This window comes from Giraffa tippelskirchi, chromosome 1 (genome assembly GCF_054371585.1).
Source record: "Giraffa tippelskirchi isolate mGirTip1 chromosome 1, T2T-mGirTip1v1.2.pri, whole genome shotgun sequence".
NCBI classification, from domain to species: Eukaryota; Metazoa; Chordata; class Mammalia; order Artiodactyla; family Giraffidae; genus Giraffa; species Giraffa tippelskirchi.
This window is the reverse complement of record NC_137275.1, coordinates 84,391,364-84,463,452: the sequence shown is the minus strand read 5'-3', so window position 1 is coordinate 84,463,452 and position 72,089 is coordinate 84,391,364. Positions and strand designations below refer to the sequence as shown.

General features: G+C 36.7%; 1 protein-coding gene, 1 long non-coding RNA gene and 1 other non-coding gene across 4 annotated transcripts; 1 reads left to right on the top strand and 2 right to left on the bottom strand.

Moving 5' to 3' along the window:
* Positions 1–14,874: 14,874 nt before the first annotated feature.
* LOC145547269 (uncharacterized) lies at positions 14,875–18,783 on the bottom strand. Its single transcript, XR_014083689.1, has 2 exons — positions 18,434–18,783; positions 14,875–17,601 (listed from the first exon to the last, which is right to left on the bottom strand). It is a non-coding gene; the product is annotated as an uncharacterized LOC145547269 (long non-coding RNA).
* On the top strand, positions 16,933–55,958 carry EIF4E (eukaryotic translation initiation factor 4E). Of its 2 annotated transcripts, XM_081596406.1 has the most exons (7): positions 17,798–17,828; positions 40,937–41,043; positions 46,804–46,899; positions 49,522–49,585; positions 50,276–50,389; positions 52,782–52,921; positions 54,856–55,958. In XM_081596406.1, the coding sequence occupies exons 1-7, from the start codon at positions 17,811–17,813 to the stop codon at positions 54,968–54,970; spliced, it is 654 nt and encodes a 217-aa protein (XP_081452532.1). In that variant the 5' UTR covers positions 17,798–17,810; the 3' UTR covers positions 54,971–55,958. The 2 variants fall into 2 exon arrangements, with proteins under 2 accessions (XP_081452541.1, XP_081452532.1); XM_081596415.1 differs by lacking the exon at positions 46,804–46,899 and having other exon boundaries at positions 16,933–17,828.
* On the bottom strand, positions 34,608–34,679 carry TRNAC-ACA (transfer RNA cysteine (anticodon ACA)). Its single transcript has one exon. It is a non-coding gene; the product is annotated as a tRNA-Cys (tRNA).
* Positions 55,959–72,089: the final 16,131 nt, after the last annotated feature.

The following is a 72,089-nucleotide window of genomic DNA, read 5'->3' as shown; positions in this document are numbered from 1 at the left end:
CATTGTAAATCAACTATACTTCAAATAAAAAAAAAATTCATGTGCCCCTTGACTAGGCTAAAGAATTCCTAGATAGCTGGTAAAACATTATTTCTGGAAATGTCTGTGAGGGTGTTTCTGGAAGAGATTAGTATTTGAATGGTACACCCATCTATATGGGTGGGCATCATCCAATCTGCTCAGGGGCTGAATAGAACAAAAAAGTGGAGAAAGGGTGAATTTGCTCCCTACTTGGTTTGAGACATCCATCTTCTCCAGCCTTTGCACTAGGACTCAGACTTACCATCAATTTCTCAATTCTTGGACCTTTGGACTTAGACTGGAACACACGTTTGCTGCTCTGGTTCTTAGGTCTTCAGAGTAAGAGTGAATTATACCAGTGGCTTTCCTAATTTTTCAGCTTGCAGACCACAGACTGTGGATCTTCTTGGCCTACATAATTGTGTGAGCTGATTCCTATAATATATATATATATATATATATATATATATATATATATATACATATACATGTATATATATATAAATCCCACTCCAGTATTCTTGCCTGGACCAGTATTCTTGCCTGGAGAATTCCCATGGGCAGAGGAGCCTGGCCAGCTATAGTCCATAGAGTCGCAGAGTCAGACATGACTGAAGTGACTGAGTATGTATATATATTCCTGTTTGTGTCTCCTATTGATTCTGTTTCTCTAGAGAACCCTGACTAATAAAATCACATAATGTCACTTAGTGGGAAGGTCTTGCCTTCCAGGGTCTAGAATTTGGTGTTGGGGATTGGAGACTATAAGATCAGTTTGTTTAAATGCTGAATTTTTACTAAGCAAAAATAGCAGGGACATTAGAAATAACATTTCAGGATTTTAGCATTTCTAAATATAGACGTGAGTAAGGTATCTAGCTAAGTATAATAATATTCAGCCACATTCTCAAATTGTTTTATCCTAAATGGCAAGAGTAATCCTTCAGGTCATGACATGGATTATTTACAAGCAATTTCTAAAAAATATGCAAATCACAATTTAAGTTGCCAGATGTGTCATTTTGCAAGTTAATACTTTTCATCTTTGATTTACATATTTAGCTTAATATATGTACTCAAGAGTTTTATGACAAATTATGCCATTATATCTTTTCTAATTTGTTCATAAATTATAATTTAAATTATAAACTTCTCCAAGTCAATTCAAATGCTAGTACATGTTCTTTTAAGTTTTTTAAAAATATTCTAAATATAGGTGTTCTTTTACACCTATGTTTCAAACTATAATTATTCAAAATTTTAAACTGTCATCTATGTATATTGATTGTTACTGGTTGGGTTCCCTGGGAAGTAGACTCTTGACACAGAGCTTGCGGCAACAAGCCATTCATTAAGTTGAACCTTGGTGGCTCACCATTGCGTTGATAGCAGTTTAACCCTTGTGCTGCTTAGATCCACTTCTTCACATACATTCTGGAACGCCTCCTCCCAGATTCAGTAGACCTATTTTCTAGGGGAAATTTAGAAGTGGAAGTTGAGTGGAAAGAATTACAGCCCTGATGTCAGGGCTGTGGCTGAATTCATCTTGCCTCTTGTCCACTATCCGCTGAAGATTCTTATCACTCTCTGAGAACACCTTTGCTGGTCTTGGCAGTTTGCCCCATGGTTTGGCTCAGGTCCTTATCCTGTAGGTCTGGTTCCCAGGGAACCACATCTTCTTTGGTACATAATAATTTGTATACTTATCCATTTGCCGTCACAATTGGGCAGGAAGTATCAAGAGGTACCCAAGTGGATTTTCTGGGCACCAAGCATATCCTCCCTTCCTGGCTGGTCATCAGGGTCAGTTATTTCTTACGGAATGATGATTCCTCTCTTTGTCTACTAAGTTGGATTTTGCCAGTGATAGTAGATGGATCAGCCTTGGTAAATGAAATTCATCTTTTTGGGTCCATGTGCAGTCACCATGGATATTCTATTCAAGCACTCACTGGTCAAGCACTGAAGTGGCTGATGACAGAGGCTGACTACCATCAAGTGGCCAAGTCATTTTGTTCCTTAGTTGCTTACGTTTCTTCCATGGTGGATGCTGTCTGGTGGAAATTAACATAGGATACAAAGATCCTCATATTTTGTGTACACTCTCATCTGTTTATCCACCGTACCCTAGGCCTACTCAATCCTAATTTTGTAATCTTCCTTAAGATCCCTGCCCAGTTGGCCAAGCCATTCACCATTGACATGAGTTTATATATGTTCTAACCGTGGGCCACTTATCTTTCCACACAAAGTAGAGGAGCCAGGACACAATGTACCCTTTGGGAGGAAATTCGCTCACCACCTTTTTTTTTGAGGCCACACTTATGTGGGGCTGTAGTGACTCTTCTCTTTTCAGCTTGCATCCACATATTGAGTTAACCCAGCCATGGTTCAAGCTTGAATGTTTCTCCTCCATAAGCTCTTCCTGAGAAATTTCCCATATAGCCATAGTGAAAATGGAAGGAAAGGTCCTAGTGCAACCTGCTTGTGCCCATTAGTCCTACTTATGCTGAATCCTAGATGTACCACTTTCATTTCGTAATGAATCATTGCTAGCCTGCCTAAGCTTTGACTTGGTGAAATAGGTCTCACAGAACCCACCTCACCAGGGTAGTTATAACCATATGGTTACTTGGTGGTGTCCAGTAACCATGAGTAAGCCCCTTTTGGGACTTCCCTGGTTGTCCAGTGGTTAAGACTCTGCACTCTCATTGCAGGGGCACAGGTTTGATCCCTGGTCAAGAAACTAAGATCCCTCATACCGGATGGTGCAGCCTAAAAAAACAAAAAACAAAAAAGACCCCTTTCTTCTACCACGGTCTAATAGAATGCCAGAATTTTTTTTTCAAGAGTAAAATTCTCTGCTGCAAATGTTGTGGCCTTGCTCTCGAACTCTAGAGGCCTGTATTGTGATTATCCCACTGGAGTTTGAAAAAAGTCCACATAGCATCTTTCACCACCATTGACAAATCTAATATCACATGTCTTCCAGGCAGTACAGCCCAAGGCCTGATTGCACCATAGTCTGATACTACTTCAAAGTCCTTTCTCCACTGGGCCCTACTCAAAGCTAGCAGCCTTTCTTACCACTTGAATCCACATGTAGAATATGCTGCCTTTAGAGCCTGAAGAGACATATTTGATGTTGGGCTTCCTTTTTCACTGTGGGGGACGTGAGATGCCATAATTGATCCTTTAGTTTGGAAGGCGTATCCTGACATGCCCTTGACTAATGGATTCTTAAGAATTGTATTTTCAGGTTTGACAGAAAAGAACAAAATTTTGTAAAGCAATTATCCTTCAATTAAAAAATAAATAAGTTTTTAAAAAGTTGTATTTTCGGGGCCTTCTCTGGTGGTCCAGTGGCTGAGACTCTGTGCCCCCAATGCAGGAGAGGCTGGGGGTGGAGCCTGGATTTGACCCCTGATCGGGGAACTAGATCCCATGTGCCACAAACTAAGACCTGGCACAGCCTAAATAAATATATGTATTTTTAAAAAACTGTATTTTCATGGCAGGCTCCTGAATCTTAGTACATTTTATCCTCCACCCTTTGATTGCACATACATCCTGCCAAGGTCTCCAATGTTGTAGCCCTTTTGTGCTTAACCAGTTTGATTAGAATGATGTCATTGATATAGTGGGTCAATATGATGTTTGCAGGATTTTCAGACGTTCAAAACCTCATTGGGGGAATTCCCTGGTTGTCCAGTGGTTAGGACTCAGTGGTTTCACTACCGGGGCCCAGGTTCATTCCCTGGTCCGGGAAGATCCCACAAGCTGTACAGTGTGGCCAAAAAACAAACAAAACACCTCATGGGATTATACTAAGGCAGAAATATATATTGTATTGTAACATAGCCTGAGAGCAAAAGTATAAATGTATACTGTCCTGTCCATGTCTTTCTAATCCCCGTTTTGGTAGAGATGGAAATGAAATGTCACAAAATTAGTAGATATATACCACCTATTGAGGCCATATTAATTTGCTATTGCAAAGATCCTATGTCTGGTACAGCAGTAGCAATTGAAGCTTCAACTTGATTGAGTTTCAACAGTCTACTGTCATGTTTTAGGATCTAGCCAGTTTTTGCATGGGCCAGACTTGTTAATTAAATCAAGATACCATGGGGACCACCATCCCTGAATCCTTTTGAATCTTAGGAGTGGTTCTAATTATACTACTGTCCTTTCCAGAAACACACTGCTTTTGGTTTATCATCTTAACTGGAGTTAGTAGAGGAGGTAGAGCAGTTTCAGAGGTTTTCACTTGACCTTCCTCACTACGATACCTCTTCACTGGGCCAAGGTTCCAACAACTAAGTGTGTGTATTCTAGTTATATATTTGCTGCTGCTGCTGCTACTGCTAAGTCGCTTCAGTCGTGTCCAACTCTGTGTGACCCCATAGACGGCAGCCCACCAGGCTCCCCCGTCCCTGGGATTCTCCAGGCAAGAGTACTGGAGTGGGTTGCCATTTCCTTCTCGAAGGCATGAAAGTGAAAAGTGAAAGTGAAGTCGCTCAGTCGTGTCCGAACCTAGCGACCCCATGGACTGCAGCCTACCAGGCTCCTCCATCCATGGGATTTTCCAGGCAAGAGTACTGGAGTGGGTTGCCATTGCCTTCTCCGAGTTATATATTTAGGGAATGGTAAAATAACCACTGGTAGGTTTGTGGGTACAATGGACTCACTGGAGCTAGACCCTGACAAGGATTCCAGTTATTGCCTGAACCTCATATGCTCTCATTCTAAAAGGGAAGCCAGGATGATGCTTCAAGTCTCTGGGTACCAGTATAAAGTCAAACCTAAGTCCAACAATTATAGAAATGTTTGGGTACTCCCTTTTCCAAACTATATGCACTTATCCAAATAAATGACTAGAGATTCATTTGGAAAAGAACTGGGGAAATGAATTCCCCATTAATGCCATGGTTCCTTTATCCTAGGCACCCAGCTCCTTCAGGTGATGAACTTTGAGTCTGAAAACTGGCTCAGATCCAGGAAATGGGCAAAAGATTGTGATGTTTTATTGATAATAACTGCCTTCAGCTTCCTTACCATCTATCATTGATTTTTTTTTAATATATAAGTCAAATAGTACTCTTGTTGGCTCCCCATCTATTTTATACCTAGAGACTCCACATCCTATTAGCTATTTCCACAATTCTGAGGGACAGACCCCATTGACTGCTGCCGACTTTTCAATTATCATGAATATTCTTATCAGTCCTTACTGATCCAAAGATTAATAACTACCATGATTCCCTGGTGGTCCAGTGGCTAAGATTCTGTGCTTCCACTGTAGGGGGCAAGGGTTCAATTCCTGGTCAGGGAAATTCCACATGCTGCATGGTGCAGCCAAAAAAAGAAAAGTCATCACCAAAGATTAACAATCCAAGAATCTAGATGATGGGTTTATAGATGCCTATTGTTCTGTTTCAATATTTTGTAGATTTTTAAATTTGCAAAATAAATGTGGGGAACAAAGATAAAGGCTATGAATTAGTAAATAAAAAAATAGTGACAAAAATCATCAGCAATATATTCTTATAATTAATTTTTTTAATTTCTTTAAGGCCCAAGCTGATAAGTTTGTTGTGACCTGTAAGGTTGATACAAGACTTTGGAGAACAACATGAATTCTGATATGTATAAAAACTGAAAGTTCTGTTTATGTTGTACAAATTCCATTACTGAAAACTTATCCTGAAGGAATTATCTAATCTATGAAAACAAATTTCTCATGAATGTATGCATTACTGCCTTATTCATAATAGGAGAAACCTGGAAATAACTAGAGTATGTAACCATGAAGAATTAGGTATGGTAATGTATCTACTTAATAAAGTATTCTGAAGCCACTAATGTTACCAATGTTGTTGTGACACACTGGGAAGGACACAATATTACTTATGCAGTATTTTTGCCAAAAATGTACAAGTTCAAAAGTGTTGGATGAACATAACAAGTTCACAATATTATAACCCTATCAGCATCGAGTATTAAACTGTCATAGGAAACAATCAGATGAACTAAATTAAAGAATATTCTTCAAAACAGCTGTCCTTTACTCTTTTTTTTTTTTTTTTAATATTTATTTATTTTTGGCTGTTCTGGGTCTTCGTTGAGGGGCTCTGGCTTTCTCTAGTTGCAGTGAGTGGAGCCTACTCTCTAGTTGTGGTGCACAGGCTTCTCACTGCAGTGGCTTCACGTGGCAGAGCATGGTTCTAGGATGCGCGGGCTTCAATAGTTGTGGTGCATGGGCTTAGCTGCCTTGGCACCTGGAATCTTCCCAGACCAGGAATTGAACTTGTGTCCCCTGCATTGGCAGGTGGATTTGTAACCAATGGATCACCAGGGAAGTCCTGTCCTTTACTCTTAAACATTTCTTTATTTATGTTTTAATTACTTATTCATTTGGCTGTGCTGGATCTTGGTTGGGGCACACAGGATCTTTCATGTCTGTTGCAGCATGCAGTATCTTTAGTTGCAGCATGGGAGCTCAGTTGCTTGTGGCATATAGGATCTAGTTCCCTGACCAGGGATTGAAGTGGGGTCCCCTGCATTGGGAGCTTAGCGTTTTAGCCACTGGACCACCAGGGAAGTCCCTGTCCTTTATTCTTGAGTGCCAGTGTCTAGAAAGACAAACTGAGGAACTATTTCAGATTAAACTGAAGAGACATGACAACTAATGCAATGCATGATCCTAAGTTGGAAAAAAAATGTGAAAGTCATTATTCAAACAATTGGAAACATTTGAATATTGATTCAATTATTATATTTTAGATAAAAGTTTTGAATATTACATTTCCTGATTTGTGTTATGGCTCTGTAAGAAAATATTTAGGAGGAACATGTTGAAGTATTTAGAGGTCATTGTGTCTGCAACTTGCTCTCAAATGGCTTGGAAATAGTGAAAGAAAGATTGAGACAGATAAGGCAACATGTTGACAACTGGCTAATAATTAGAAGGGTTTGTGGGAGTTACTATTGAAAATATTCTGTAAGTTTGATAATTTTTCAAAATAAAATGTTTAAAAAGTATTATCCAGTCCACAGTGTCAAAAATATTTCCAATAAGAGATCATGTGAAAAATGCAGAGTTCAAAATTGCATGTGCCCTATAATTAATTATAAAAGCATAAAATGCTGGCATATAGATATATTAGGGCAGTATGGGGGATTTTCCTTAAAAATTTTTTTCTTTAATGCTGTTTGTTGTTGTTGTTGTACAGTCACTAAATTGTTTCCCACTCTGCAACTTCATGGACTGCAGAAGGCCAAGTTTTCCTGTCCTTCACTGTCTCACAGAGTTTGTTGAAACTCATGTCCATTGAGTCGGTGGTACCATCCACCTGTCTCATCCTCTGTCATCCCCTTCTCCTCCTGCCCTCAGTCTTTCCCAGCATCAGAGTCTTTTCCAGTGAGTCAGTTCTTTACATCAGGTGGCCAAAGTATTGGAGCTTTAGCTTCAGCATCAGTCCTTCCAGTGAGTATTCAGGGTTGATTTCCTTTAGGATTGACTGGTTTGGTCTCCTTGCCATCCAAGGGACTCTCAAGAGTCTTTTCCAGCACCATAATTCAAGAGCACCAGTTCTATGATGTTTGTTATATGGTATTTAAAATGAAAGCATTATAAGATTAAATGCATTTAAAAAAGTCACCAAGGGGTAAAAAAGAAAAAAATAATCACCAAGCTGAAGAACAGTATAAAATAAAACCATAAAAATAAAATAATTGTTTAAAGAGTTTTTTTAATGTGGACCATTTTTAAAGTCTTTATTGCATTTGTTATAATATTGCTTCTGTTTTATGTTTTGGCCCAGAGACAAGCGGGATCTTAGCTACCCTGTCCAAGGATGGAACCCACACCCTTCTACATTGGAAGGGGAAGGCTTAATCACTGGACTGCCAGGGAAATAATAAAATAATTTTTTAAATTCCAGTTTTACTCCAAGATTCCTTAAATTTTTTTTTTTTCTTGGCCATGTGTCTTCAGGGCCCTTAGTTCCTCGACCAGGAATCAAACCTGGGCCTTTGGCAGTGGAAGTAGGAGTCCTAACCACTGGAAAGCCAGGGAATTCCTTCCTTAAACATTTTGAAGGACAAAAGTTTAATTTATATATTCAAGCCAATTTAAGTTGTTGTCTCATCCCAGCTTCAAATTAAAAAGCAAATAGACACATTCCCCTCTGTAAGTAGGTGTGATTTTTTTTTTTAATGGAGATAAGCACCAGACGTAGACCTAGAAGACCTTCTAGAACTAACACCAAAAAAAAAGATGTCATGTTCACTATAGGGACTGAAATGCTAAAGTAGAAAGTCAAGAGATATCTCAAGTAACAGGCAAGCTTGGCCTTGGAGTACAAAATGAAGCAGGGCAAAGGCTAACAGAGTTTTGCCAAGAGAACGCACTGGTCATAGCAAACACCCTTGTCCAATAACACAAGAGATGACTCTACACATGGACAACACCAGATGGTCAATACCAAAATCAGGTTGATTATATTCTTTGCAGCCGAAAATGGAGACGCTATATACAGTCAGCAAAATCAAGACCGGGAGCTGACTGTGGCTGAGATCATGAACTCCTTATGCAAAATTCAGACTTAAACTGAAGAAAGGAGGAAAATCCCCTAGGCCATTCAGGTATGACCTAAATCACATCCCTTACGATTATGCGGTGGAGGTGAGAAATAGATTCAAGGGGTTCAATCTGATAGAGTACCTGAAGAACTGTGGACGGAGGTTCATAACATTGTACAGGAGGTGGTGAGCAAAACCATTCCCAAGAAAAAGAAATGCAAAAAGGCAAAGTGGCTGTCTGAGGAGGCCTTACAGATATCTGAGAAAAGAAGAGAAGCTAAAGGCAAAGGAGAAAACGAAAGATATATCCATTTGAATGCAGAGTTCCAAAGAATAGCAAGGAAAGATAAGAAAGACTTCTTAAGTGAACAATGCAAAGAAATAGAAAAAAACAATAGAATGGGAAAGACTAGAGAACTGTTCGAGAAAATTAGAGATCCCAATGGAACATTTCATGCAACTATGGGTACAATAAAGGACAGAAATGTTATGAACCTAACAGAAGCAGAAAATACTAAGAAAAGGTGGCAAGAATACACAGAAGAACTATTTAGAAAGAAGTCTTAATGACCCGGATAACCATGATGGTGTGATCACTCACCTAAAGGAGACATCCTGGAGTATGAAATCAAGTGGGTCTTAGGAAGCATCACTAGGAACAAAGCTAGTGGAAGTGATGGAATTCCAGCTGAGCTATTTCAGATCCTAAAAGATGGTGCTTTTGAAGTGTTGCACTCAAAATGCCAGCAAATTTGAAAAACTCAGCAGTGACTACAGGACTGAAAAAGGTCAGTTTTCATTCCAATCTCAAAGAAGGGCAGTGCCAAAGAATGTTCAAACTACTGCACAATTGCACTCATTTCACATGCTAGCAAGGTAATGCTCAAAACCCTTCAAGCTAGGCTTCAACAGTCGGAGTAGGCAATGGCAACCCACTCCAGTACTCTTGCCTGGAAAATCCCATGGACGGAGGTGCCTGGTAGGCTGCAGTCCATGGGGTCACAAAGAGTCGGACACAACTGAGTGACTTCACTTTCACTTTTCACTTTCATACATTGGAGAAGGAAATGGCAACCCACTCCAGTGTTCTTGCCTGGAGAATCCCAGGGACGGCGGAGCCTGGTGGGCTGCTGTCTATGGGGTCGCACAGAGTCGGACACAACTGAAGCGACTTAGCAGCAGCAGCAGCAGCAGCAGCAGCAGGCTTCAACAGTACGTGAACAAAGAACTTCCAGATGTGCAATTTGGATTTAGAAAGGGCAGAGGAACCAGAGATCAAATTGCCAACATCTGTTAGATCATAGAAAAAGCAAGGAAATTTCAGAAAAACATCTACTTCTGTTTCATTGACTATGCTAAAGCTTTTGACTGTGCAGATCACAACAAACTATGGGAAATTCTTAAAGAAATGGGAATACCAGACTACCTTACCTGCCTCCTGAGAAATCTGTATGCAGGTCAAGGAGCAGCAGTTAGAACTGGACATGGAACAACGGACTGGTTCCAAATTGGGAAAGGAGTACGTCAAGGCTGTGTATTGCCACCCTGCTTATTTAACTTATATGCAAAATGCTAGGGTGGATGAAGCTCAAGCTGGAATCAAGATTGCTATGAGAAATATCAATAACCTCGGATATGCAGATGACACCACCCTAATGGCAGAAAGTGAAGAGGAACTAAAGAGCCTCTTGATGAAGGTGAAAGAGGAGAGTGAAAAAGCTGACTTTAAATTCACCATTCAAAAAACTAAGATCATAGCATCCGGTCCTATCACTTCATGACAAATACATGGGGGAAACGAGGGAAACAGTGATAGACTTTATTTTATTGAGCTCCACAATCACTGCAGATAGAGACCGCAGCTCTGACATTAAAAGACTCTTGCTCCTTGAAGGAAAAGCTATGAAAAACCTAGACAGCATACTAAAAAGCAGAGACATCACTTTGCCCACAAAGATCTACATAAGTCAAAGCTATGGTTTTTCCAGTAGTCATATGTGAATGTGAGAGCTGGACTATAAAGAAGGCTGAGAGCTGAAGAATTGATGCTTTTGAACTGTGGTGTTGGAGAAGACTCTTGAGACTCCTTTGGATGGCAGGGAGATCAAATCAGTCAATATTACAGGAAATCAAGCCAGAATATTCATTGGAAGGACTGAAGCTGAAGCTCCAATACTTTGGCCACCTGATGTAAAGAGCCAACTCATTAGAAAAGACCCTGATGCTGGGAAAAATGGAAGGCAGGAGGAGAAAGGGAGGACATAGGATGAGATGGTTGGATGGCATCACCGACTCAATGGACATGAGTTTGAGCAAACTCCAGGAGAAAGTGAAGGACAGGTAAGCCTAGGAGTCCATGGGCTCATTGCAAAGAGTTGAACATGATTTAGCAACTGAGCAACAACAACAATATCTTCTATCAGATATGTGATTTAATCTCCCAAAATAATGATATAGTTAAGTTGTAGTGTGGTACAGTTGACATATAATGTAACATTTCTTTTTAAAGACAAAAAATAGTTAATGAGTTACATTTAAATGTTTTCACTCAAATATTTTCAGTCAAGTACTATTGATTGATTTGCTCTTCAAGTATTAATTACATTTAGCTAATCTTTTTTTGTTACCTAACAGAACAGTAATTCCCCTTTAGTTTTTCAGTTTAAACAATGACTGCTGACATTTTCCTATATATTTCCAAAATATCTTTCAGAATGTAAAAATTAAGCTGTAATAAAGGAATAAGATCATGTGTACTTGCCATCTTATTTTATTGCAAAATGAAAGAGATATCCCATTTGACTGTTAATATCATATGAACCTATTTTCTTACCTTTCAGGAGGGAAAAACATAGACACATATGGAAAAATTTTTAAGCAAGGTCAGATTTTTTTTAAGGTTCCATCTCCATAAATTGCCTCACAATTAAACTAACAGGTTTCATAAATCTGCCCAGCATTTTTTTTTTTTCCTCATTTCCCAGAAGTCTCTTTTTATAAACTAAGTACATCCAGTGGAAAAGACCCTGATCCTGGGAAAGACTGAAGGCAAAAGGAGAAGAAAGCAGCAGAGTATGATTGGATAGCATTACCAACTCAATGGACATGAACTTGGGCAAACTCCGGGAGATAGTCAGGGACAGGGAGTCCTGGTATGCTGCAGTCCATGGAGTCACAAAGAGTTGGACACGACTTAGTGACTGAACAGCACCAACAGCAACATCCAGTCTGCTAATATGTATATCAGGGTCAAATCCTTTTCCCCTTCTTAAAATCTGATAATCTCAGGCATTGATGTGAGAAAGTATGGGCCTTTGTTTCCCAACTTTCCATTTCAGAGCTGTGAATGCTGTCACATTTGTACTAAATGCATCCACAGACCTGACAAACGCTCTCCCCAAATACCAAGTCTTTAATAGTGATTTCTCATTTTTTAAAAAAATATATAAATGGCTTTCTGGGAGTATAATTATGATTATTTTATTTATTTTTACAAAACAGTAATCACAGTTTTCTATTAGCTACTTGAAACATACAGGGTAATATCTGAGAATTTTTAGTACATCCCGTTTTTAAGAATTTAGAGGCAGAGGAATTAAAAAATTTATAATTCACAAGTCTCCAAAGATGCTGTTGGAGAAGAACACTTGACAAGCCCTAGGGAGGGTAGCCATCCAGACAGTTCCTGTAGATTGGCATTTCAAGAGAGAATCATCACAGTCCGAGGACACATAGAAAATCCAGTCCACAGGGGTGGTTTTATTTTAACCAAGCTACTAGAGCATAAGTAAAACAAGCTAAAAAAGTTAATGCCATTTTAAAAATGGACTCTGAGCAATGTAACTATTGTAGTCTAGACATTCATGTATCCATATCAGCCCTACATATATACAAATCAGTACCAGAAGATATGTTCATCATATGGTTGCTTGGTAAACCTGGAATCAAAACAAGGCAATTGTATAGTTGTGGTGTCCCCAAGAAACCATTCCCATTGGTGACCAATGGACCAGAGTTCATATTTTTGTGCTAGGGTACTCTGTCCCCTCAACCCTGAATATTCATTGGAAGGACTGATGCTGAAGCTGAAGCTCCAATACTTTGGCCACCTGATGTGAAAAACTGACTCATTGGAAAAGACCCTGATGCTGGGAAAAATTGAGGGCAAGAGGAGAAGGGGGCAACAGAGGGTAAGATGGTTGGATGGCATCACTGACTCAATGGACATGAGTTTGAGGAAACTCAGGGAGATAGTGATGGGCCGAGAAGCCTGGCATGCTGTAGTTCACAGGGTCACAAAGAGACAGGATTTAGCGACTGAACAACGACAACTCTGTCCCCAGAACAATGCTAGATCATCAAATTTTGTTATCCAGGATTCCTCTGTTATAGATGGCAGCAGATCAACTTCCACCCATTAATACATTTCTTTCTGTAGACAAGTTCAATGTAAGCACTTACTCAGGTATGTAGCAATGAAAATGCAGTCATGGATTTTCAGAAAATCCTCTCTGAAGTTCCACCCAAATCTCTGAATTTGGGGTGCTTACAATCATGTGGGTTATTTCTATAGACTACTGATTGCATCCTATATATTTAAATTTTTTTCTAATTTCAATTTTAAAAGGTACATTAAATGTATTTATAGTAATCGTTGGTACTAAACATGAATTTTTCACACACTCTTCGCAGGTTATTTCTCATTGTTTCCAATGACTGACTTTATTAGGCAGTCCAATTACAATCTAGTCAATATCATATATTGTTAAGAGCCCTGAAGGCAGAACTGTGTTTCTGGAAAAGTTATTTAACCTCAGTTTCCTTATCTCAGAAAGTTCTTTTGAAGATAAAATGAGGTATCATCAACACATGTAAACTGCTTAACATGATGCCTGGACATAGAAATTTTTTCTATTGCACTATTAGTCCTGAGGCCAGACTTCGGTGAAGTTTTAAAAATTAGACTTGGGTTTTTCCCAAATACTGGTTAGCAATCTACCTACAGATCATCAAGGAGCTAATATTTTGGTAGTGGAGACAACCAGCAATTAAATATTTAATATAATCCTGGGTTTAAAGCAAGGGTTGCAAAGTGGTCTGATAAAGCAGTGCAAGGGGATAAATAGTAATGACTATGATAATTTAGATAGGGTGGTCAAAGAATGCTTCCTTCAGGGGATGGCACTGAAACAGAGATCCGAATGCAACAAGGGAAGAAACTAAGTGACTGTCTCTATCATTAGGTGAATGAGTGTTTATTATGGTGCTTGTTAGCTGCACCCTTTCGGTTCTTAGTCACACTTCTTTATATGGGTAGTGAACTATTTATATACCCATGACTTAGGATGGCGAACAGATTTTACAGCCCAGAAAGGAAGTGCCTGGGCGTCCCATGTCCTTTAAATATCCTTCAAATATTACACATTTCCCATTACTAACATAGTACTTCTTGAATTGTCAAGTTTTATAATTGAACTTAGTATTAAAAGTTCTTCAAAGAGACCTAGGCATTTTGGAAGACCCTGTTGGAGGAAAGCAGCTCTGGTATGGAGGAAAGGATATCTTAGAGTCGAGAGTACTGGGTTTGGATTCCAGCTCACCATTGGCTGGGTGGACTTGTCTGTGTCCCCTAACTTTACTGAGTCTGTCTATCTATAAGATGGAGGTGATAATGTTTAACTATGCTTAAAGACAGTGAGTGGGGGTTGATTCTCTGCATAAAAGAATTTTTAAGCATATTATACTATACAAAAAGTAGAAATAAGAAATTTATGTTCATGTGATATTTTATCATGGTAATTATAGTTAACATAGAGTGCTTACTATGTTCTAAGAACTATTCTAAGCATGTTAATGGATTAATTTATTTCTCACACTGATCATGCAAGGTAAGTACTATTATTGGCCCATCTAACTCATGACAAAAAATGAGGCAGAAAGAGGAAGATATCTGTATATGGTCACACAGTAAATGGTAGAATGAGGATTATGAACCAAGAAAATTTGACATTGGAGCTCATGCTCACAAATACTAAATTAATTGTAATTTAAAAGATTATTCATCATGTTAGAAGCCATCATTTTAGGTCTTTCCTAAAGTAACATCACTATAGAAAGTGACAATAGCAATTTAAAAAATAGACTGTAAAGTATAACCAAGTTTGAGAGTGAAAAAACTGAAAAAAAAAAGTGAAATGGTTTTTAAAAAGAGTGTTAACTAGAGGTTGATTTAGATTGTATCTAAAATTAATACCCAACATTAAAATATTAAGAATCATTTACTTTATTATGCAATTTTTTATCTTCAGTCTCAAAACCTACTCATGTTAAGAAAAATGATTGCTTTGTACTAATCAGAGTCTAAGAAAGGCATCTAATTTAAATAGAATGTCTAAAATTCCAAGGCCTGTTTAAAAAAATTTCTAGACAGTGTAGCAGTAATATTGTTGAGGGATTGATCATAGCAGATATGATTAGTTTGAACCATAGTTAAACAGTGCCAAGCAAAACAATGACTTTGGTTATCTAGAAAATGTAAATAAAATTCCAATGATAAAATACATGATAAAAATGATGTGATGTTTTTATTATGATGTATTCTATTAAATTAGTCTTTTTACCATGAGTTAAATCTATAAAGACTAGTGATATATCAGCTTCAGAAATATACTATGCAGAGAAAAGATCATGATTGTTTACAGATGTTAAATGATAACCAATTATTCCAGGCTTTTAAATAATAGTTTCACTTCACTTCACTTCACCATGATACTATGCTGGGTCATCAGTTATGTATTAATTATATAACTCCAATAAGTATAAAAGTATTTTAATACCATATCCCATTTCAAATATCCTGTTATTACTCATTAAGTAAAGCACAAATATGTACTTTTTCTGTAGATTAGAAGATTAATAACGTATAAAATTTCTGCTCTGTGTATTTCAGGTTGGTAAAACAAAGCAACTATAGAGATACATAGATTAAAAACCTAATCACCAAGTCTTTGACATGGCAGAATCTGATGGTCATATTAGGCAAAGACATATGAATGTGCCATAAAACACATGCAACAAAGCTCATACAAAATAGAAATTAAGCTGTAAAGAATAGGAGTATATACACATATATTGTAGAAGCATTAGGATGACTGACAAAAGTGAGGTGTGTTTTATCAAGAGAAAAGCTAATGAAATGGAAGCTATCATTAAAAACAAGTTTTAAAAACATCACTGGTTTTCAATCCCACATGGGGACTAAAATCTCTTTAAATTTTAAATCTCTTGTTCTGTTATCTAGCAGCACTGGGAAAATAATACATCTATACTATATAGTCAGATCAGGTAACAGGATACTAATTTTAAACAACAGAAAGTAAGACGGAGATCGACTGTAATTACTTTGGATAGGCTAAAAGTAGATAGTATCTAAAGCGAAATCCATATTATCCATTTATGTTTTCAGAATTCTACTTTAAACCTACTAAAGCTAAATTGACTGGTCAGAAGCTTTCATTGTCTCTGACATCCAGGTAAACCAAAGCATATGAACAGGCCATGGTTTTTGCGTTATTACAGCCTCAATTCTGTGTTAGTCAACTCAAGCAACCATTGTGTACTCAATAATAGGTATGACACAGTTAAGAACATCAGCAACACTATAAGCAGGCAGGCACAGGCAACCTGCTTATACTTATTTTTCTGGTGTTAACATTCTTAAAAAGCATGGAAAGTAGAAACTTTATAATGTCTTCCTCATTAAACCTTAGAGTAGCACTCTACTAGATGTCTTTAGCTCTATTTATAACCGTGCAGAATAACACTGTCTTGAGAAATGACAGCACAGTATCGTACATGGAAAGGAAATGCAGGATGCCATTGTGGGGATGAATTTCTAATTGCCAGCGATTATTGTGAATATAACAATATTTTCCTGAACATTTAAGTCTCTGTGGAGGATACCTACAGTTAAAAAGTGGGGCGGGGAAGCTTGTCTTGAAACTTTAAAATTGCATTGGTGTACGTGATAATGTAAGAAAGTACACAAAAGAAAAAATTTTAAATTGTTTTTAAAAAAAACATTAAGGGAAGCCGCGGATCCTTAGGAAGACACGAGGTTGCCCATAGTGAAGCTATATTTATAGAGTCTAATGCATCTTCAAAACTGGTTACAATCATTAGCACAGCAAACCCTTGTGAGGTAAGTGTATTATTATCTATGGTTCATAAATGAAAAAGCTGAGGCATTGACTAAGTCACTTGCCTAACGAGAATGAGTCAACGTCAAGAGTCATAGTTGACCTGGCCTAACGACTCCTGACGGTCAGTCCAGGGCTTAGTCAGCGGGGGCCGGAGTGGCTTCCCTGGCTGGCACCTGGACGTGGGCTGTTTCCGTTCACGTTAAAGCAGAACTGTGGAAGGGAGAGGACACAACTTGCAAATCATTTTTACTTCCACGCAAGATTTAACCCTGAAGTCCTAATTTCAGGAGTTGGAACAGGAAAAGCTGTCGGGTGCACTCCCCCTTCCCCCAACCTGTGGCAAGTGGGTACTGTGGGCGGTTCCGCCACCACCTTTCGCAGTGATGGCAATGAGTGACCACCAGTGTTAGCGGAGCCAAGGGACCGGGGAGGGTTGACTGCGCAAACTATTCTCCATTGCCAACTCTTTTTAAAACTAAGAGAAAATGGTGACAAGTCAAAAGAAGATTAAATAAACACACAGGCAACTCGTCCTAGGACCTCAACTAAGCAAATGAAGCCTTATTGTACGTGCTGAGCCTTCGGTTCCCAACCTTCCGGGGAAGATGGGAGGACAGGGCGACAAAGGGCACAGTAGGCATGCCTGGCAGTAAGTGCGACAGCATCTATCCAGGCGGAAGAGCAGAGGACTGAAAACCACCGGGCAGAACGCAAGTGTCCGCCGCGCAGAGAACCGCGAACCGTACCCATCGACCACGTGACCAGTTCTTTTTTTTTTTTCAAACTTCTTTGCCTAAAAGAAAAAAAAAAGAGGGAGAGAGAGAGAGACTTCACTTCCCAGAAGCCTCTCGTTAAACACGCAGCCGCAGTCTTGCGCAGGCGCCGCCAGGGACAAACGGACACGTCCGTCACGTGAACAGTAGCCGGCCAATCCGGTTTGAATCTCCTTTTTTTCCTCTCACCCCCCCTTCAGGAGCGGTTGTGCGATCAGATCGATCTAAGATGGCGACTGTGGAACCGGTGAGTATTGCCTTTGGCCCCCACCCCCACCGGTCCCCGCGCTCCGTCTCCCTTCGGACTGGGGGACCCCGCGGGACGGCGTTCCCGGCGCGCATGCTACCCCTTGCCGTCCCCTCCCCCTCTTCTTGGGCCTGACCTCCCCGCGGACAACTGGGGGCGCCCCGGAGGTTGGCCGCTACGGCGTGTGGAGCACACGTTCTGGTGGGGGCCCAAGAGCTCGGGGAGAGGAATGGGGGAGGGGCGGCACGGCGCCTCCGGCGGAGCCTTGAGGGGGCCACGAGGGTGCAGGGTGTTAGGGGCCCTGGGCTAGGGTTGTGGGAATTGTGTTTTCGGGATAGGAGGGCGTGGGGCCGGCTCCGAGCAGGCGTCGGGATCCGCAGGGAGGGTGGGCGGCGAGCCGGCCTGGAATGAGATGGAGGAGGGAGCCCCGGGGCAGCCTTTCCCTCTCTCCCTCCCGAGCCTCTGTCTAGCCCAGGGACTCGGGTGTGGCGCGTGTGCCGGGGTTCACTAGGCCGGTGGGCTGGGAAGCCAGTGGGCGCGCGTTGCCAGAGGGTGGGTTGGGCGGGAGTGGTGCTGCGGCACGGGCGGAGAAGCTTCGACCTCACCGAGGGGAGCCGAGAAGGGCGAGCGCATGTTACTCCAGCGCGTCGGAGAGTTGCTGGGGTTGGCGGCAGTGGAGGCGAGAAAGGTTTGGGGTGGGAAGGAGAACCTGTGCCGCGCGGTAAACCTCTGAAAGGAGGATGAAAGGAGGGGTGGTGGTGGTTAGATGGGGGACCACATTGTCCTCGCCCCTCCGTGCTCGAGACCGGGCTGTCATGGAGGAGGGAAGGGGGAGGAGCGAGGCCTACGGAGAGCTGCTGCCGGTCTGGTTGCCGGCCGGACCTGCTGTATTTCACACGCGCCTGTCTTCCATTCATTCATCCGTTCCGCGCTGTGCGCACGCCTCAGAGAATGCGACTGGGTCTAGATCCGTCTGTTCTTCCGAGTCTTTATCGTCTGGAAGTTTGCACAGACGCAGTTTATTGGAAATAGAAACTTAACTTTTCAAGTTAATTTTTCATTTGATTTTCTCTTTATCCGTTCTACTGGCTTCCCTCCCAATTTAGGTACCATCTTAAACTTCTTTGAAGCAGGTTGATCCCAGAGCACCAAGTTGATTGTTACCGCTCAAAGGAGAGAGTATCTTTGTCATAGTTTGGTTTTGCCGGTACTGGCTTACTGAAACTTCTAGACCTGTGTTGCCGTTTTAGGAATGTCGCATCTAAGTGATAATTTAGAGGCGTAATACATTTCAGCAGAAAACCTTTGATACTCTGGAACCAATTCCAGACCTTCGTTGCCAGATGTTTTCGTATATCTTTAATGGTAGTTTGTGATTTTGATAATGGCTTCCCAATTTGCTTTGACTCTTTAAAGACTTCTATAACTACTGTGAAAACTAGGTATGGAAAGGTCTGTAGAATACAAAAATGCTTATTTTTCATTACATTGATGTAAACTATCCTTAGCTTCCTGCCAGAGTTTAAGGAAGAAAGCTTGGTTATTTCTTCTTTTATTGGTACCAGTGTGTGTTTATTTTCCTGGAAATTAGATTGACTACAGAACTCTCTTTTAAGTTGCTGATAATATGAACTGATTTTTAGACCATTGATGTTAAATAGCTAAACGGTAAATATGTAAAATCTTTAACTTAAAACCCTTTAATGGGCTATGGTATTACTTATAACTCATCAACTCCCTTGCTGTCTGTACTAACATCAATTAAAAGCATTACAGCTGGTAATAAGGGGAAGGCTAAACCCTCTAAACAAAACAATAATGTATTCTGTGAAGTTTCAGTAACATTTAGGTCCTTTGGGTTTTGCAAAGCCATGCTGTTTTGTTTCAACAGCTGGGAACAAAACTGCAAAGTTTTGAAGGAGTGCTTTCAGTCAGTAAATATTTATAGCCCCGAATATGTTTAGGAGGTTGTACCAGGTGTTCTTTAGGATACAGATTATACAAAATGGGAATCTATACCTTGTTCAGTGTAAGCTTTTAGAAGCTGAATTTCTAATGATCCTGGTCAGTGATACAGTGTAGTATTCCTTCTAGTTGCTGACCCTTGGGAGATTTGAATACTGCATTTAAATTCGGGGAGTAGGGAACCTAAAAATCTGGTTTGTGAAAGGCGAAAGCCAAATTGAAACTATAGTAGTTTGAGGATGCCTGTAAAATACTTTAAAGGGTTCATTTTAGTGTAAAAATGCGATTTTTTTTTTAGTACTTTTTAATGTACCCTTGTCCATAGATTAGTCATTTAGAATTCTTTTTGGCAATTTTAAATAATGGGATTTTTTTTTTTAAGCAACTGATTTGTATTTGTTGCAATTGAAGTATCCCTGTAAAAGCCTACAAAAAAGTGTATTTATTCATTGCTATTTCAGTTAGCTTGTGAGTTTCCTTATTCCTTTTTTCCTGGGCATAATCATAAGCACCTGAAGAGTCATAGGTTTTTCCTGCTTGTCCCACCTTGGTAGGCATTCGGGGAATTTTTGTCTCTGAAAGTTATGTAAAATATCAGTCATTTTCAATTTGATATTATGTGATTATCGAGCGTGTGTGTGTGAGATCAGTTAAATTAAGATGAATCTTACACGGAATCTAAAAAAATGATAAAAAGGAACTTACTTTCAAAACAGGAACGGACTCACAGACACAGAAAATAAATTTATGGTTACCAAAGGGGAAAGGGAGGAGGAAGGGATAAATTAGGAGTTTGGGATTAACAGAAACACACCATGATATATAAAATAGAGCACAGGGACCTGCTTGATAACACAGGGAGCTATATTCGGTACCTTGTAATAACTATAATGAAAAAGAAGGTAAATATATACGTGTGTGTATATTTAAAACTTTGCCAGTGTACCTCAAATTAGCACAGCTTTGTAAATGAACTGTACTCCAAAAAAAAAACACCCATGACAGAACACACGGACACACAAAAGAATACTGGATAATACTAAATTTGTTAAGAAAGTTGATAGGCAAATTAAAGGAACCATTTATCTCTTTAACAGGTACTATGGGAAAATTTTGAACAATACTCTCCTGTTACTCTGTTGGCATTTGAATTGTGGCCAGGTCAGAATTAGAGCTTGTGAGTAGATCAAAGTTAGACTTAATATGAGTTGGTAAAAATGGCAGGCCATTTTGCCTCCAGTGGATCATTGCTTTGGTAGCTTTTATCTTCATTCTGTTTTCTTCATTATTGGGTTATTTTTTGACTGGTAATTTTTTTAAAGATAAGAGATTTTTATTTCTTTAGTTAACTGAAGGTATATAATTTTACTTGCTTTTATGTTGTGTCTTTTGAATTTTTTTAAACTATACCTTAGTTTCATAGGTGGAATTCACTTGGACAGTCAGCTAATCTAATGTTTCCTTTTTTATCTCTTAGAAATATGTTTTGTTTTGCAGAGTTTATTAAAAGTAAATCTTAAATTCATGACAAATATATTATATAATGCCATGTTTTTTGCTAAACAAAGACTATTGACAAGCAGACCTTGCATGTTAATATGCGTGTTTTTTGCTTTGAGAAAGAACGTAGTGTTATCAGAGTTCATTCATCAGCCAAAGAAATTTGGTTCTAGTGTTTATATTTTACATTTTACTTTTTTACTCTGAATTAATATTATGCCTAATTATTTGACTTAGAGAAGTCCAGCTTAGAAACAGACATAGTCTGCACTCCAGAGTTGCAGAGAATAAAATGTTTAATGACTTAAGTAATCATAATCCAGTTTGGATAGAAAATTCTACATAAAAAATTTTTTTATTAAGTATTCTATTTAATTTATATAAGATTAAGAGTATAGAAGTATCTGCAGTCCTGGATGTAACAAGGAACCTGTCAAGTAGTTGTTATAGCAAAGGTAATTTCTTCCTTTCCTTCTCTGCTTCTGTTAGAAATTTTCTTGCTGTTTTGGAGTTGCTCCATCTTTGTCATAGAGAATTTTTTGAGAATTGGAAGTGAGCCTGAATTACAATCTAATTTTAATGTCTATGTGACCTTGAAATTTCTAAGGCTAGCTGAAAAATGGAAATAAGATACAATGATTTTGATTTTCAAATACATTATTCAGAGATGACAATTTGTCAGTTACAAAGAACTAGATAAAGTTAATATTCCATTGATGTGCTGCATGCAGGTGTATTCATGCATGGGTATGCTTACCTTTTCCTCTCTTTGCTAGGAGATTCACATAGCTGACTTTATTTTTATCATTTCTTTGCCATTATTCAGAAATACAAAACTTATAACCCATAACTGACTGATACACTTCCCACTCTTTACAGTAAAAAGCAGTAGTATTCTCTTTAAAGGTTCCTATATGTGTCTAGAGAAAAAAGATGACTTTGTCTCTTAAGTACTGTGTAGTCATTTCTAGTCTCTTACTTCTAGAACCTGAGAAGGTGATCAGAAAAATAAGATTTTTCCCCCAGTTGAAACTTTAGATACATCTTTCATAGAAACAATGGGAAGCTGTAATTTTTGCTTACTGTGTTCATTAAGAGTCTGTAGAATTATAACAGATCTAACCAGCTTTGCATTTCCAGGGCTACAGATTTAAAGTTCTAAGCAACTGACTTAATAGAAATGTTCTTTTAAATAATAGTCTGTAATAGTGAGTTTTAACTTAAGTAATCTTTATAGCTTAATAATAATTAACACAGCACTTACTGTGTGTCAGGCATCTTACTAAGCGCTTTACATATATTCATTTAATTTTTTAGCAGCCTTATGAGGTAGGTATTACTCTTATTTCACAGATAAGGAAACCAAGGCACAGAGAAATGAAGTAACTTTGTGTGACTAACTTGCCCAAGATCGCACAGCTAATAAGTGGTGGGGTGGAGTTCAAACTAAAGCAGCCAAGTTCCAGAGTGTGTTAAACATGACACTGTCTTTCCAACAGGCATGTAATGGGTGTTCCTTGTGTGACTTGGAAAGATTAATTTGATAAACTTAATAGAGATTTTGCTACAGCTCTAAAATAAAACTTGTAGAAGTTTGTTTTTAGGTTGTGTTGTAGAACAGTGTTTGCTGATATCCAAAGTATAGAATCTTAAGAAAATAGCAACATTGTGTCCAAAGTCTGAGGACTAAACAAGTTAGTTACACTGTTCATTCTTCAGTGAATGGTCTAGGACTTTGTGGGTTGATTTCTAAAGAAAGTGAATGATCTCTTCCCTTCTCCCCCTTCTCATTTTATTTCTGGACCTTGTCAATTCAAATGATTTGACAGGTGAAATATTTTGCTAGTGGAAACAGTGTAGTAAAATTTTTTAAAAATTTGCCAATATGGAAGCTATTCTCAGCTACCTTTGACTTTTAGTAATTTTGGTGAAAGGTCTGGCAAAGAGTTAAGCAGTTGTTTTGAAAAAGTTTCAGTTATAATGTTACTAATCTTAAAAGCTGAATTATTTGGAGGAGGTGGTAGTAATAAAACTAAGATTTCTCTGAGTAATCTTTGTAGTAAATTCTTTGCAGTAATCTTTAAAGCTAAAATATCTTTAGTTACGTATTTTAAACTTGTTACTGTAAAATGCTGTGCTTATTACAATGACAGTCAATAAGATTTTAGTATTTATGTGAACTAAAAAATTGTTATAAAAAATTCTTATGGGGTTTTCCATGGGTCATCTTAGGATAACAGTTTCTGTAACCACAAAGTCTGATAACTTAAAAGTATTAACTAAGGCAAGAAATACTTCAGTAGAGAGAAAATACACATCTTTTTCTTGTAGTTTTTTAAAAATTGTAATGTTGTGGAATAAATACTTTCTATCAGTGAGAAATTCACATTTCAAGTGACTAAAAAAAATTCTGCCAGGGTCACAGAGTTCCTAACTGAGAGTGCTGGAACTCAAACCAAGGTTCTGTCTACAAGCTTTATTACAGTTATAAAAAAGAAACTAAAATTCAACCAATACTCAGAAGTCCAACTCTTTACCTACAGGAAAAACTCTACTTTAAGGATAGAATTGAGTCATAGGTCGCACACAAATAAACATACAATCAGATCTGAAAGGATGTATGGGTGGTGGCATGATGGGATTATGAGTGAAACAATTTATTTTTTTCTTTTGAACTTGTACAACTTGTATTCTCAAACAATATTTAGCAAAAGTCACCTTTGGATCTTGGTTTATAGTTAATGTTATTTTAGCTTTTTAAATTACTTTTTCCTTAAAGGTGATGGATCCTTTTAGCAGTCTGCTGGAGCCTGTGACCTCATTATCAGAATACTGTTTTTAAATGCATTAAATAAAATGTTAATACTTATGATTACAAAGGAAAATAATTGAAGTACAGTAAGGATTAAGAGCGTTAACATGAAACATTAAGGATGCTGCCTGGCACAGGCCAAGTCCTGTCTTACTGGTGTGAAAAACCTATCTATCTCCTGTTGTTTCCAACCACCTAGTTCTCTCCAAAGCATTCAGATGTTAACTGGCTTTTTTGAGGATTCTTCTGAAAAAGTTCTGTCCAGGAGAACTTTCTGTGATGATCAAAGTGTTCTATATTTGTGCTTCCAATACAGTAGCCACTAGCTGCAGTGAAATAAAACTAATCCAACAAAGAAATTATTTTTAAACTTTAAATGTAATTTTTAATTACTTGTAATTTAATTCCATATGTAGTAAATGGATACTGAATTGGACAGTGGCTCTAGAATCTAGACATATCCTGGTATATACAAACACATATTGTATTACAACGTTGTAAGGAATAACTGGATACAACAAACGCCAGTTTGGTTGGGCAAGTTATTGTTAAATTTTACTTTAGGAAGACATCTTTCTAATTTTTCTTCTGTATTCAACTTCAAGATAATTATTTGGTCTTGACAAAATTGTCATATGACCTTGTTTTGCTGTTTAAGAAAGTGTGTGTGTGAATAGCCAGTTGTTGTTTACATTGCCCACAAATCAGTTTTTGTACAAAAGAGTATGCAGTGAAGTTTACTGAGGCTGTTCCCATCCAGATGGATCACTTTTAGGGGCAACCAGGATGGTCAGATGGTCAGTTCATATCTTTCTGTGGAGATTTGTATATTCAGTGTCCCTCCCACCCCCACCCCAGATTTCCATCCAAGGATTCAATCAACTGGATCAAATTTTGGAGAGCCTTCTGTGCTGTGCCATTTTATTTAAGGGACTTGAACATCTGTAGATTTTGATATCTTATGGGGGTCCTGGAACCAATCTGCCACAGATACTGAAGGATATATATACACACTATATCATATACATACACAAGCAAATGTAATATTGACCCTTGAACAACCTGGATTGGAAATGTGGGGCTCCACTTAGGTATGGATTTTTTTTTTTTTTCCACTAAATGCATTCTATGATACTAAAAGATCTGCAGTTGTTTGAGTCCACAAATGCCAGGTTTTGGCTGAGAAGGGCTGACTAAAGTTGTGTGTGGATTTTTGACTGTATAGGGTTGGTACCCCTAACCTCTACATTGTTGAAGGATCAACTGTATATTCTTTACAAAAAATAAGTGGTAGCCAACTCCATACACTATTCTGGCGTCTTGTGTTTTTCACTTATGTCTTTTAGAGCATTTCATATCAACAATCAAGTTTTCATTTTTTTTTTCTGATGATATATATTACATGGTTTGATCTTAAAACATTTCTATATTGATGAACACTTCCTGGGGTCCAGTTAAGGCATTAAGTATATCAAAGTTTATAATCCTGAACTGATTATAAGAGGGAATGTGATTGTTAATCTGGGGATGAATTATAGTACCATTTGTGTTTATTGGTTTGGCTGTGTTATCCATACCAGATAAACTGAGTACTAGGTGATAATTGAACAGTTAGAAAGATTGATAACTACTGTAATTATTTGAGAAAGGCAATAGAAAATTCAAAGGTGTGGAAGATTGTTAGAATTACGCCCCCTAAAGAATCATACCTCCCTGTATCCATACTTTTGAGTAGTCTACAGCTCCCCTCCGGTCATACACACCCACCCCTTACCTCCCACCCTACTTCCCATCCCCAGTTTAGCCATTAACTTACTTTGGAATTCCAAACATTTGCTAATTAAGTGCTGTGATGAATAACTCTTATCTGTATTATTCTATACATGAGGTGGTATATCTGTAGGGTGAATGTTTTGGCAACAAATTGAAAATTTAAAAAGTCTACTGTCTTTGGCTATCAGGCTACAATTTTTTTCTTTTTAGAACTTTCTGAGATATTTATATGTAGAAAAAATATACATGTGTCTGTAAATTTTAGAGTAATAAACTGAAGACCCATCATGTGAGACATCATCAGTGCTTCAGCTTTCTATTCCATGGTCACATTTTCATTTCTTTGCCCCCTCACCTACTCACTATCCCGACCTTCATGTTAATCATTTCCTTGATTTTTTTGAACAGTCTAATTATCTTTAGAGTTTACTATCCAGTCTGTGTATCTTTCAGCTGTTTTAGTTTTGAAAAACTAAAAACTTAGATGATGTATAAGGAAAGCACAGTATTGGTACTGTACTGAACACACCTTCTGAGTTATAGCTTGGTTTCAACTTCCTGAAATTTCTACTAGAGCCCCTCTTGGGAAAACCAATGGGTAAGATTATGTTCTGGGAAACACAGGACTTAATAGTTTCCTGGTGGGGCTGTGAAATGGGCCAGGCAGAGAACCTTCAGTTAAGAAAGAGGTCTCTTGGAGTGAGTTGTTCTGTATCTAATTTAAGAGTAGGTTATAATTTTGGTGTCAAATTCTTAGCTGTTCCAGGGAGCAGGGCACAAAAGAGGGAAAAAGGAGCTTTGTTAGCATATGTTTAAGCTGAGTTAAGTGTATATAAACACCCAGGCCAGACACAGGTCAATCTGTTTTTTAATGAAAGGTAGAATAGTAAGCCCTTTGGTCATGACATGTGTGAAATGAATGTACCCTGAATCACATTGCTCCAGTCTATAGACTGTTGCTGTCCGTATCTGGTGCACACCTATCTTGCTTGGATCCCTTTTGACTGTGTTCCTGATTGGCTTTCATGACTTCTGTGTTGCACCCCTCTGTTTGCTGTATCTCTTTTCTTCCTCTGATTATGGTTACTTGTTTCACTATGGTGGATCACATCTTCCAGAAAATTTTTGAGAAAAGGTGCATGAGAAAGATTTTTGAAACCATGCATATTGAACATGTAGCTTGGCTGGGTGTAGTCTTTTCTTCAGAATTTTTAAGTCCCATGGTCATTTTCTCTTACAATTTGTTTAATTCAGGAATTATTCTGATGACTTTTATTTTTAACGTGACCAGTTCCCTTTCTGTTCCCCAGAAATTTGTTTGAGTCTTTCCTTTTCCCCATTTCACAGTGACATACTTTAGTATGAATATTATCTATTGTGCTGGGTACTCATTGAACTTGTTAGATACAGCAACTCATATCCATCTCTTCTGAGAGATCTATTGGTGATTTTCCTATCCCCGTTTTTCTCTTTGAAATGGTTAAGTATATATTGGATCTACTGCACTGAGTCATTCATGTCTGCATGCTCTGACATGCTCTTGTGTGCTCTCTAAATTAAATCTCAATTTTGCTCTCATTTCCCATTTCTTTTTGTTTTGTTTTCTGTGCATGCTAAGTTGCTTCAGTTGTGTCTGACTCTTTGCGACCCCGTGGACTGTAGCCTGCAAGGTTCCTCTGTCCATGGGATTCTCCAGACAAATGCTGGAGTGAGTTGCCATGCCTCTCCTCCAAGGGATCTTCCCAATCCAGCAATTGAACCTGTATCTGTTATGTCTCCTGCATTGGCAGGCAGGTTCTTTACCACTTCCAACCTTTTCTGTCTCATAATTTAAATTTCCAGATGTTCTATCTCTCTGATCTTCTGAATGCTCATTTTCATAGCTTCCTGGAATAATTGTATGTATGCACAATCTTAACTTTTGGAGGATATATAGGTACGTACTTTTAAAGGCGTGATCTATCCCTGGCTATTTTTTCCAAGTTGCTTTTTTCTTTTTATTCTTGAACTCATGGCAGCAATCCTAGGGACTTGGGAGTGGTTGAGTGGGGCTGGGGATGGAGAGACCTAGTTATTTCCAAAACAGCTTTCACTGGATTCTTTTTATTTATTTATTTTTGGCTATGCTTTGTCTTTGTTGCTGCACATGGGCTTTCTCTAGTTGCGGTATGTGAGGGCTGCTCTTCGTTGTGGTGTGCAGGCTACTCATTGAGCTGGCTTCTCTTATGGAGCACAGGCTTCAGTAGCTGGGGTACACAGTTGCCACACAGCATGTGAGATCTCCCCGGACCAGGGATTGAACCGGTGTTCATTCATTGCAAGGCAGATTCTTAACCATTGGACCACCAGGGAAGCCCTCACCAAATTCTTTTCATTTACTCCCTTCACTCCCAAGTTATAAAGGTGCTGCCAGGAGACTTTAAGGTGTATACTTGTCCATCTACATTCCACTTTTCTTTCTTTCTTTTTTTTTCCCCTGCTCTCCTCATGATTGTGGACCTTCTTTTTTTTTTTTTTTTTTTTAATTTATTGACGTTTTAGTGCAATTTTGACTGGGAACAAAGTTAGAATCATTTATTTATTCAAACATTTAAGTGCCTATCATGTGCCATGCACTCTTGAGTGCTTAACCCAGCTCTCCCTTAACCTACGAGATACTGGATTACTGAATAGAAAAGAAATAAAGAACTAATACTTATTATGACATTTAAAAAGTAACTTGTTGCGTTCTGATTATAGAATATAGTGTTAACAATTTTTCCATATAACTAGGCCAAAAATGCCTGGAATAATAACAAACCTAGGAAGTTCTTTGCAGTAATCATATACTCAAATGCTGGAGTCTTTTAAGTGCCTAGAAAGTATAAATCCTAACAGTTTGCAGGATTCATAAATAAAGTGAGAAATACAGTAGAGGACTTTAATAAGTGAAGAATCATAATTTGCTTTTCAAAGAGATAATGTTGGAAAAATGTTAATTTTTCCTAAAGTTAATGTGTACATTCTGTATAAACTGAATGAAAATATTTGCCAGTGCAGTGGAAGCTACACTTACTGATGGGTTTCACAAGCTGGCCTTAGGGCTGCTTTTTTGTGTGGCCTGCTAACTAAGAATGGTTTTTATTTCACAAGATTGTAAAACAAAACAATGAAGAATTGATCAGATTCCCAGCCTAAAATATTTACTCTCTGGCCATTTAAAGAAGAAGTTTGTAAGTTTATTTGAAAGAATAAACAAATGAGAATGGCAGTAAATTTTTGAAAAAGAAGAGAAAAGGGGAAAGAAGAATGTCCCCTGCAAGGAGAAAAAACATTCAACAGAGGTACTTTTAAAAATGGGATGTTGGTGCATGTGGGAACTGACATCTCTGGAACAGACTGAGCAGTCCAGAAGTAGACACTATATGTATTTGGGCTTCTGTATTAATTTTGTTATAATAAATTTGGAACATTTAGATATGTATGAAGAAAAAATTATCTGTAATCCTACTATGTTCTCTGGTTAATATTTTGGTTTACCTGTTTGTGTACTCTTCCCCCCCCCCCACTGTGTCTCTCTTTGTGCCTTTTTCTTTTCCTTTGACTTTTTTTAGAGCAGTTTTAGGTTCACTTCCTTGAAAGGAAGGTCCAAAGGGTTCTGACTTTATCTCCTGACCCGACATGCACAGTCTCCCCCACAATCAACATTCTACACCAGAGTGGTACATTTGTTAACACTGGATGAACCTACATTGACACATTAGTACCTGAAGACTGTCGTTGACATCAGGATTCACTCTTATTGTTGCACATTCTGTAGGTTTGGACACTTGACATAACCTATTTACCGTTATAGTTTCATACAGATCATTTCACTGCCTAAAAGTCTTCTGTTTGTCCCTCCCTCCTCCACAACCCTTAGCAACTACAAATCTTTTTACTATCTCTTGTCTTTCCCAGAAATATAGTTTTATCATATAGTTGTTAAACAGTATGTACCCTTTAAGGATCCTCTCACTTAGTAATATGCATTTAAGATTTCTCCATGTCTTTTCACAGCTTGATAGCTTATTTTCTTATTGTAGAATAATATTCCATTGTCTAGAGGCATCACAATATATTTGGAACTTGTTAAATTAAAAAAGTGGCTTCCAGCCCCCTAAAAGTAAAATTCTCTGTTTATTCAGTCTTGAAATATTTTTCCACATTTATGTTAGCATTTTAAAATAGTTCATATATCATAAACGCTGTGATTTATCTGTCACCTTTGGTTGTATCTTTTTTGCCTCTACTTTTGCTTATTAATATAAAATATATAAAGCTCCTATTATCCTGAGAGTTACTTTTGATAAATACAGAATTAAAAGTATAACTGGGTTAAAGATTATAGATGTTTTTATATTTGGAAGTTTGGATGGTTCCTTAAGTGAAAGGATATAACCATACTCTCTAAACCTGGGGACATTTTAACAGTGACTGCAGTACCTGGTTTTTTAATTTTTAAAGAAATACAGGTTGACGTCTTTGAAAAGATGATTCAGATAAATTCCAGAAAACTTTACTCAGAGAATAAAAGGATAAATCTAATATTCTTATTAAAACCATATTTTTAGTAAGAAATTTTAATGTTGAAATTTAAAATTTTAACATTTAGCATTCAGTTCAGTCGCTCAGTCGTGTTCAACTCTTTGCGACCCCATGGACTGCAGCATGCCAGGCCTCCCTGTCCATCACCAACTCTGTAGTTTACGCAAAGCTATACCCCCTTGCTATTTAGCATTATAGAACTTAAAGCTAACGCATGGATTTTAAAAAGAATTCAAGTGCTTGTTTAACTGTGACATGTTAAAATTGATTATTTAAACTAACATTTAATCAGTATCCTTACATTTGAGTTATGCTTTTCAAATTGAAAGAAATAAACTTTTAGAAAAAATTTTACTTATTTTTTGCTGTGCTGGATCTTCATTGCTGTGTGTGGGCTTTCTCTAGTTGCAGCTTGTGAGGGCTCCTCTCTAGTCACAGTGCTCGGGCTTCTCCTTGCAGTGGCTACTCTTTTTCTAGGGTGTGCATACTCAGGCTCAGTAGTTGTAGCTCATGGTCTCTAGAGCATGGGCTCTCAGTCATTGTGGCTCATGGGCTTAGTCGCCCCCTGAGATGTGAAATCTCCCTAGACTAGAGATAGAACCCGTGTCTACTGTCTTGGCAGGTGGATCCCCAGGGAAGTCCAGGAATAAAGTTCAAAAGAAGCAGCAGTTAAATTCTTTACAATGTTTGCCTTTCAAATTTAAAACTTTAAAGAATGAATGAAATATAAATTATTACGTTACTGGAACCAGTATATTTTTGTGCAGTGTAGGTGCTTGTCCTAACATTTTAATATTACTGATTTATTTGAAGCACTAATTTTTACTTTTATATAATGTTCAACTTACATAAATTTCTCCATAGTTATTTTAAAATTAGTCTTGAATTGGGAGATTGGTATAGACATACACACTGATTCTTTTTATATGTATACATATATCCCTTCTTTTTTAGACAGATTTTATTTTCTTGGGCTCCAAAATCACTGTGGATGGTGACTGCAGCCATAAAATTAAAAAATACTTTCTCTTTGGAAGGAAAACTATAACAAACCTAGACAGCGTATTAAAAAGCAAAGACATCACTTTGCTGACAAAGATTCGTATAGTCAAAGCCGTGGTTTTCCCAGTAGTCATGCATGGATATGAGACTTGGATCATAGTGAAGGCTGAAAGTGAAAGTCACTCAGTCACGTCCAACTCTTTGCGACCCCATGGACTCTTTGTGACAGTCCATGGAATTCTCCAGGCCATACTACTGGGGTAGGTAGCTGTTTCCTTCTCCAGGAGATCTTCCCAACCCAGGGATCAAACCCAGGTCTCCCACATTGCAGGCAAGTTCTTGACCAGCTGAGCCTCCAGGGAAGCCCTGAAGGCTGAGCACTGAAGAATTGATGCTTTCGAATTGTGCTGGAAAAGACTCTTGAGAGTCCTTTGGACTGCAAGGAGATCAAACCAGTCAATCCTAAGAGAAATCAACCCTGAATATTTATTGGAAGGACTGATGCTGAAGCTGAAGCTTCAATACTTCGGCCACCTGATGTAAAGAGCTGACTCATTTGGAAAAGACCCTGATGCTAGGAAAGATTGAAGGCAAAAGAAGAGGAGGGAGACAAAGGATGAGATGGTTAGATGGCATCACTGACTCAATGGACATGAGTTTGAACAAACTCCAGGAGATTGTGAAGGACAAGGAAGCCTGGCGTGCTGCAGTCCATGGGGTTGCAAAAAATCAAACATGACTTAGCGACTGAACAATGCAACTATGGTTGATTCACTTTGCTTTACAGGAGAAGTTAACATAGCATTGGGTGTTTTACTCTCCAATAAAAACTAAAAAGAAGATACAAGTCTTCTGGTAGCCTTTGGTTTAAGTAGCATTAACATTTAAATTTTATTATTAACCTTATTCTAGATCATACATGTTTGTTATTTCTTTTGTCTCTACCACACTTTCTGAATTTGTAGACTTGTCCTAAGCAACTTAAGATGTGCAGAATAATTTGGTTGACAAATATTAATGCTATTTTAAGAATTAGTTTATTTTAAATGCCTACAAATCTTTCTAGTTTTAAAAATTAGGTTCTAGATCAGAAATTCAAGTATGACCTATAGGAATTATTTTATATTAGTAAAATGTGGTTAGATGTAGCTTGCTAACTATCCAAAATACTGATTTTTAGTTATAGTGCAGCAAATTGAACTCAAAAATCTAGTGCTAGTCTTCAGTTTTATATAGTTATTATTACTTAATTTGAACAACTGTTAAATTTTGCAGTAATTTTCAGACACAATACAGTTTGTGCAAATAGTCACAGCTCTTCCCTCTATACATCAATTTTCAATTTTTTTCATTGTTTAGGTGTCAAATTAGTTTAAAAGAATATTAAAAAGTACTGTCTGGAATCAGAAGTAATATATGGGATCTCACAGTTCTTTACATGAAAAAATTATCTATTTGAGCAGTGTTTTAAACCCTAGAAGATTTGTAATTTGCTAAATCAACATTTATTGTTTACCTTCTTCAGCTTTTTAGTTTGTGGCACAAAAGTGTTGCCAATTTGATCCTTTGATACAGACAGGGAATACTTGCTAAATCCATAGCTATACTTTTCCTGATGAGTGATGCCAGGTTAGCTGGTATTCCTTTACTACAGATAATGTAGTTGAAAACTAATGCCCCAAAATAGTTGGTTTAATTATTTGTGGCAATTTTTACTGTTTATACCAGATTTTTCATTCCTTACAAGGCAAGTGAGGCTATTTGTTCTTGTGTACTAGTTAATTATACTAATTTACATATGGGAGGATCTGTGGGAAATGCATCTTTGCTAAAAAGAGACCTGGGAACTGAATGTTTGGATAATAAAAGGAAGAGTAAAAGAAACATCTAGTCTATTTACATATGTCACATATCAAATAATAATATTCTTAGAGTTAATTATTTGTATCCATAAAAGAGAGCTTTCATTTATGTTTACCTGTATCTCTAAGATATTTTGATTGTTTAGGTATTTAGTATACTATCTTGCATAATATAAAGTCCCTATAATTAATCATTGGTATTTACATATTTTTTCTTAGCGGAGTGTGTGTGTGTGTTGGAAGAGTGAAGCGTACTATTCATGTCTTTTTTGTGGCATGCACTTGGAAGAGAGTGAAGGTGTGGAACCTGAGGCTATGGTACAAAGCATGGTATTAATATATACTGTAGGGTTATGCCACCTGGAAGGAGTGTCTTGGTAACCATTCTGGACACTTGTGAGAGTGAACAAGGGCTCTAGTAATAATAATTATGATGAAACAACAAACAGGTAAAACTTAGAGACATGGTATCCATATTTGTGAATCTTGACAGTCCTGCAATAAAATGTAAGGCTACAGAGACTACATGTTAGTGTCCACGGCTTAAGTTTGAAGAGCAGAGAGAGTAGTAGTTTCACAGTATTGTGAGGATTGAATATATTGAGATGAAAGTGAAAGTCGCTTAGTCGTGTCTGACTCTTTGTGACCCCATGGACTATATACAGTCCATGCAATTCTCCAGGCCAGAATACTGGAGTGGGTAGCCATTCCCTCCTCCAGGGGATCTTTCGAACCCAGGTCTCCAGCATTGCAGGCGGATTCTTTACCAGCTGAGCCCCAAGGGAAGCCCTGTATTGCTTCATATAGGACTTCCCTATATTGGGATAATGTATATAAATGTAGCCTATTGCTTGTTAGTAACTGCTTAGTAAATGTTACCTATCATGTAAAAAAAACTTATAGTTTGGTACAAGTGTGAGGATCAGTGTTACCACTTGAAAAATCATAAAGCACTGCTGTCCTTTTCTGTTCTTTGCTTACCCTTCTGTTCATTATTTCATATCTTTAATATGTAGTGCTTTCAGTTTGCTGAGGTACTGGGTTAATAAACTGTTAGTTGTTGTTCAGTCACTAAGTTGTGTCCGACTCTTTGTGACCCCATGGACTGCAGCACACCAGGCTTCCCTGTCCTTCATTATCTCCTGGAGTTTGCTCATCTCATGTCCACTGAAGTGAAGTCACTCAGTCGTGTCCTACTCTTTGCGACCCCCTGGACTGTAGCCTACCACGCTCCTTCATCCATAGGATTTTCCAGGCAAGAAGACTGGAGTAGGTTGCCATTTCCTTCTCCAGAGGATCTTCCCTACCCAGGGATCGAACCCGGGTCTCCTGCATTGTAGGCAGACACTTTACCGTCTGAGCCACCAGGGAAGTCCATGTCCATCGAGTCAAAAGATAAATTGTAATACTGTACATTAAATTTTTAAAAATTGAAGTATAGTTAATTTGCAATGTCCTGTTACTTTCTGGTGTACAGCCTAGTGATTCAGTTTATTAATATATGTATGTATATACATATAATGTTATGTATTAATATATGTATGTATGTATGTATGTACTTCTCTGCATTCCACTCTAGGTTATTGCAAGATATTGAATATAGTTTCATGTGTTGTATAGTAGGACTTTGTTTATTTTATATATAGTAGTTTGTATCTGTTAATTGAAAGCTCTTACTCTCCCTCTTTTTTTAATATTTATTTTTGGCTGTGCTGGGTCTTTGTTGCTGTGTGCAGGCTTTTTCTAGTTGTGGTGAGCAGTGCACAGGCTTCTCACTGCGGTGGCTTCTCTTGATTCAAGGCACAGGGCTCTAGAGTGTGAGGGCTTCAGTAGTTGTGGCTCGTGGGCTCTAGAGCACGGCATCTGTAGTTATGGTGCTTGGGCTGCCCTGTGGCATGTAGGATCCTCCTGGACCAGGGATTGAATCTGAGTCTCCTGCATTGGCAGGTGGATTCCCAACCACTGGACCACCAGAGAAGCCCTCTTCTCCATATATTTTTATTTGAATCTCATAAACTCAGCAAATCCAAAACCAGATTTAATAACTTGTTCTTAAACTGGTTGTCTCTTCTATTCCCTTACTTGTTAGTTGTATTTAATAACTTTGACCTGTCAACTAATGGCTTCCACTGCTTCTATCTGGAAAGATACAATTTTAGCCTGAGGCGTTCTACAGTCTTGCTCCAGTCTACTGTTCTAACTCTATCTTTGGTTTCATGACCACTCACTTTAGACTCCCTGCTTCCTTACTATCTCTAGATAAAACACTGTACCATCTCACGGCTTTATTCACGTTTCCACCCACCTGAAATGTGTTATACAGTGGTTTTTCACTTGCAGATTGGCTTTTAGGTTGAAATTTTATTTGATTACTTTGAGAGTAGCCATGGTCTTTAAAATTAGCCTTTCCTGGTTTGTCTGGGTAATTTCTAGGATATTTAAAATGTAATTTTCAGTGAAATTTCCTTCTGTGGGGTGACCACCAAGCTGGGTGGTCACCAAGCTGGAGGGATGTTGCAGGACATTGCAATAGAGAATTTTGTTTTTAAATTGGATGTAGGAAATACCTTGGCTGTCCAGTCTCTTGGACCGGGGATTGAACCTGGGCCATGACAGTGAAAGCACAGAGGCCTAACCACTGGACTGCCAGGAAATTTCCCCTGTTAGGGTTCTTTTGAAATATGTTTCTTCATTCTTTTTTGGTATATGTCTGTAATTAATTTGGCGTATGTCTAAGATTGAAGGCAAAAGGAGAAAAGGGTGGCAGAGGATGAGATGGTTAGCATCACCGACTCAGTGGACGTGAATTTGAGCAAACTTTGGGAGATAGTGGAGAACAGAGGAGCCTGGTGTGCTGTGTAGTCCATGGGGGCACAAGGAGTCGGATATGACTTAGCAACTGAACAACAACTATAATTGTAAACTAATTTTTAATAAAATAATTTAATAATACAGCATGGCCATCATTCTGGACATTACTTCTCATTATATGTACTACCATAGATTTAAAAGGTATGGGAGTGACTTCCCTGGTGGTCCAGTGGCTAAGATTCTGCATTCCCAGTTCTGGTGGTCTAAGTTTGATCCTTGGTCAAGGAACTAGATCCCACATGCTGCAACTAAGACGTGGTCCAGCTAAAAAAAAAAAAAAAGGATATTGGAGCCTCTCCATAGAATAGACCACCACCATAGAATTAATCTTAAAGGTTAAAATAACATCGAACAGGGCTATACTTTGATGTGTTTTTTTGCCTTATCTAAGTTGAAAAAATGCACCTTGGTTATTTGTATCAAAGTTAAGAGATTTTAAACAAAAAATAAAACAGTAAGTTGAAAGAAATGAACAGAAAATGATTTTATAATGGGGCATGTCTCAGTAGTCTCAAACAAAAATATTTTCCTTTGCAATAATTTACAACATAGTTGCAGAATCAAGAAGCTTTCAGGGTGAATGGTTGATTGTAAGCTTTTTAAAGCTTTGAATTTTTGTGATAAGTAGATGTGGCCGTAGCACAACATGACCTGAGAAAATTTGTACTGAGAAAATATGTCCTTATAATATTAATGTTTTCATAAGTAATTTCCATCATGAAAATGATTTCTTACTAGATTTGGTCTGTGCCATATTTTTGTAGAGTATTTAAGTAATTTTTATTGTGTCAATTTTTATTGTGTCATGGAAACAATCACTTTTATCTTATTAAGAGGATTTGAGAAATTCAAATAAGCTTAAAAATTTGAACATCTATCAGACTCTAGATAGTTGCTTAAAAGGCTAAAAAAGACAGGAATTCCCTGGTGGTCCAGTGGTTAGGACTCTGTACTTCCATTGCAAGGGGCACAGCTTCCATCCCTGATCAGTGTGGCCAAGGAGGGGAAAAGGCTTATGTTAAAAAACATGTCAAATACTGAAAAGATTGTCTATGGTTAATAAACATTATTTTTCAAAGTGTTTTAGAGTACTTGTTTTAAAATCTAGCTTGTTTGTGTAATACTGAAATCAAAGATGAAAGATTTTAAAATAGTATACATATTCATACATACACACATTTATTTAAAGATTAGTAGCTATTTTTATTTCAGTTACAGGAAAACTCCAAAATTATATACTCTTAATATAAAGACTAAAATTTTAATTAAAATAGAACTTTCAATTTAAAGGAACACTTTTTAAGGAAGTGAGCATATTTGTTTTTAGTTCTTAAATATCTAGAGACTTTGATACCATCTAAGTCTTGGATCATTCTCCTAATGGTGAAAAGAGTAGAATAGGAGAAAAGAATGTACTTAGGAAGTGACATTTTGTATCCTCTGAAACTTGTAATTACTCCTAGTGTAAGTCATTGTTTTTTTATGTGTTGCTGAGGTATTGATAAAAGATGTAAACAAACGCTGTGGAATTGTACAATTGTGGATCGTAATGAGGATTTTGAATTCATGAGTCCATTTTACTAATCATTGTCCTTTAGGTAAATAAGAGAATTTGCAGTGTTTCTTAACTTTGAGAGGAAGAGTATGTTTCTAAAAAATTTTTTTTGCCATGCTGCATGCATGTGGGATCACAGTTCCTCAACCAGGAATTGAACCCTGGCCCTGGCAGTGAAAGCACCACATCCTAACCACTGGACCACCAGGGAATTCCCTCCGTCTTCTATTTTCCCATAGTAATAAGGTGGCTCAGTGGTTCTGCTTGCCAGTGCGGGAGACGTGCATTCAATCCCTGGGTCGGGAAGATCCCCTGGAAAAGGAAATGGCAACCCACTCTAGTATTCTTGCTTGGGGAATCTTGGGGACAGAGCCGCCTGGTGGGCTGCAGTCCATGGTGTTGCTAGAGAGTCACACAACAACTAAACAAAAAAAGTTAAGACTGTCTGCTAGCCCTGATATCTGGATCTTGTGTATGTTATCTAGGTCTAGACAGTTTAATCTCTTGATCATCAGTTGCTGTAGAAAATTTTCTTTGCATGTTTGATGATGTTTGGTTGTTTGCTAGGTGTTGTTGATAATATTCACAGAGGCTCAGACTTGTGTCATTTTTCTGTGAAGAATAGAGAGTTCAGTCCTTGTGGGGCAGTTAATTTGTCAGATTACCTTGATCCTGTTGGGGATTACTTTTAGAATTTGCTAGGCATATGGGTTTCTTCCGAAAGCTGAGGATTTTCAACCATCCACTCAGGCTGGATCTGAACTTAGTCTTCCAAATGCTGTTCAGCCTCTGAAGTCTTGGCTCAGCTGCTCTCTTCTTGGCCACCCAAAGTTGTACTCTGAACATGTCAGTTTAGGAGTCACAGCCAAGGATTTGAGAGATTTATACATAGATTTTTGAGTCTCACTCCTGCAGCTCCCTTTTCTCTGGTACACTGTCCCTGAAACCCACCTGCCTTATCAGTCCCTAATTGTTTGCTGTTTTCTCTATTTACTCAGACTGCCTCTGTTTGGAGGCCATTATTAATTTTAAGCTAGTGAAGAATGGCATTTGGTAATGATCATCTATTTGAAGATTTAAATGGATTGTGATGAGAAAATGCTGGTAAAAATGGTGGTATTAAGACATTGGCTGCTATATGTAAATTTTAAGGCCTTAACTACTGTGTGTAAACATTTAAAATTTAAGAAGTCAAGCCAGTAAGTTTCTGTTGGGTGTAGCATTGTCATAATTGGCATTAAAATTGTGAGCCAAGTCGAGATAAAGCCCTTGCTGTGAGTGACTTCATAGGCTAGTAAAAAGTAGTTCCTGGAGGTGTCTTTTTGATTAGAAAAATGAATTTTATTTTGTAAAATATGTATCATCTGTCTGCTCTGAAGTCTTTTAGATCATACATCTCTGATTTATAAAATGTTAATGTGAATATGTATCTTTGTTGTTTTTCTGGTTCAGTTTAAATCTGATATCCAGACCCTTGTTGCATTGCCCTCCTTTTTTGTATCAACTTGTTTCAGCTTCAGGTCTCTTTTCTTAGCTATCTTTTTGTTGATACCAATTTACAGTAGGGTGAAGAGTTACATGGATTAATGTGGAGAATATACATTATTTCCAGGCTCCTTTTTTCCCCTGACATTTTTAAATGATGATGATAACTAGGTCTGAGTTCAGTTCAGTTGCTCAGTTGTGTCTGACTCCTTGCAACCCCATGGACTGCAGCACACCAGGCCTCTGTCCATCACCAACTCCTGGAGTTTACTCAAACTCATGTCCATTGACTCGGTGATGCCATCCAACCATCTCATCCTCTGTTGTCCCCTTTTCCTCCTGCCTTCAATCTTTCCCAGCATCACAGTCTTTTCCAGTGAGTCAGTTCTTCCCATCAGATGGCCAAAGAATTGGAGTTTCAGCTTCAGCATCAGTCCTTCCAATGAATATTCAGGACTGATTTTCTTTAGGATGGACTGGTTGGATCTCCTTGCAGTCCAAGGGACTCTTAAGTCTTCTCCAACAGTTTAAAAGCATCAATTCTTCGGTGCTCACCTTTCTTTATAGTCCAACTCTCACATCCATACATAACTGCTGGAAAAACCATAGCTTTGACTAAATGGACCTTTGTTGGCAAAGTAATGTCTCTGCTTTTAATATGCTGTCTAGGTTGGTCATAACTTTTCTTTCAAGGAGCAAGCATCTTTTAATTTCATGGCTGCAATCACCATCTGCAGTGATTTTGGAGCCCAAAAAAATAAGTCTCTCACTGTTTCCCCATCTAATTGCCATGAAGGATGGGACTGGAAGCCATGATCTTAATTTTCTGAATGCTGAGTTTTAAACCAACTTTTTCACTCTCCTCTTTCACTTTCATCAAGAGGCTCTTTAGTTCTTCTTCACTTTCTGCCGTAAGGGTGGTGTCATCTGCATATCTGAGGTTATTGATGTATCTCCCTGCAATCTTGATTCCAGCTTGTGCTTCATCCAGCCCAGCATTTCTCATGATGTACTCTGCATATAAATTAGATAAGCAGGGTGACAATATACTGCCTTGATGTACACCTTTCCCGATTTAGAAGATTTCAATTCAAGATGGTGTCCAGCTTTTTTCCTTAGGGTCATTTGGAAATGACAGAAGTTGCTCAACTTTAAGTTACCATATATCATAACAGTATGACATGAAGGCAAGGATCTGTGTAGTATTGCCTTACTCATTTTATAAAGATTTTTTATGTGTCATGTAATATAGTTAATTATGCTTCCAAACTTTAGTTGAACCAGCCCTCCTTACTAACCACCCCTGCCATGCACAACACTTTAATGGTATGTTAAAAGAAAGATACTTCATTTTCCTAACTATTTTGCATGGTCTCTAACAATCTTATGTTAAATGTGTAAGTGCAAGATAACAATACATATTTTTAAATTTGAGAAATGTTTTGCTCTTAATGAAGAGATGCTAGTATGAGGAGTCTGGTGCTTTTCTTAGAGTTTGGCTAGTGGTCTGCTTTATCAAATGCTTCTCCTGTAATTGGTTCTTTAAAAAAATGTCATGGACAGTATTGGTTCACATTTACTTAGAGTATTGCTGTCATAGAGATTAAGTTTCCACAACATTGTAAATTAACTATATTTCAATAGAAATATACAAATAAATTACTTAATGTTATTTTTCATGTTAAGAAGTTTATAATGTTTAATTATTTTCCACTAGGAAACCACCCCTACTCCGAATCCCCCACCTACAGAAGAAGAGAAAACAGAATCTAATCAGGAGGTTGCTAACCCAGAACACTATATTAAACACCCTTTACAGAACAGGTAAGCTTTCTGACACATAGATTTTTTGACTTGGTGAAAGTCACCATTTTTAAATGGTGAATGGGACGGGTTTTCAGGGGAAGGTTAGATAAGACTAGTTTTAGGTATGTTAGGTTGAGGATTCCATTTTCATTTGGATGACCCATGTCTGGCAAGCATTTTTATCTGTGAATCTTGAGCTCAGAAAGTAGAACTTTGAAAGAGTGGTTTGAAATTCATTGGTAATTGATGGTAGTTGAAACCATAGTAGTAAATGAGTTCTCTTAAGTGAATTTGACTCACAACAGAGGCTTGGAATATTAGCACATAGGGGATTTTTTTGGGTAAGAATGCCTATGAAGAAAAGACATGGTGCAAAGAGAGAGGGAGTTGGGCAGGGATGGACTGGCAGTTTGGAGTTAGCAGATGCAAATTATTACATACAGAGTGGATAAACAACAAGGTCCTACTGTATAGCCCAGAGAATTATATAGTTAATATCCTGTGATAAACCATAATGGAGAAGAATATGAAAATATATATACATATGTAAAGCTGAGTCACTTTGCTGTACAGCAGAAGTTACCATAACATTGTAAATCAACTGTACTTCAATAAAATTTTAAAAAACAAATGCCTGTGGAAGGGTATAGACATATATACTGTATCAACTAGGATGGAGTGTTGGTCATGGAAACCAAGAAAATGGTTTAAGGACAAGGTACAGCATACATGCCCCCAAAAGGTCAAATATTCATTGGATTGAACAATAAGTCCTTGCTAACAGTGGAGAAAGTTTAGTAGAGTAGATGATGGAAAAAGATTGTCGTAGTTTGAAGAGTGAATAGAAAATATACAAATGTATAGAGCAGGAATAGACAATTTGAAGGAGAAAGAGCCTAGGGTATGTGGAGTCGGGATATTGGTTGGTCTGTATTTTAAGAGAAGTTTAGAAAAGGAAAAGAGAGTTTAGGATAAGTTAAGTTTTCATAGTTGCAGTGTAGTAGTTTAATACTTCAGTATATGGTTTTTCCTATCTCCACCCTACCACTTGCCAGTATGTTTGTGCTTTTTACTTAATTATCTTTCTGGTTTATCTGATAAAACTTAAGTTTAATTCACTGAGAGCTGATGGTGGGAAAACTCAGAAACATTATAAGAATCTGGAGGAAAGTAAATTGGATAAATTAACTTTTGAGGATCTTTAATTCCTTTCATTCCCCCTCTCCCAGACCCTACAAGTCTATAATTAGGTTTCATTTATCTGAAAAATGTGTTGTCCCTTTATGTCCTTTTTCTTTTCTTCATTATCATTGTAGACCTACTGAAGTAATAGTCCAAATATGTTTTAGTAGTTTTTTCGAAGGAGATGGGTGATTCAGCATACCCTCCAGGGAGGAACAAATCAGTTCTCTCGATACTGTGGATTGTCAGCAAGTGTGTGAAATACCAAAGGTCAAATAGTTGATAAAAGGAAAAAATTCTTCCTCAGGAAAGCATTGTGCCAGAGTAATACTAAGTCGGACAATTGATTAGTGGCAGTTTTATATAGTTCATCCTAGGAGCAGTACTTGGAGAAGGCAATGGCAACCCACTCCAGTACTCTTGCCTGGAAAATCCCATGGACAGAGGAGCCTGGTAGGCTGCAGTCCTTGGGGTCGCTAAGAGTCGGACACGACTGAGCGACTTCACTTTCACGCATTGGAGAAGGAAATGCAACCCACTCCAGTATTCTTGCCTGGAGAATCCCAGGGACGGCAGAGCCTGGTGGGCTGCCGTCTTTGGGGTCGCACAGAGTCGGACATGACTGAGCGACGTCACTTTCACTTTTCACTTTCATGCATTGGAGAAGGAAATGGCAACCCACTCCAGTGTTCTTGCCTGGAGAATCCCAGGGACGGGGGAGCCTGGTGGGCTGCCGTCTTTGGGGTCGCACAGAGTCGGACATGACTGACACGACTTAGCAACAACAGCAGCATTACTAAAACCTTTAAAGTATTTCTCCCCCATCTTTTCAGTGGTATCGTATAAAAGCTCACTGTCTTCTGTCTGTGAACACAGTTCTTCATGTTGCTATTATTGTGGGAGATCAAGGCATATATCCCTCATAGCTTAAGATGAAATCTGAGATTCCTGAAAGGTGTCCTTATCAGTGAACAAACTGATTAAATTCTAAAATGAAGTCTGTGAGGATTTTAATTTCTCTGTAAGTTCTATTTCTTGTGTAAAATAATATCACATTGAAAACTGTTCTAAGACATTTTGGTTCTGATTTTGATAATTTCTTCATTATTTTTGTAAATAATTTTGTAAGGAATTATGTTTTCTTTAAAAAAAACCACTATAGTATTATAAGAAAGATTAAATCATTGAGGCACAAAGTATACAAAGTTTAAGTTCTCTGTTTTTCTCTGATACCATCTTCCCCATTTTGTTTTGATCCACTCCCCAAAATAGTGTTAAAAATTTGGTTTGTAATTTTTCAAAACCTTTCAATGTACACATATATACTTTTTTTTTATACAGATTGCCATACTATTGAGTTTTTTGTTTGTACATGGAAATTTTAGGTCTGTATTTTAATCCACAGCCTTGTATTAAATGACTGTATAGTCATGTATTTTATCAGGCTTACATTAATGAGTATGCAGATTTTTTAAATTTACAAACAGTGCTAATGTATATGTCCTTATATTTCTTTTGCACTTGTGTGAATATTGTGGTATATCCATATGGTAAAATTTCAGAGTTCTTAGGTTTAAGAGTGCCCTTTATCTACCTTTGTTGACACTGCCAAATTATCCTCCTTTATCAGCTTAGACTTACTGATTTCTACATCCTTGACAACTGGTACGGTCAATCTTTTAAATTTAATTGCCCATCAGATTGGTTCTAGTCTGATTTGTGAAAACAATGTCTTATTGTTCTAAATGTGCATTTCTCTTATTGAAGTTTCAAAACAGTTTTGTTCAAGACGATTGCTTATTTGTGTTTTTACCTGTGAGAAGTCTGTTCAGTTCTTTTTTTTATCTGTTATTTTCTTTTGGGTTATCTCTTCAAGTTTATTTCCAAGCATTGTACATTAGGGATGCTAACGCATCCAAGGGGGGATTAGGTTGAAAATACACTTCCAAATCATTTGTCTTTTAACATTGTCTAAAGATTTATGTTATTTTAAAGGTTTTTTATTTTCATGTAATCAAATACCAACTTTCCTCCATGGTTTCTGGGTTTCATGTCAGTCTTAAGAGAATTTTACCCACACAGTTATCCTATTTTTTTTTTTTAGCCCACACAATTATCCCGTTTAATAGCTGCCTAGAAGTCTTCTTGCATGTATATATTATGTTTATTATATTTTTAAAATTATTTATTATAATTATTTAAATCTTCTTTGGGCTCATGACCCCTTTACATTCTTAAAAATTATTGAGGATTCCACAGTGTTTTACAGGTTAGGTAGATTTTCACCTGTTTTCATTTGCTATATTAGAAAATAAAATAAACCTCAAAAAATGTAAAACTACATATGTACTTAACCCATTGCATGTTAATGTAAATGATTTTTATGGAAAAAATTTATTCAAAATAAAGAATAGTGGGAAGAATAGCATTTTTGTAAATATTTTTAGGTGCCTGACTTAATAGAAATCAACTAGGATTTCATAGCTGGTTCTGCATTTTCAGTCTTTGGAGCTACATTGTTTCAGAGGAAGTATAAGGATAAAATATGACCTCAAATATACATGGTTGGAAAAGGAGAAATTTTACTGGCCTTTTATAATTATGAATATCTCCTTCCTTTGATACTAGGTTTCTTGCAAATTAGTTGCAATGTAGAATCTGAAACCACATCCAAGAACTTTTTTCTACTCTGTTCCTTTAAAATCCATTGATTTGTCTTGCATTTGGAATGTATCCTTCTTGACTCATGCATACCACTGGTCATTTAGAAAATACTGGTTCAGTGAGTTTGTAGATCTAAATATTGGCATTTTTCATTATATGATATAAAACAATAATATTACCATTACTAAATGCCTCAGAAATCCCCAAGTTTTGTTAAATGGTAATGCCCAGTGACACCTGCAGGCTTTCCGAAATTCTGATTTTTCTCCTGAAAGCTCAAATTTTAGCAACATACTCACTCTGTTCATTTTTCAAGAAGTAACCATGATTGATCAGCCTATTCTTCCAAGTAAAAGTGGTGGTCTTTGAAAAAGTGACTAGTTCTCACAACTCAATTGCCCAAGCATTGTATTTGGTATGCAGAAGTATTTTTTGTGGAGAAAAAACATGTACACAGATTGAAATTTAATAAAACAAGTATTTTATTACTGCTTCATCAGTGGCATTCTTAACTGACAGTTACTCCTCTGAGAGTTGATGATAATATAGGAACAGTGACAAATGGTAGACATGGGTGTCACTGTATGATTCTTGTTATGTACGTCACCGCTAGGTTTACTGTTGTTTTTGCATCATCAGTGAAAATGTCAACACAGTGAAAAATAAAATATCTTAGGATTTTTATGAAAGTTTTTACTCATCAGTGCTCCTTAAAGGGTCTTAAGATGCCTAGGGGGGCTTGTAAACCACATTCTGAGAACTGTTGATGGGCACTTAAGATGTTTCCAGTTTTTCAAATTTAAGAACATTATTGTACAAATATTTTTGCATAGTTATCCAGTCATTTTCTTAAAATAAACCTTTATATGTTTAATGGCTGAATGCAATTTTTTTTTTAAAGATGGAATGGAATTTTATTATTTTCAGCTGAGGTGTAATAATTTCAAATGTACAACACAATGATTCAGTATCTGTATGTATTGTGGAATGATCATAATCAACAACTATACAATACATATTTATAATTTCTTTTCTTATAATGAGAACTTCTAATATTTAGTCTCTTCGCAACTTTCAAATTTGCAGTGCAGTATTATGAACTATATTTACTATGTTGTACATTGCATCCCCATGACTTATTTATTTTATAACTGGAAGTTTGTACCGCTTGACCCCCTTCGTGCATTTCCCCACCCCTTTGCCTCTGGGAACCACCAGTCTGTCCTCTGTGAGCTTGGGGTGGGTTTTTCTCCTTTTTCAAAGTTTTTTTTAGATTCCATGTATAAGCAAAATCATATAGTATTTGTTTTTCCTGTCTGGTGTGTGATTTATTTAACTTATTACAAAGTCCTATGGTCCATCCATGTTGGAAATAGCAAAATTTCCTTCTCTTTTATGACTGAATAATCCGTTGAATATACACATTCATACATACATACATATTTTCTTTTTTCACCCCTTGATGAACATTTAAGTTGCTTCTGTATCTTAAGCTCTTGTAAAGCTGCACTAATCATGGGGATTCATATATCCTTTTCAAGTTAGTATTTTCATTTTCTTCAGATAATATCCAGAAGTGGGATTGCTGGATCAAATGGTAGTTCTGTTTTTAATTTTTTCAGGAAAGACTGAATTAGTTTTAGAAATCCAGGGTACAGTACTTGATCCTGTGTGTTTAATAAGTTTTTCTGCCTTTGCTTTTTCAAAATATTTTTTTCCTTGATTGGGGATTGGCAAATACAAATTACCAAGTAGGTGTTGAAATGCATCTCATTTTTATGTCTGAGATTATCAAGCATTAATCATAAAGTTATCAAGTATATGTCCACTTGGAAAACTGTCTTCAGACAGCATTTTTATTAATAAGTGAAACTCACTGCTGCTTTGAACATGGATGTAAAACTTTTGTTGACACTGACTTTCTGTTTTTAGATGGGCACTCTGGTTTTTTAAAAATGATAAAAGCAAAACTTGGCAAGCAAACCTTCGATTGATCTCTAAGTTTGATACTGTTGAAGATTTTTGGGCGTAAGTAACCATTTTAGGATGTTGTTTTATTGTGTACTTTTTTATTTTAAGTTGTACTCACAAAAAGAAGGGTAAGGTGAACAGTTAATATTTACTTTTTTGCTTGTTCATCTTCTCACAACTGTTAGAATTGATGATTATTTCTCACCAGTTTTAGAAAGCTTCCATCTTGTCATCATTTAGCTCTGCCTACTCTCTATTCCTTGTCCTAAGATATCATTCATTGAGAATCCTTTGTTACTGGAACTTCTGACAACTTTCAGGACCTTGTCCCCTTTCTTGGTTACCTAGGCAAATTTGCTCTATTTTTAGGTATTCCAGAGCTTTCTTAGGAAAAGAATGCTTTTCTTAGCATTTCTGCAAATTCTTTTTAGTATAAACTGTGGATTTCCTGTGATAAAGATTCTGAGATTTCAAAGGCTGAACTGCTCATAAATCAGGGTTTGTCAAAGAATGACAGTATCTGTGATGATAGATAATTTTATTATACTTTGTGGTCAACTTAAGAAGAATACTTGAAATATTTGTTTTAAGACCTGTAAATTATCTAGCAGTTATGTAAGTATTCTAATTTGTTCAGTTGGTGTATTTTGGATCATATCAGTGAAGGGATTCTTATGTTTTAATGTTAATGCTTGGGTGTATCACACAGATTGATTGTGGTTAGAAAATTATAAATTAATAGATTATGATTAAAAATTTTATACATATGATGTAAACCCAGCATATTAGGCATTTAGTATGCATTTGAATCCCTGAAAACAAACAAAGCATAGAATAATTAAAGAAAACTATGTTGAGATTACTTTGGTCACTTTTAATTGAACTTATGGGCTTTTTAAAAAAATTTTTTTAATTTAGTGAAAACATTTTTTAAAAATAAAAGAACTACATTTGAAACTCCCAGTAATTCATAAATCTAGTTGTCTAGTTAAATTATGGTTCTCTTTTGCCCTTCATCAAAATATTGAGTGTTTTTCTTCTCTAGTTGTTTGTTTTTCTTCTCTAATTATATTTATTCAAGAGTTTTCTGAAACATAATAGTCTGCAGTATCCTGTGGAGGAGGGAGAGCAAGAGTCCTGAGCCATTCTTCCACTGAATAAGATTTGCGTTTATCTTAGTTTGTTTGGCTGTCACCAGTTTTACATAATTATATTTCTAAGTGACCTCAATTAGAACATGATGCCACAGTTTTTAGGTATGTTGTAAGCAATATTTATTGCTTAGTGGATTTTTATGCCATAATTGAGAGATAAACCCTTAAGCTTTCTATCTTTGTCACTTCTTAGTTTCTCACTTTGGGGGGTCAAATTTAATGAAACAGCCATTGAGGTTTGTTTTTTTAATCTAGTCTTGTCTATAGCATTAGGATTCTATTTAAGTGTGCCATTACAGATTCTAATTGTAAACTTAGTAAAAGATCTTAGAGCATGATTAAGGCGAAAGAAGACAGCGGAAAGAAGCATTGGTCTTTTCTAGTTTGAATGCCATTGAAGAATGTCCCTTCCACACTAGCCATTAATTGTATAGAAGTGGTGGTTCTAATTCTGTAGTTACTGTTAGTATCCATGTCTCTCTTCTTGCCTAGTGGAATCTTGTCAGTGATACTGTAGTTTGGAAAGAGTTACTATTAGATAGAATAACCCAACAAGCTGTATGCTGTCTTAATGCTCTCTCATCCAAACTGGATTTGTTGTTAAAGTGTGGGATGTCATCCAAAGAATCCTTGACTCTTTCTTCAAACTCTACTTGAAATACTCACAGATTGGGTTAAAATTGCAGTAAGAAAATCTTACTAAGGAAACTAATACCATCTGTGTGGTATGATTGCTAATCGTATAAGATCATCACTTCTGTATAAAATACTGGAGACAGGCAAAGTATTCTTACTCTATTGCCAGTTTATAACAATTTTGCTATAGTAGACTTCAAGAGATCAAATGATCCAATCTCACATTCTACCTTCAGGCTAGTAGAATACCTGATTCATCCCAAATGTTAATCTGTTACATTGCTATTTGGGAAATAGTTTAGAAATACACATTCTGTGGTTCCAGCCTATATTTAAGGAATTAAAATTCTAAGAAGTAGGATGTGGAACTGTTTTGGCTTTAAAAGCTCCCCCAAAGATTATTTATGCTTGCTGACTTAAACTAATAATGGTGTGTGGTGTTTGGGGACCATTGATCTTTTCCACTCTTGGGCACTTTCACAGATAATAATAATGTTGACTTAGTTTAGTCATGCAATCCTGATGATCAGGGAGTTTTGTCTTACTTTCTCTAGATTTGTCTTTTTGTGTATTTAAAACTGCTTATTAGCCTCATGGATTCTTTCATTTACTTAAAGCCATCCTGTACCTCTCTTCTCAGTTTCTTGTAGTAGTGTGTATGTATTAAGTTAACTAATACATCAAAATGGTCAGGATAAAATCACTGAAGATATTTTCTAAAAATCATCGGATGTTGATTCTTAAAGCTGACTGTTATTAAGGTCTGTTTCAGAAATTGACTCCATAGCGGGAAAAAGTAAACAAGTTTTTATCTTGTGAATGTACATATAAACACCTAAACTCTGCACTACATTTTCTATGTTTATAATTGTTCTTTTCTTTTGCCTAGTCTGTACAACCATATCCAGTTGTCTAGTAATTTAATGCCTGGCTGTGACTACTCACTTTTTAAGGTATGCTTAATTGATGACTTCATATATATATTATAAGACTGGACCATTCAGGTATTCATTAAAATCTTACCGTGAACTTAGAAATAGTTAATGTTGTGATGCTTGGAGAATAATTATATTAGCTTTACCATATTTTAGCATAAGTATATTTTGGCTTCTTTTAGTATAAATAATTGAAATTAAGTGAGAGTTTGGCTGTATGGGGACATACTGTGATTGATTTTGAGGAGAGCTTGATTATCCAGTCCTATTTCTTCTTTATATACTTGAGTAGGCTGAAGTGCAAAAGAGTTTGTCAGGAGTATGTGTGTCCTTGAGATACTTATATGAGTTTTGTCAGCTGTTGGTGGGACAGTCATTTGCTCTCTGAAGTGGTGTAACTTTTGTATGTATTTTTTAGATAGAGAAATGTGTATAGCTTCTCAAAGGTGTATGTTATTCAGAATGTTTTAGAACCTCCAAATAAAGTCAAACACAAGATTTGATAGCAAGTGAGTGCCCTAGTCAGGGCTCTGTTTTTGCAATCCCATGCCTCTAGTTCTAAGTCTTGTGTGCTTTTCCCACTACCTGAATAACAGTTTTATGAGTATAAAGTAAACAATTAACATGGCTGTTGCTTACTGTTTTTAGTCATTATCTGAAGTTAAACTAACAATATTGTCTTACATTGTTGTATCCCTAACCTTGTAGGATGGTATTGAGCCTATGTGGGAAGATGAGAAAAACAAACGAGGAGGACGATGGCTAATTACATTGAACAAACAGCAGAGACGAAGTGACCTCGATCGTTTTTGGCTAGAGACAGTAAGGTTTTAAAATTATAAAGCTGTTTTGGAATACTAAAACTTTGTTGTTGTTATTCAGTTGCTGAGTTGTTTCTGACCCTGTGACCCCATGAACTGCAGCACTCCAGGCTTCCCTGTCCTTCACTATCTCCCATAGTTTGTTCAAACTCATGTCCATTGAGTCAGTGACACCATCCAACCATTTCATCCTCTGTTACCCTCTTCTCCTCTTGACCTTAATTTTTCCCATCATCAGGGTCTTCTGTAATGAGTCAGCTTTTTGTATCATGTGTCCAAAGTATTGGAGCTTCAGCAGCAGTCCTTCCAATGAATATTCAGGGTTGATTTCCTTTAGGATTGATTGGTGTGATCTCCTTGCTGTCCACGTGACTCTCAAGAATCTTCTACAGCACCACAAGAGTCTTCTCCAGCACCACAGTTGGAAACCATCAATTCTTCGGTGTTCAGCCTTGTTTATAGTCCACCTCTCACATCCATACATGACCACTGGAAAACTATAGCTTTGACTATAAGGACTTTTGTCAGCAAAGTGATATCTCTGCTTTTTAATATGCTGTCTAGGTTTGTCATAGCTGTTCTTCCAAGGAGCAAGTGTCTTTTAATTTTGTGGCTGCAGTCACTGTCCACAGTGATTATGGAGCCCTAGAAAATGAAATCTGACTCTTGTTTCCCACATTTTCCCCATCTGTTTGCCATGAAGTGATACGACCAGATGCCATAATCTTCGTTTTTTTGCATGTTGAGCTTTAAGCCATCCTTTTCACTCTCCTCTTTCACCTTCATCAAGAGGCTCTTCCTCTTTACTTTCTGCCATTCAAGTGGTAGAAAACTTTGTTACTTTTTATGTTGGTTACTCAAAGAGAAGATAAGGATGCACACTCTAGAAATCTAAACCAGCACTTAATTTTGTTCTATCATGTGAATGAATCTTGTATACTTTTTACATACTAGTACAATAAAATTTCCTGCCACATATTACAGATCCAGAAAGTGATTGGCAGTTGACTGACTTGCCACAATAGGTCATCCTAGTCATTTCATTGGGAGAAGGCAGTGGCACCCCACTCCAGTACTGTTGCCTGGAAAATCCCATGGACGGAGGAGCCTGGTAGGCTGCAGTCCGTGGGGTCGCAAAGAGAGGGACACGACTGAGCGACTTGACTTTCACTTTTCACTTTCATGCATTGGAGAAGGAAATGGCAACCCACTCCAGTGTTCTTGCCTGGAGAATCCCAGGGACGGCGGAGCCTGGTGGGCTGCCATCTTACGGGGTCGCACAGAGTCGGACACGACTGAAGCGACTTAGCAGCAGCAGCAGCAGTCATTTCATTAAGTTCAAAATTATGGTAACTTTCACATTTTGTATGATATAAGTTTTTACAGTCCTTAGAGTATTGCTTTGTGTACTCAACTTTTTATATCAGTGAAGGAAATTGTGAAATTGTAGCTTGATATCATTCAGCTTATATGTTGTGATATAATTTGGAACGTTTGGCTTCATACGACATTTATTCAATTGAGATAATAGACATTTTCTCTAGTGAAAGGTTTTAAACCCCAAGTTTTTAAGATCAGGGATTATAGTCTTTTTGTATCCTGAACACTGGTCTGATCTGTAGTTAGCATTTTAAGTGTGCCACATGGCATGCACAATCTTAGTTCCCTGACCAGGGATCGTACCTGAGCCCTCTGCCGTGGAAGCATGGAGTCTTAACCACTGGACCACCAGGGATTTCCTGGTTAGCACTTACTAAATTGAGCAATAATAAATATTTCAGTAAATGGCTTTTATTGAGGAAAAACTTAATTTTTGAGGGGGAGAGATTATCAGTAAATACCATTTTAGAACTCTTTAGTAAGTCATTTCAGTTTTGCAAGATGACAAAAGTTGTAGAGACGGATGGTGGTACAGTGTGATGAATATATTTAATGTCACTAAACCATCCACCTAAAAATGGTTAAAATGGTAAATTTTATGTTACATATTTGCCATATTATTTTTAAAAAATTAGGGAAAGTTCATGAAAAGCAACAGGAACAAGAGGCAGTTCATCCATGATCAGCTTTTTCATTTATTCCATTAAAACTTGTTTACTGGCAAGTATAAGCAGCAGCAGAGCAAATGAATATCAATAAAATAATTCACCTTTTATGTGCCTGACATTGGTTGCCCAGTTTGCTGAAAAAGTTAACAAAACTGTTAATGTTTTTGGTATTAAAAAATCAAATTAACAAATTTTTAAAGGCCAGGACAAATAACTTTATATATAAAACTCTTGATTTTAAAAAATTTCTTAGCTTTTGTATATAAATATATGAGACATGTTGCAACTTGAGAAGCTGTTTATAATCTGTTAAATGTAATTTGAAATTGGGTTTTTTCTTTTAAGCTGCTGTGCCTTATTGGAGAATCTTTTGATGACTACAGTGATGATGTATGTGGAGCTGTTGTTAATGTTAGAGCTAAAGGTGATAAAATAGCAATATGGACTACTGAATGTGAAAACAGAGAAGCTGTTACACATATAGGGTAAGTTTTGCTATTTGTGTACTTTGAAAATAGATAACTAAAAGCAGAACTACTTTTTAAAAAATATGTTTATGTAAATCATTATTTTTCTTGTTATCATGAACATTTTTATAACCTTGAACTGCTGTATTGGTATTCTATGTCTGGTTCATACTTTTTCATTTCTGTAAAGTTTCTTTTCCCTATCAATGGAGTCTAGAATCACTGGAACACTATTTTAGCATGTCACATTTTATTTATCAAATGAGAATGTATCTTTTCTTTAATGTACTTTAAAAACCACAGTGCTAATGTATAATACTCAATACTTTGGTGAATATTGGCTAACGGTATATGTCTATTTGCCACATACATGTACACTTACATGAAATTTCCATTGAGATATAAGTGACAGTAGCTTGGTTTTGTCCATGCTTAAAATGTACATGTATATATTTTAAAACTTTTGGCAAATATTACTATTTGCAAAAATTGTCTATCATTTTTTTCCCCCTCAAATGTCAGTCAGTGTTAATTTTTATTAAATTTAAATTAGTAAAATTGGACTTTAAATTTTATGTTGAAATTAAGTACCGGTCATAGGTCTCAATATGTTTGATTTGCCCAATTGATTGTCATCATATTCCTGATCTTTTTGTCAGCATTGAATCTTATTGATTGTGGGGATCTCATATTTCTTTGAAAATACATTAAACAAATTAGATAGGAATTTCTTTCCTCAGGAAGATTTTTAATTGTGTCAGTGTTAACAGTTTTTGAAATCTTTATTTAAACGTTTGACTGCAGTTTTTCAAGGAAGGATTTTTTTCCACCCTTTTAAGTTGCATGGCTCAGTGCTCTTGCTTTCTGGGATTTTTAGTGATTAAGTATAATTGAAGGTACATTGTATCCTAATGTCAACCTGATATTAGTTCTAATTTTAGTTATCATAAAATTATTTTTAAATACCTTATTCTAGGGAAGGTACTGAAATTTTCTGGAGGGTAGAGTATGAGTAAATTTTCCTAGTATACTGGAGGATTCAGCTCCATGAAAATATGTATATCTTTATTTTTGTTTCATTTGGTGCTTATTTTTAAATTTTGCTCTTCTCAGATACCAGATTTCTAGCCTGACCTATGATGTTCTCAGATCATATGGTGATCGGTGCCCAGTTTTACCTTGTCAGCCTTATCTCTCATATTTACTTTTCTTGTGAGCTGTAGCCACTGAGCTTTATTTTTATTCCTCAGCCTTCAGATGTGCTTCATTCTCTTAGCATTATACTTTTGACCTCATAAATTTAAAAGGAGAGATTTCTTTGAATTCCGGATTAGATCCTTCTTGTTAATGATATTGCAGCCCCTGTACTTACCCTCCTTGATACTCATCATATTTGTTCTTAAAATAGAATCACATATGATTTGAAAGTATTACAAATTACCTTCAAAGTGTTTAATTTTTGAGTGTACTTTCTTGTCAGTAATAGATAAGGTAAATGTAATTTCAGTAACATAGAATACTTACTAAAGTTTATATGTAAAATATAATTGAAGCATTTTAGATCAAAAAATTAAAATATGTGCATATAATTGATTTTATACAAATTAATTTTACGTGTGATACAACTCTACCTATGTATTTGTGATTATTTGTTTGTAAATAATCAAATACTCTAAACTATAAATACCATGACCCCGGGGACTGTCCTTGCTTTGCTTGTTATTAATTTATTGATAATTACCATAGTACCTGGTACATAGTAGATTCTCAGATAGTGATTAACCAAAATTGTAGTGAAAAGGGAGAGTATATTTTGCTAAAAGGAAAATGTGCAGTTTCTTATTTCACTCTCTAGTTGGGTTTTTTTTTTTTCTAATAAAGGCTAGTAATGCTGGATTTGGGGTGTATGTTTGAATAAAAAGTAATGGCTACTTTTCATTTTCTTCCTCTAGGAGGGTATACAAGGAAAGGTTAGGACTTCCTCCAAAGATAGTGATTGGTTATCAGTCCCATGCAGACACAGCTACTAAGAGCGGCTCCACCACTAAAAATAGGTTTGTTGTTTAAGAAGACACCTTCTGAGTATTCTCATAGGAGACTGCGTCAAGCAATCGAGATTTGGGAGCTGAACCAAAGCCTCTTCAAAAGCAGAGTGGACTGCATTTAAATTTGATTTCCATCTAAATGTTGCTAAGATATAAGAGAAGTCTCATTCGCCTTTGTCTTGTACTTCTGTGTTCATATTTTCTTTTTTTTTTTTTGGCTAGAGTGTCCATTGTCCCAATCAAAGAATTACAGTACACATCATCCCCAGGATCCATAAATGTATTCCTGGCCCACTCTGTAATAGCTTAATAGAAATAACCATTACAAACACATTTGGCCCATCTACAATATTAAAAAAAAAAAAGAATTTGCATTTCTATACCTTACAAGAGAATGATTTTGTTTACGTTCCATTGTACGCAGGAGCATATTTTGCTGGTTTGAAAGAGTATGATGCATACAGTTTTCTGGCAATTTTGTTTGTTTCTTTTTACAGCATTATTTGTGCTGTACTCTTGCTGATGGCTGCTAGATTTTAATTTATTTGTTTCCCTACTTGATAACATTAGTGATTCTGATTTCAGTTTTTCATTTGTTTTGCTTTAGTTTTTCTTTCTCATGTAACATTGGTGAAGGATCCAGGAATATGACACAAAGGTGGAATAAACATTAATTTTGTGCATTCTTTGGTAATTTTTTTTTTTTTGTAACTTAAAACTACAACGCTTTGCTACAGATTTATGCATTTCATTCAAATCAGTGATCTATGTTTGTGTGATTTCCTAAACTTAATTGTGGATTATAAAAAATGTAACATCATAATTACATTCCTAATTAGAATTAGTATGTCTGTTTTTGTATCTTTATGCTGTATTTTAACACTTTGTATTACGAAGGTTATTTTGCTTTGGTTAAAAAATTGGCTCAAGTAGAAAAGTGGTCCCATTCATATTAAGACAGTGTACAAAACTGTAAATAAAATGTGTACAGTGAATTGTCTTTTAGACAACTAGAATTGTCCTTTTATTTCTCCATCTCTGTAGAAGGAATTTGTATTTCTTATTGCAAGGCAGTCTCTATTGTGTCTTCTCTTGTAGTGTCTTCCACAGGAACAGCATAAGTTTGGAGCATTAGTTTGGTTATTTTGTTTATTTTAATTTTTAATAAATTGAATAGGTAGCATCATATATATGAAATTAAATTGATGTGGCTTTTTTTTTTTAATAAGGCGCAGTCCTTTAGTCTTAAGTAATAATGTACTCTTAATATGTTAAAACTCATGAAAATTGCGACCTTGATGCATTACCATTTGATTGGTAGGAATAGTAGTTATAAAACTTGGTTGTTAAATTGAGATGTTCTTCTTTAAGTGTCAAAATAATAGCATAGGGAGAGACTTGTAGGTGATGGGGCTGTATGCATTAAGAATTTTGTTAGTGTTGCTGTCTAAAGAGAATTGGAATAAACAGGTTATGAAGACTCATATTTTTAATGATAAACTGGGTATGGCTTTATGTAAAATTGAAAACTTGATCTGCTGTTTAAGCGAATTTGAAAACAGCTTGTCTGTAATGCATAATTGTATATTTCAAATTCGATAAAATGAAATATAACTATTGTAGACAGAAGAGTGAGCTGAACTGTAGGTGGAATAACCATTAGTTGAGAGGAAATTTTGTCTCTAGATGGTGATTATGAATTAATCATTTAAAACTGGTAAGTTTGAAAAAAATCCTATGTAAAATAAACATGAAATTAATAATACTGATTTTATTGAAGAATTTAAAACAGTTTAAAGGGTACCACAAGCTACCATCTGAGCACTCTCAATACCACAAACACCCCTTGTTCAGTATTCTATAAATACTGTGTCTTTTATATTTATAATCTCAATATATGTACCTAATAATATCTTGTTTAAATTTGGGTGATTGGTTAAGGTGATTTATTGTCTTTTGGTATATGTGGTTGTGAGCACTTCAAGAGCTTGCTTAAAAGTAACAGTGGTAGTGTTAGCATGTTGGCAGTGGGTGGCATTGGAGGAATGTATCAAATCAGTGCTTTATTAATTCTAGGATGCAGTCCATTTTAAGAAGTATCAGCCTTTGAGAGTAGAGAAGAAATAATGCATTAAATGTACACAGTTATAAATTGTTAAGAATCCTAATTTATGGCATTTTATTATCCTCCTCATTATCAGCTGAGAATCACAATTGGTTTTAAGTCTTTTTTTCCCAGTATGAGTGGAATGATTCTGAGTGTCTTTTGGCAAATATCACTTAAATATCACAATAACTTGCAAATTTTATAACTCTGTTAGCATCTTTTCTAAATATAAGATTAGATTGTACATGATTTTCTAATTTACTTTTTCCTTTCTGTTCAACAGGATATTATAGCTTAAATATATTTTCATAATAGATTATTAAAATAATCTTTAATGGATAGTTAGTATTTCATCATAAGGATATGCCATATTTCATTTAACCAATTTAATTGTTAAAATTCTAGTTCTTCAGAAGGATTTGAGTTATACTATGAAAGAATCAAAAAGTTAAAATCCTTACTTTGTACTTACTATGTGCCAGGCGGTGTTCTAAGCACTTCACATGCACTTTAACCTGCACAATAATCCTTTGATGTAGGTGCTCTTATACCATTTTTACAGATGAAGAAACAGAAACATTGAGGATTTAAGTCACTTAGTATGGATTTGAGTCCTGGAAATTTTGTTCCAGAAATTCTGTAAAGCACATGATACAGTCTCAGAGGTGTGGAGCCTACCTCATGGGCTACAGTAAATTGTACCAGATTGTAGTCGGTGTATATAGGTCAGAACATTTTAAATTTTACTTCTTTGATAATGAAATGTATAAGAGATGGGGAGTCCCCTGAGGGTACTCTGTTCACAATCAACTCATCATTTGGCTTTTTTTCCTGAGAACATGGAGACAGAGGTACAGGAGTTTAGAGGTACATAGATCAAGTGAATATTTTCATATCCAATTTTAAGTATCTGTGTCCTGTTATCTTCTAAGATAAATGTCAAAATAAAGCAAAGTTTTAGAGATGAGATTCTTGAATGCTGAAGTTTGCATCCAAAAGGATAATTTTAATTTACTAAGGCAGTGTGGTAATGTGATGTTTTACATTTTAAAATTAAAATAAGTTAATGACAAGTCTCTGTGCTACTTTTTATCTAATTGTTGGATTGGATTGTCTTCATTTACTGCATAGAAGGGAAAAAGAGCTGAATTTTCTCACTCAGGAGTTAGACCTGGATAAATGCAAGGTTTCAGATCAGATTGACATTAAGAAACAAAACCCTAGGTAGTGCTAGCAGGTGTTTCTCTAAACCAGTGTAGAAATTGAGTATCTAGAAACTTCTGCAGAAATCAGATATTGCTGTGGCATTGTATGTGTGGAAGTTGCTTCAGTTGTATCTGACTATAGCCTACCAGGCTCCTCTGTCCATGGAATTCTCCAAGCAAGAATACTGGAAGTGGATTGCCATGCTCTCCTCCAGGGGTCTTCCAACCCATGGGTCACACCCATGTCTCTCATGTCTCCTGCATTGGCAAGTGGGTTCTTTACCTCTAGCACCACTTGGGAAGAAGTATGTGATGTATATATTTATATTTGTGACAGGAGTGTGCATTTGGGGGTTTAAACGTGCTCCTTTATCACATACAGTTGGAGAGACACCACTCTTAGGTTGTCTTCTTCAGTAGCCAGGGTCAGCTCATTTGCCCATCATTCAGTTGCTAAAAACAACCAGCTTTATTATCTCTACTTCTCCTCTCACAACTAATGGACTTAGTGTGGAAGTTTCAGCCCCAGTCTGTAGCATCTTTCAATAATACTTTTTGATATCTTGCTTACTGTGAATTTCAAAGTAGACACGAGGTAGTCCTCCTAGTACCTTGGATAGTTTCATAGTTTAATATTCTTGTGATTATTTATTTAACCGCCAGAAGCAAAAAAATTGAAACTGTGCATGTGATATCAAATGTGCTATGCCTTTCCCTATTCAGAGGAACCAGATTCCATGTTTTAATCTTGCCCCCTTTTCTTTTACTTCTGAGCTTATATATTAATAGTTTTGCACAGAAGTTATGTCCCTACTTTTTCTCAAAAAAACGCATTTTGAGTATCTCAGTTTATTGTGCTGAAGATGCTGGGTGTACAGCAGAAAACAAAATCGACTGGTCCCTGCTCTAAACTTTTAAAAGCAAGTATCTATTCAAAATAATTCTATCCATAGTTTCTGTTACTAGGGATTAGTAGTCTAGAGGTAAATATAAAACACCCTTTGAGCACGAACTACAGTGAGTCTAAATGGATCATACTACATAGGGGGAGTCCTATATATGCCTTATTGGAGGACTGGCTTGCTTCCTTGCTTGTAATTTTTGCCTTTACAGTTTCCCAGTGTAAGTTGTAGTCTTATCTTTGTATGGTGTAATTTTTTTGATATGTGCAAAAAAAGAAGTTTCCTTTTTTTAATTTAGTTGCTAAGTTGTGTCCAACTCTGCCCAAGTCCGTGGACTGAAGCCAGCCAGGCTCCTCTGTCCGCGGGATTTCCCTGTCAAGAATACTGGAGTGGGTTGCCATTTCCTACTCAGGGGATCTTCCCAAACCAGGGATCAAACCTGCGTCTCCTGGCCAGGTAGATTCTCTACCACTGAGCTACTTGGGGATCCCTTTTCTTTAGCACTAAATGGCCTTTGGTCTCTCTCTATGCATTCCAAACCCAGACTGTTCTAATGTACATAAAAGTGTTGTAGTTGTGTTCTACAGAATATTGCTTAGCAAGTTTTTCAGTTTTGGTCCTCATGATGTTTTTATGATCAATATTGTTTTATTTTCTTCTAATGAGCCAATATTGTTTTAAAATACATGTAAAATAGTTCTCTAGATTGAACTTTTTCCAAAGGATAAGAATTAAGTTTTCTATTTTAGGCCTGTAAACATTTAAAAAGCTTGAATCAGCACTGCTAACAGGACCTAGTTTTGTTTTTGAGCCTTAGACTGAATTTACTTTGCGATTCTTTTTAACTGAGAACGTTTCCCAGATTCATCTTTATATTGTCATAAAAAGTTTCTTTTGGCACTTGTTTTGACTTTAAGGATGTTTGTTTTTCATAAGCTCCCATTTCACACAATTTTTCTCCTTTCAGGAAATCATTATTTACCTTCTCTTCATGCTTTTTTCAAGTGTGGCTATTTTATAAGAATTCCGTCTTTAAATGCTCATATCTTCCGTCTTTACTATTCTTAGGTTGTCCATACTGTCACTCTGTGACAGTGGCTTCCAAATCTCTGTCCTTAGCCACAGCCTTCCTCTTGTGTTTCAGATCCATGTTTCTTCATGCCTGCTGAACCTCTTGTCAGGGCAGCAAATTACACCTCATAGGTCATATTTGGCACGCATTCTGTTTTGTAATTACTGTGAAGTTTTATTAAATCATGGACTTGCCCATTTGTTCACGTCTGTTTTTTTTTTCCCCTTTGGTGTGTGTTCTATAATGACAGAGTTGACCAGTTGTGACTTTAAGACGGGCCTGCGATGTGCAAGATACTTAATACTCTTGGGACCTTTGTAGAAGTTTGCTGATCCTTACTCTAAATGTTTTGTGGTGACAGTGTTAGTAAATCTAAGTGTCTTACCCTGTTTTCATTTCCAGCAAGCCCCTAACCCCATTCCCACCTGATGACTTTGTCATTAATCCAGTCAACAAAGTGTGATTTGCCTCGATATTTGCTTTTTTCCTCTCTGCTTGTCCTTGAGTCCACTGCAGTTTCTCTTGATGGTCCATGGTATTGTTTGGGTTCTTAGCTTAAAGACATGCCACTGAGCCCTGTTCTACTTTTTCCATGTCCTCAAATGCTCATTGTTTATCTGTATGTTAAGATTTCTTTTACTTTCTGAAAAACAGCCAAGGTAACCAGAGGTCTGTAACTGGGAAATACTGGAGCTTATGTACCAATTCTCAGAATGATAATTGGGTTTTTAACTATAAAAGTGATTGCACCATAGTTTCTAAATCATTTAGCAAAGCTTGTACTCTATTAGGACTGTCTTCATAATACATTTTTTTGTATTACCTAAAGCAGCATGTGGTATGCCTCTTTGTTTCTTGCTTTATTATAGGAAGTGAAAAAAATGAAGATAGAATTTGAGAAAAGATTAAGCCAGAAGTGAGGTTAGCATGCAAAATGCATTCCATAAAGCCCATTCTAATAACCAAATAAAATGGAGAAGCAGGTCCTTCAATGATGCTAATGTCATGCTTGGGCAATTGCCTTTTGTGGAACACAATTTTTGTGGTAAGTATCCAGCTGGCTAGATAGTCAAATAGGATTCAGTAGAGGCTCCACAGTAAAGTTGACTACGTGGCAACCTGCTCTGGAAAAGCACACACATGCTTTGGTGTTCGATAGTCTCAGTTCACATTCTAGTTCTGCAGTCTATTTGATGTATGAACCTAGTCAAGTTAGTTGAGATTTCTAAGCCAGTTTTTGTCATCTCTGAAACGAGTGATACTTATATCAGGGCAGTCATGAGACAAGGTTGGTTGTATATAGTTCAGTGCCTGGTGCAGAGCAAATCTATAATGAATTTTAGCTTTCTGTAGGTCTTTCTTAAAGAAACTCCTGTAGTGTTAAGTCATGCAGTGACTGACACTCTATAGTAATTCTAGCTTTTATGGGATTGTTTTTTAATAGCCAGTGTAGGCTGGTAAAATGATGCAAATTGCAATTCCATAAATGAAATTGGGTGTGGGGCTTGACCACATTTTGAGATCCAAGTTTATAATCCAGCCCATTGTATATAGTTTCAGGGTGTAATGTAGTGGTTCTTAATCTAACAGTTTTGGGTGGGACAAAATTATATGTTAACCCCTCAGGGTGGCTATACGTATGTATCAAATTGTATTTAGAATTTCTATTGTTCTGAAGCCACTATAATATGGTTTCCTTGGGCTGAATGTCCTTGTATTCTCATATCAAGGACCCCTAAACTAGGGAAATGGTAGGGGCTGCATAAATTCTTAAACCAGTTGTATATTGCATACTCATTATCCTCAAGTGAAATTCATAGGTAATACAACTTGCTTACCACTGAAGAAAAAAATTCCATATCTAAAATAATAGAGCTAATTATAGAATAAGGGGAAATTAGAGGGAAGTTTTTAGGAAAATTATTTTAGCTCAAATGTAATTATTTAAGGAAAGTAAACTGATATTTGAACACATACCCAGTATCAATGTGAACATAACAACTCTAAATGCAAGTTAGCAAATTATTCTGAAATAGTAAACAATGCTTAGTTAAGTTCTAGACAAAAGTATGCCTTTTTTCATCTTATACAAGATATTTCTGGAAAATTCAGTATATTAAAATTGTGCAAAGATTATTTGGTGTTACATGTTAGATAATACAGTTAGATTCAAATTTCAATATTAGATTTAAAATTTTTTACATGAATGGCTGGCAGGGTGTTTGAATGTCATCTGGGATACCAGCTCTTGAGTGTTTACATCCGTGTATTGCTAATCCCTAATAATTCCGGATGTACCTCACCTATAATTGTTACAATCCAAGTGTCCCATAAGTTTCTACTGGTTATGGTAGTCAGTGGTACTGTGTCTCTTTGAGAACCCATCCTTTTCAAATTTCATTGTGCACATGAATCAGGTGGTCAATCTGAAAGATTATTCCTGGAGTCAGGCCTTAATTCTACATTTGTAAGAAACTCCTAAGTGGATCTTGTGATGATTAATGTGACCCAGGGACCATACTGTATGACATAATCTATATCTACAGTGTTCAAAACAATAGCTCAGATATTGGGCATTCTGTCATTGCTTTAATTTTCAAGTAGCAGTGAGTTTTACTTTTGGATAGGTATCTGAAGAACTAGGTTAAAGTGCTGCACTCAATATGTCAGCTGATTTGAAAAACTGAGCAATGTGGCCACAGGACTGGAAAAGGTCAATTTCCATCCCAGTCCCAAAGAAGGGCAATGCCAAAGAATATTCAAACTACCGCAGAGTTGTGCTCATTTCACATGATAGTAAGGTTATGCTCAAGATCCTTCAAGTGAGGCTTCAATAGTAACGTGAACGGAGAACTTCCAGATATATAAGCTGAGTTTGGAAAAGAGAGGAACCAGAGATCAAATTCTTAACCTTCATTGAATCATAGAGAAAGCAAGGGAATTCCAGAAAACACCTACTACTGCTTCATTGACTACCCTGGAGTCTTTGTGTGCATCACAACAAACTGGAAAATTGTTAGAAATGGGAATACCAGACTGCCTTACCTGTCTCCTAAGAAACCTGTGTGTGGTTCAAGAAGCAGCTGTTAGAATTGGACATGGAACTACTGACTGTTTAAAAATTGGGGAAGGAGTATAACAAGACTGAATACCGCCACCCTGCTTGTTTAATATACATGCAGAATATGTCGTTCGAAATAACAGGCTAGATGAATCACAAGCTGGAATAAAGATAGCCGGGAGAAATATCAACAGCCTCAGATAAAGCAGATCAGTTCAGTTCAGTTGCTCAGTCGTGTCCAACTCTTTGTGACCCCATGAATAGCAGCACGCCAGGCCTCCCTGTCCATCACCAACTCCCGGAGTTTACCCAAATTCATGTCCATTGAGTGGGTGATGCCATCCTCATCCTCTGTCGTCCCCTTCTGCCCCCAATCCTTCCTGGCATCAGGACTCATTGACTTTTCCAATGAGTCAACTCTTCGCATGAGGTGGCCAAAGTATTGGAGTTTCAGCTTCAACATCAATCCTTCCAATGAACACCCTGGGCTGATCTCTTTTAGGATGGACTCGTTGAATCTCCTTGCAGTCCAAGGGACTCTCAAGAGTCTTCTCCAACACCACAGTTCAAAAGCATCAATTCTTCAGCACTCAGCTTTCTTCACAGTCCAATTCTCACACCCATACATGACTACTGGAAAAACCATAGCCTTGACTAGACGGACCTTTGTTGGCAAAGTAATGTCTCTGCTTTTTAATATGCTATCTAGGTTGGTCATAACTTTCCTTCCAAGGAGTAAGCATCTTTTAATTTCATGGCTGCAATCACCATCTGCAGTGATTTTGGAGCCCCAAAAAATAAAGTCTGACACTGTTTCCACTGTTTCCCCATCTGTTACCCATGAAGTGATGGGACCAGATGCCAAGATCTTAGTTTTCTGAATGTTGAGCTTTAAGCCAACTTTTTCACTCTCCTCTTTCACTTTCATCAAGAGGCTCTTTAGTTCTTCTTCACTTTCTGCCAGAAGGGTGGTGTCATCTGCATATCTGAGGTTATTGATATGTCTCCCTGCACTCTTGATTCCAGCTTGTGCTTTCTCCAGCCCAGCGTTTCTCATGATGTACTCTGCATATAAGTTAAAGAAGCAGGGTGACAATATACAGCCTTGACATACTCCTTTTCCTATTTGGAACCAGTCTGTTGTTCCATGTCCAGTTCTAACTGTTGCTTCCTGACCTGCATACAGGTTTCTCAAGAGGCAGGTCAGGTGGTCTGGTATGCCCCTCTCTTTCAGAATTTTCCAGTTTATTGTGAGCCACACAGTCAAAGGCTTTGGCGTAGTCAATAAAGCAGATGTTTTTCTGGAACTCTTGCTCCTTTGATGATCCAGCAGATGTTGGCAATTTGATCTCTGGTTCCTCTGCCTTTTCTAAAACCAGCTGGAACATCTGAAGTTGATAATGCAGATGGTACCACTCTAATGACAGCGAAGAGGAGCTAAAAAGTCTCTTGATGAGGATGAAAGAAGGAAAGCTATGACAAACCTAGACAGCATATTAAAAAGCAGAGACATTACTTTTCCAACAAGGAGCTTGCTCATTGGAAAACAATAATGGGACAGATTGAAGGGAAAAGAAGAGGGCAGCAGAGGTTGAGATGGTTATATAGCATCACTGACTCGGTGGACATGAATTTGCTCAAATTCCTCCAGGAAACAATGGAGGACAGGGGAGCCTGGCATGCTGCAGTCCATGAGCTCTCAAAGAGTGGGACACAGCTTAGCGACTGATCAACAACAACAAATATACTTTAGAAGCAGAGTTTCATATTTTTCTTGTGAAAGTTGAGATTGATAAAGATGTGCCTGAATGGAATGTCATCAAATCTGCAGATGGGTCTAGCTCTACTGAGAGATTGTTCTAAAGCATAAAACAGCATTTTTCATTATATTTCTTACTGTAGCCTACAATAACACATTTTATGTTGTGGCTTTGTTTATATATGTATATACCAAAAGTTTCACTCAGATGTATTCTACCATAGGGAATGAAGACATCTTGAGATTTTTCTATGCTAGTCTATTTTAAAATTTTGGTCTCGGTCCTTTTCAGATATTCACAATATCTGCAGTTTGATAAAATACCATGAAAAGTATCCCTAGTAATGTGAACCTATTAAATTTATAAAGCAGTTTATATCAGTTGGCATTAACAAGTCTGTAAATCCTCCATTGATGGTTTACACTTGGTTAATTTAATCTTTAATTAGAGTCTTAAGTACAAAATACATTCCTAGATAGCTGAATGAGTTATCTTGCCACTTGGCATTGTTAATTCTTAATCAGTTAAATAGTTTAGACATTCTCCAAAGTAATAATGCTGTTTTTGTGCTGATAGGTACTCTGTGGAATGTGGATTTTCTTCAGGGTATGTGGTGAGACAATAATTACAGCTATTTAAGATCACATGGTTCATGACTGGTAAACCAGTCATTTGTAACAACACAGATACTTAATTTGTATAGCCAAAAAGTCTGTATTAGTCTTACCCAAGTGTGGTATCAGCTTCTTAAGTTAAAAATTAGAAGGTGGGGAGAATATGTACATTAGTTTATCATACTGTAATTCTAATCTATTAAAAATATTTCTTACTACTTAGTGTCCCACAAGTATGAAAGTGCAGATTCAGTATTTAGTTGTTCAACAAATATTCATTGAACACCTATTATGTGCCAGCCATTGCTGTTGAACACACATGAGAACAAAATAGACATGATTCCACCCTAATGATGATCATAATCTGTGAGTTTATATAATGTAAATGTGTGAAAGTACACTTACTAAATGGTTGCTGTGTGCCAGACTAGTTCATGCTAATAAAGCAGAACAAAAATCTCTTCCCCTAATGATGCTTTTGCTCTAATAATAGATTTGTAGATACGTTCATTTTCTACATGTATTTCTAATGGTTTTTGCTTTGTGCAGTTCAATACAATGTTACTTGATGCTAAAAGATGACAGTTTGCATTGTACTTTGGCTATTTTTCCATTGCAGTAGACATCACTGATGTTACCTGCCCAGCACCTTTTACTTCTAGGAACAATTGCTTCTCTCTACTCCCTGAGGTCCACTTGGCTTTAGGTCTGACTCTTATATGAATAGATTTCATTTCAGACCAATAAAAGTTATCTATGTATGAACTACAGATAAGCATTTAAAAACTTTTAATTTTGACATAATTTCAAAGTTATAGAAAATTTGTAAGAATAGTATAAAGAATTTCCGTATACCCTTCACCCAGATTCATCAGATGTTAACATTTTACCCATTTTATCTTATTTTGATTTTTTCGCCATGCCACTGTGCATGCGGGATCTTAGTTCCCCAGTCAGGGATGGAACCCATACCCCCTGCAGTGGAAGCACAGAGTCACTGCTAGGGAATTCCTGACACTTATTTAAAATATGTTTCGAAACCACTTGAGAATAAGCTGATGTCCCCCTCTGTCCTAAACACATCAGTGTGTTTCCTAAAATTTTTGGTGTATATTTTCTAAAAACAAGAACATTTTCTTATATAACCATAATACAATTATCAAATCAGGAAATGAGTTATTACAGTAATATAATCTATAAATTTTATTCAAATTTTCCATCATTATTTTACTGGACAGTTTCCTTGACAGCAAATGAAAGCCTCCATTTGTACCTTGCATTCAGCTTTCATAGTCTCTTTATTTGAAACAAGTCCTCAGTCCTCTGTGTTTAAGGAGATAACGTTTTTAAAAAGTATGTGCCAGTATCTTGTAGAATATCTGTATCTGGGTTTGAATATTTGCTCATGATTAGAATCAGGCTATGAACTTAGGGCAAGTATAGAATAAATACGTTTCTCAGGGCATCTTAACCAGGGAGCACATGATATCAGTTTGTTCGATTACTGGTGGTGTTAACTTTGATTGCTTGATTAAGATGATGTCTGTGGGTATCTCCATTATAAACTTGTGATTTTTACTTTGTAGTAGCTAAATCTCTTGTAGCCGAACTTCCTGTTTCTCCATAAATATCCTCAAAGTTTTGATGCCCATTGATGGTCTCATTTTCAGTTACGTTTGGCAAATGGTGATTTTTTCTACTTCCATCATCTCTGTATTCATTAGTTGGCTTCTTATTGTAAGAGCTTTATAGTGCAGACTCAAGATTTTTTTGTTACAGCCAAAAAATAAAAATAAAACAAAATTCCCCCAACATTTGATTGCTACTTCTTTTTTCAGTGTTTATTTTAAACTATTTTCTTTGCTTTTGTCTTTATAAAATGTCTATTTTATTTTTGCTTCTTGCAGTGCATATTTTAAGTTTTCAAAGCATTCCTATGTTCTTTGTGAATGTTAATTATTCCATGACATGTAATATTTTTAGCCCTTCTTATTTAAGATAATGCTTAAAGTTTTACAGTTTTCAGTCTTTTAAAGAGGCTAGATTATTTTTATTACTTTTTTACACTGCATTTTCTCAATGAGTAATAATTTTAATAATTTATACTGTTACATAATCACATTTACAATATTTAATGTTTATCTCTGACCGTGAAGTCATCACTTTTAAAGATAATGAAATCAGCTTTATTATTTTGATCTGACTATATAAATATTTGCTTATTAAAGATTCAAACAATTTAAACAATTTATATAAGTATGAGAACTACTGTTAATGTTTTGATGGTCAAATTTTCATGTATTCATAAATACCCACATAAATACAGAGCTAGTAAAGTTACAAGGCTACAATTGACTCAAATATTTTGCTAAAAGTAATACTAACTATAGAGGTTTATTAATTAAATATAACATAATACAAAGGCTAGAGCTTGGTGGTTATAGGATTTAGAGCAGTTTACCAAAGTCAAGACTTTGTATTGACTTTTGATTTTCTTGGCTTTCCTTTCATAGTCACAAGATGGCTCTCACAGCTCCAGCCATAACTTCCTCAGATAACTGTTCAACAGCAGGAAAAAAGCTTCTTCTCCTCATATCCCTCTTTTCAAGGAAAAAAGAAATCTTTTCTAGGAGACCCTAGCAGATTTTTACTTTACATTGATCAGAGTACATGGCCATGCCTCACCCTCAAGAGAGGCTGGGAAAGTGTGCTTCGGCAGTTTCTGCTTCTGTACTGAGAGGTAGAAAGATAGCAAGAAAGAATGAAAGGGAAGAGCTGTTGGATGGACAGCCAACAATATCTGTCATATTTGTAACTGTTTATAAGGTGGCCATGTCTTGTGTTTATTTTGGTGTGGACATTTTTTCAAAAGAATTCATGTTTTCCTTACCAAACTCAAACCCCACATAACCTTTACTTAAAATCTATTACCCCAGCCTTCATCATGCTTATTTATGCACACACATATAGAGAGGAGGTTTCATTGGTTTGTAAAATGAGCTCACATTGTATACATTTATCTGAATATTGCTTTTCTTGATTACTATTTAATACAAATCCTTCTGTCATTAGGTACAGATCTAATTTCAGCTATTTTAAAGCTTACATGGTCTCTCCTGTCTATGTACCAAGTTTTATCCAACAATATCCTTATTGGTGAGCATTTTTTTCTTATATCTAGTTTTTCTCCTCTACAAATAGTATCATTACACACATCCTCCTTATATATATGTCCTTATATTTTGAAAGTTTGTTTAGATTATGTGGATGCTGACCCATTAAAGGTTAAAGGAGATATTGTCATACATGTGCATAATTTTATATAAATTTAAAAATGTGTAAATTCATATGTCCTTCTTTAGAAGAGTTCCAATTTCTTAGCACCTTTACTCGTAGTTGTTTGCTCATTGTATGTTTGTTCATTCCACCAACAAATTTTGAGTATTTCTGCCATGTGTCTGGCATTATTCTAGACACTAGATTGAAAAAAAGTTTCTGCTTTCCTGGAGTCTAGAGTCTACTGAGAAAGAGAAGCAATAAGCAAGTACCTTACAACAGCTAATACAATTCTATAAATATTGCACAAATGCAATAAGACAATCAGTTACACTAGGTAATTGATAAATGTAAGAAGAATAGAGTAAGATAAGCAGAGGAAGCTTTGTGGGAGGAGGATTCTGTATTAAGTGATAAGGGCACATTTCTGAGCAGTTGACTTTGGAACACAGACCTGATGTAAGTGAAAGAGAAAGCCATGATGATATCAAAGGAGCGAGTGTTTAGGCAGAAGGATCGATGTTTTTTACATTTGAAGATGCATTTGAAGCTGGACAGTGGCTGAGTGATAGAGAAGAAAACAAAAAGAAAGATCAGAAGGGGTAGTCTAGACTAAATTAGGCCTGGTCAGTCATAGGGGCTTCTTTGATAGCTCAGTGGTACATAATCTGCCTGCAGTGCAGGAGTTGCAGAAGACACAGGTTATATCCCTGGGTGGAGAAGATCCCCTGGAGGAGGAAATGGCAACCCACTCCAATATTCTTGCCTGGAAAATCTCATGGACAGAGAAGCCTGGCAAATTACAGGCCCATAGAGTCGCAGAGTAGAACACAACTGAGCACGAGCCAGTCAACCGTAGTAAGACCTTTCGTAAGGTGTTAACTGAGGCTCATAATTCTTGACAGTTTGATAGATGTGATGCATCATTGTTTTATTTCTCTGTATATTAGTGTTTTGAAAATATTTTCTTAGGTGTCTTTGGATTGACTCGTCTGCCTATTAACATTTACTCTTCTGCATATTTATATTCATAGTTCACTTTCCTATCAAGTTGCTTTTTACTGTTGTTTTTCTATGAAATTACTCACTTGTTTTGCATTATAAATACTTTTATAAATACTGTATTTTCTCATCCACAAATTGTGAACTTTTTTCAAGTCACAACTATTTGTGTTGTTGGAGCTTACAGATTTATGATCATTGTACAAGTTGCTTTTTCTATAATGTGTCTTTTTATTTTGCTTATGACTTAAAAAATTTTTTTTAATTTATTTTTAAATTTTTTGGCCACATCTTGCAGCATGCAGGCTCTTAGTTCCCTGACCAGGGATTGAATCTGTGCCCCCTTCAGTGAAAGCACAGAGTCTTAACCACTGGATCACCAGGCAAGTCCCTGCTTAGATTTTTAATATTATATTGTACATTGGCTGATGTGAGTAGAGAGAAAAGGTTTCATCACTTACCAGCTTGTGACTTTGGACAAACATCTCTGCTTTCTTTCCTCATCTGTAAAATAGGGATTATAACAGCATCTACCTCATGGAGTTGTTGTAAGCATTAAAAGAATTAATACTTTTAAAGTATGTAGAACAATGCCTGGCACACTATGTATTATACAAGTGTCTGTCATCCTTCATTTGTTTAGTAAAAAAAAAAAAAATCCCAGATAGGGAAATATTCAGAAACTCTACCAGCCATCTACACCATCTTAGCAAAGTACTCAAGAAAAGACTAAAATTTAATTAAGAAAGAAGCTAAACTAATTTTATTTTGTATTGTTAAAAAAGGAAAATCTACCGCTGATCTTTTTCAAGGGGTGGGATGGGAAGATGATTCTTTTTCTCTCTTTCTATCTTTTTTCCTTTTATCCTAGAAGCTTGTATGACTTTATCCTTGAAATAATCGAGTTTTATGAAGCTAATCTAAGTGTGTGGATTTTCTCAAACAACCTTAACTGGGGCTCCTAACCCCTTTAATCTACAAGTTTACATTTCCTTTTACTATCTTTTTTGGAGTTTTTTGGCTTTACCTTGTGGCTTGTGAGATCTTAGATCTCTACAAGGGACTGAACCTGGGCCCTTGGCAGTGAGAGTGTAGAGCCCTAACCACTGAACTACCAGGGAATTCCCCATGAATTTGTTAGTTATTGCTTTTCCTTCATCTATATTTCCTTAATTTCTCCTGGTACTCCATGATTTTTTTATGAGAGATGCCTTTGGATCTGTCCAACTCAGTTTTCATCTTTTCTCAGGAGTCCCATTTTTTTGCATGCTTGCTCAATGTTTTGAGGTAAGCCTCTGACTTGACCTTTAATTAATCGAGCTAAACAGTGACCTTCCTCTAGTTAAAGTCTAATTAATTTAAAAAAATTTTTAAATTTAAACCCATGGTTTGTGGTTTGTAATCAGATTTTCTTAAGCATTTTCATTTTGTATGTTACAGGTCACTTCTTCGCCCTCCAGCAGCTCTGTTCTTCCTCACTCTGGTTGCTTGATTATGGGCCTGGTTAGTTCCCTTTGCCTCTGTAGGCTCCACCCTTGCTCAGGGTTCAAGTCCTGCTGCTGGTGTACTTGCAACTCTACTAGTTCTGAGAGGCACTGGGTTTTCTGTCTTGCAGTCTGCTGGCACTCAAGCCAGAAGGTTGTTTATCCCCTACTCAGAACTCTCTGCCCGCCTGAATCCTCAGATTCTGGGGGCAGGAAGGAGTCAGTCAGTGAGTCATTTCCCCATTTATCCCTAACAGCCAAACATGTGAAAGGAATGAGACCTGGTATGATCACATGATCATGTATCAGTGACTTTTCAGTCCTTACCCCAAGGCTCTTTCTCTTTCTCCAAGACTCCCAGGTTTCGTCAGGCCTGAAAGGGTAAGTCAGGAGTTCACTGTCTTCAGAAGAGATCTAAGGAAATTTGATATCTAACTTATGCACATAATCTGCCCACTTGGGAGAAATAGTTGGTATTTGGGCTGCAGTTCAAAGAGTTGAGCAGTAGGAAATACATTTACACTGCCATCTTCCCAGAAATTTCCCAATCTTGAGCTCTTAATTTTGGATCACTTGTTAGACATCTCTTTATGTACCTTTTCAAAGAAGGATTCATGATAATATTTTCTCAGTCTTTGCATATCTGAAATGATCTTTT

Excerpts from the sequence above, each read along its gene's own strand:
- EIF4E (XM_081596406.1), top strand. Across the intron at positions 46,900-49,521 it reads ACTGTTGAAGATTTTTGGGC|TCTGTACAACCATATCCAGT; the intron begins GTAAGTAACCAT and ends TCTTTTGCCTAG. Across the intron at positions 49,586-50,275 it reads GTGACTACTCACTTTTTAAG|GATGGTATTGAGCCTATGTG; the intron begins GTATGCTTAATT and ends CTAACCTTGTAG.